This window comes from Cupressus sempervirens, chromosome 3, assembly GCF_028749045.1.
Source record: "Cupressus sempervirens isolate cs-2001-9-10 chromosome 3, ASM2874904v1, whole genome shotgun sequence".
NCBI lineage: Eukaryota > Viridiplantae > Streptophyta > Pinopsida > Cupressales > Cupressaceae > Cupressus > Cupressus sempervirens.
The window spans coordinates 118,008,532-118,080,620 of NC_143120.1; the positions used below are offsets into that span (position 1 = coordinate 118,008,532).

A 72,089-nucleotide genomic window follows, 5' to 3' on the forward strand; every position below is an offset into this window, starting at 1 on the left:
AACATTAAAATATTTTAAAATAAACAAATAACTATGAAAAGGTGTTATTAAGGATGTGTCTGTTACAACCCATCCATCCCATAAGTTATTTAATGAGGTTCATATGCTTTGTCCAAGAATCATGAAAATTTAATAATCGATCTAAAAATTAAAAGAAGACTTTAATAACACTCAGTGGTGAAAGCAATAAACTATCTACCATAAATAAATGATTGGAGGAAACATTACAATCAGCATGGACCGGATGCAAAAAGACTAAGAGAATCATTTTTATAAAGCTATCACTTTGGATATCAAGCATACAAAGTATTTTCGAAAATAGATGGGGTAAAAACATAGTGATAGCGTAAACTATCAATATAAGTGATAAGGATAAAAGGGAGAGCTCATTACAAATGGTAGAAGCAATAGACACAACATAATAGAAATCAAGGAATCCTAAATAATCATATAGGGAAGGAGATAGATCAGAAATCAAGATGTCATCGAAGGCTAGAGAACTCCAATGAGAAAACACTAAAGTCACCTTAGGATTATTATCCTAGGGCCCATGCAATATAAAATAGAAGGAAAAATCACAATGATAGTAAATTGTATGTTGTAACTGTGACAGAATGTATACAACATGAACACCTATAATATCTTTAAATACATTAATAATAGCACGAGTTTATCTATCGACAATAATGGATAAGATGGAAGGGAAAAAATAATCTAAAGAAGCAGCACAAGTTTTTCTTACCTAGAAAAAAGAGAGAACATCAGAGAAAATATGGCATAAGGGATACAAATTAAAGAAAAAGTTGCACATAAACAATGACCCCCAAAAAGGGTTCATTACAAGTGATATCAGAGCAGAAATCCTGCCAACCTGTGAAGAATAGTTTATGCAAATCAATTAGAGGATATGCAGAATGCCGAGTTCAAGGCGGTAGTAGCAGAAGAGGAAATAGTGAATAAAATTGAATCTGGAGTCAGAGAAAGGAATGCTAATAATGTGTATAATTTTCTTTTGCAAATTGCTAAAACAGTGGGAGTTCCTACTGATACCTTCCCCTTGAAACAAGAGTTTGAAGAGTTTAAGGAGGATATGGTAGATGCCCAACTTCATAAAAATCAAGCAGAGGCTCTGCAAATGGAACAAATCATTGGATTGCTTGGTTGGGTAGATGTCGCATCATCTGCCAAAGAGAGAGATCAGAAATACCATGACAAGAGGATCTCTTTGGGTAGTCATCATTTGCCTCCCTTGCAATCCTCTTATTACCTAATTTCATAGGAAGTAATGGAAGATCCTGTTGAGATTTCCTCTGGACAGACATTTGAAAGGAGTGCTATTGAAAAATGGTTTGCAGAAGGGCATACGACTTGCCCTTTGACTTACTAGATGCTCACTAGGAAGGAGCTCAGACCAAACATCATCTTGTGAAGATCCATACAAGAGTGGAAAGATAGAAATACAGTCATCACAATAGCTCTACTGAAACCTAAACTAGAGTCTAGAGAAGAACAGGCTGTGATGTATGCTATAAATGAGCTGATAAGTAGGAGATAATTTCCGTAGCAAGTCAAATTGTGATAATGAGCTTCTGAAATTAAGTGAAGAGAAAGAAACACATAGACATTGGATTGCAATAGAAGGTTATATTGGTCTTTTGGTTGACCTTCTGGGTTGGAGCAAGCCATCCATCAGAAAAAGAACACTAGCATTACTTTGTAGCCTTATAAAAGACAATAGTGACAACAAGGCAAGAACAACTGAATTGGAGCATGTAATCAATTTTTATTGTTTGCTCTCTTGCATGTGATATTTAAGAGCATTACTGTTAGAGCTACGAAATATTATTTTTCTTTTACCCAAATTTCCCATGTATTGGAGAGACGTGTAATTAAAAAGAAAAATGGGTATCTGTGGCGAAGGAAGATACTGACGTCATATGGGACCTATAGAATTCCATATGACTTCATTAATGTGTAAAATTATGACAACCGTATCATTCACTCTCTTTAAAGTCGATGTTGAATATGAAAGGAACACATCATCGAGGAACAAACATATTGCTAAAGTTTTGTGGAAACAAAATTGACATTTTAAGAAGCAAAATCATGGTTCCTCAATATTGTCGAGCTCTCCAAATGTTTGTCAGTTTCATCATTAAGTTGTCAAAAATGTCGATTGGTATTGAAATAAGATAGATTACCACGAGTTAGTAGCTTTTTGAAAGTTTAAAGAAGTTGCAAAACATATCAAAATTGATGATGATGGAAAAGAGACATGACACATTTCAAATATGCACAAATAACGTAGTTGGTTATTATAACTAACTCCTTCGCTTCACTCTTTTTTCAAATAATCTAAGTTGTTGCTAAGAAATGTAGAAATGAAAGATTATTCAAAGGCCATAATTGTGGCAAGAAAAAATAATGGGGCCTCATCGATTTCTATTTAGCAAAGGTCCACATCAATTACAACACGAAGGCAATATCGACAATGGAGAAATAACACAAGAGGACGCTTAGTATTGATAGACCAGGACTACAAAATCATATAAAGGATATAAATCTATTATTACAATGGTTAGTGATATCGAAAGACATATACGTCCAAAGAGTTACAAGGAAAGCACAGGAAAAGATTAAAGAGAATATTGTTAAATGTAATATTGAGGTAATGTTAAGGTAAGTACTATTTGTTTATTTTATTATGAATCTATGTTTTAAGTGAATGATAGATTACTCAATGTATTTTCTAATGATAACGAGAAAACATATTAAAATATATACATTGAGTATATATATACACAAGGAAATACACAAGGGAAAGTGGATAAGAAGTTACCCCATACTCCTAAATCACCACTTCAAACGCATAATGGTAATAAGGTATGGTAAGGAGGTAAGTTATATCTTATTCATATATTGTTATTATATGGAAAATTGTTATATTGTTATTATATGAAAAATTGTTAACACAAGATATAGTTATTAGTATCTTTCCCATTATTGACATATTTTGTTATTGAATAGTCTAACTCCTACTATCAATATCTTGACTAAATATTAATAATAAAATGGGATCGATTTTCAAATTGATAGGAAATATTTAATTATCATATTATAATATGATAATTATAATATAATATGATTATTAGGATTAAATAGTGATCAGATAGAAGATTATAAAACTCATATAGATGAAACAGGGATCTATTTCTCATCCACATTATGATATCTTAAGATTGGGAGTTGGTGGAGGGAGAGGCAGAGTAATTTCAGGCACATGATGGATATCCTCTAGGGAATCACTTGTAGCATGTTTCATGCGCCCTCTGCACCATAAATCTACCATCTCAAGATGATCATAATCAAGAGAGAAAGATTCCTATGCCAAATAATTATGTTCATTAGATTAACACTCATTTTCTCATCCGAATTACGAAATCTTAAGATAGGGAGTTGGTGGAGGGAGAGGTGGAGTAATTTTGAGCACATGATGGATATCCTCCAGAGAACTGCTTGTAGCTTGTTTCACGCGCCCTCTGCATCGTAAATCTACCATCTCAAAATGATCGTAATAAGGAGAGAGAAAGTTGTCTATGTACTATATAAAGAAATCTTCCAAATAATTACTTTCATTGTATTAATCTTCTCATCCACATTATGATATCCTAAGGTAGGGAGTTGGTGGAGGGAGAGGCGGAGTAATTTCAGGCACATGACATGATATCCTCTAGGGAACCGCTTGTAGCTTGTTTCATGCGCCCCCTGCACTGTAAATCCACCATCTTATGATGATCCTAATGAGGAGAGAGAAAGATTCCTTCCAAATAATTATGTAAATGAGAAAAGAGATCATCACAAGACTCATCTTTCTTTGGAGCTATTATATGCTAATAATTATTTGTGTTGCAGGATCCATGATCAAAAGGCATATTAGGGAAGTATATCTTATAAATCATTCCTTTTACTCTACTTCATTGCGAAAATTAAATTATAAGAGAATCAACAAGAATGTATGATGTGTCTGCATCATGTATGCTTTGTGCCTTCATCCATCATCTGTCTTCATCGTTTATGCTTTGTGTTTTCATGCATTCATGTGTCTACTTCATGTTTGCTTCATGTCTTCTTGCATTAATGTGTATACTTCGTGTCTACTTTGTGTCTTCATGCATTAATGTTTATACATTGTATATATTTATTATTTCGTTGGCATAATCATTATTTTAATAATCCAAAGTAAAATGATCAAGGCATAGGCCATTGAATTTTAAGACTAAGTTGAGTGGAAATTAGAAATTGCTTGAGGGCAAGCAATTTGAGGAAGGGCAGACTTGTCATGAGCCCAAATTGAAATGATATATGGATATTCAAAAAACATATTATATAACGATAATAATTAAGAATAATAATACATATTATAATTTATTATATAATAGTGATATATTTGACAATATAAGCATAATTGTAATGTAAAAATATTATATTATAATTATAATATTAATGAGTTAAATAAATTAAATAACAAATAAATATTTTTTATTATAAATGATATCAAATACCAATAATAATTTTATAATGTACCTACATGGGGTATATTATGAGATGGACATATTCAAGAATAATATTATAATATAATTGAGAATTAAATATTATTATAAATAATATATAAAGAAAATATACTACTATAAATCAATAAATATAATTTATAATTATGATTGCGTTTTATAAAGTAAAATAAACAAATATGAAATATATATATCATTTATTGTTATCTTATATCAAATAGATATAATATTATATCAATTGATAAAAACATTAAATAAATAAAGAAAGAAATAATAACAATAATAAATTATAAAATAATTGTTATATAGATATAAAAATGTATAATACAAATTATTGATAATTATATGTTTTATATAAACAATAACAAAATGTATGATGATTGATATAAAATCAAAATATGATTTAATATCAAATAAATTGTTATTATTAATGATAATAACAATGTAATATTTGATAAATAATAAGATAACATTAAAATATTTTAAAATAAACAAATAACTATGAAAAGGTGTTATTAAGGATGTGTCTGTTACAACTCATCCATCCCATAAGTTATTTAATGAGGTCCATATGCTTTGTCCAAGAATCATGAAGATTTAATAATCGATCTAAAAATTAAAAGAAGACTTTAATAACACTCAGTGGTGAAAGCAATAAACTATCTACCAGAAATAAATGATTGGAGGAAACATTACAATCAGCATGGACCAGATGCAAAAAGACTTGAGAATAATTTTTATAAAGCTATCACTCTGGATATCAAGCATACAAAGTATTTTCAGAAATAGATGGGGCAAAAATATTGCTGCTCGTTGTGCTGTTGGGAAATCCAAACCTAGGCGACCACCTTCTTGGTGGTCTAAGGCCTCCTCTGTGCACTACACGGTGAAACATTCTTTGGTTGCTCCTGAGGATTTTGAGGCCGAGGCTAGCTCTGTGCCGGTGACTGAGGAGGATGCTCTGGTAGATCTTTCCTTGGATGCTTCTAAGGACTTTGTGGCTGAGGATTGCATTTTTCTCGAGCCGGTGGTGGAGGTGGATGCTTTGGTCTCTTCACCTGGTTCGGATGTCCCTCCTAGGTGTCAGGCGTCTTCTGATTCTCTCACGGAGGTTGGTGTGGCTTCTGCGTCCCCTGGGTTCCTCGGGTCTTTGTTTTCTGAGGCGTGGGTTGCTGAGGCTGCGAAGATTGAGGACGGTTGGATCGCGGTTAAGCGAAAGAAGAAGTCTTTTTCTTCTGCCCCCCCTTTAGATAGGGTCCTTCGGTCGGGTAAGGGAAGATTCATATCAAAAGGAAAATCCTTTGTTTCCTTATGTTGACCGATTTTTTGTGTTGGTGAACTGGTTGCTTTTCTGGTTCGTTGGTTTCTGGTCTGGGAGGTTTTTCAGGTTGCTAATTCCAGTCTGTTGACCTTCCAAGTTCCAAAACTATTTTGGTTGATTTTTCTGGTCACATCTGTTGGTCTCAGGTCCCTGTTTAACCTGGTTTAGTTGTTTTGCTGGTTTCAAGTTCTTTTTAACCTGGTCATGCTTAATGGTTTATCTTTCTCTTAGATGTAAAGGGTTTCGGGTCCCCTTCAAGACCTGCTTTTACCTTAATCTAAAACATAGTGATAGCGTAAACTATCAATATAAGTGATAAGGATAAAAGGGAGAGCTCATTACGGATGGTAGAAGCAATAGACACAACATAATAGAAATCAAGGAATCCTAAAGAATCATATAGGGAAGGAGATAGATCAAAAATCAAGATGCCATCATAGGCTAGAGAACTCCAATGAGAAAACACTAACATCACCTTAGGATTATTATCATAGAGCCCATGCAATATAAAATAGAAGGAAAAATCACAATGATAGTAAATTGTATGTTGTAATTGTGCCAAAATGTATACAACAAGAACACCTATAATATCTTTAAATACATTAATAACAACATGAGTTTATCTATCGACAATAATGGATAAGATGGAAGGGAAAAAATAATCTAAAGAAGCAGCACAAGTTTTTCTTACCTAGAAGAAAGAGAGTACATCAAAGAAATTATTTCAAAAGGGATACAAATTAAAGAAAAAGTTGCACATAAACAATGACCCCCAAAAAGGGTTCATTACACTGTCTCATTGGTAAATTTACTTAGGAATTTTTAGAATTACATTTTATTGTGGTCAAGGTCATAATTCATATAATTGTCAAGCCCCAAATAAATTTTATCATGTAACTTGATCGAGGGTGTTCTATTGGTGTCATAAGGCTCCATGCAATCTATCAATTTATCAAACTCTGGCAATCAATCTCTGGCCCTCTCCAATTCATTTTAATGCTCTTGGTCTCCCTAAAGTTTTTCTATCAAATTATGCTTTGTTAAAGTTGATTTTTATGTAGTTTGTGTTGCCATCTTAAAGTTTTGTATAGGTTTGATTATTGTCTTCAGCCCTTCTATATCCAATTCATCCAATGATATTTTTAGAATTTGTAGATTCCATTGGTTCATTGACAGTTGTTTTTTTCCTCATTATAAACAATGGACGTCAATGTGTTGTTGGCAAGTAGGGTGTCTAATACTGTTCTGGGAAGTTCGGAGTATTAGTCAATGATTTTGGGTAGCTTCTTAACCTTTCTTTTGTTGGAAGCATTTTCTTCTCCATTAGAGCTTTTCAAATGGAGGAGTGTTCTCTCCATTTGTCCTTCATTAAGGTTGATTGGTTCTTGGCTATATCATTGTGAATGGGCAATGTGCACTCAATGGAAATCAAATCTCATTTTATTATATTTCACAGTTTGTAAGGAGGAAGTTGAATACTAGAAGTTTTACTACTGCAAATAAGTCTTTGTTTTTGTGCCAATCTCTTGACCTAGCATTTACTAGATTGTCATGAGCTGATATTGAAGCTAACTTTGATGTATATGATTGCTAAGTATTCATAGATTGTTCATTATGCAGTGGCAAACTTGGAGGTCTGTGTGTGTATGATATCCATGGCATATTTAATATGGCTGCCTTCTTAAGCATTTTGTCTCCTCTATGCTCACACTTGTGATGGTAGTAATTATATGTCTACTTGAATCTTGAGTCAGTTGTTTGAATTGATAGTGGCAGGGTCCAGGCCTGAGTGGATGGCATATACTAGTTGTGGGTATTTCAAACATAACTAATTGCAATAAATATTCAGATGGATCCTCTACATGGTGAAAAATGGTATCATAGAGACCCATTACATGGATTCCAATCTTCATAAACGCATGTCAAGCTGATTCTTAAAATTTTCCAGCATGCTCAACATAACATTAGGTGGGACATTGACTTTTCATATTTGTTGTACATAAGGCTTTGTTGTATGTTACATATAACCTTATAGGGAAGAACCTTGTCTCCAATTCTTTATGTAGCATGTCGTCTCAAGTTTCAAAATCTTCCTTTATGCTGCTAGGCACATGAAGTTCATTATCTTTGAAGCCAAATTGAGCTTTGACATAGGTTTTTATAATATTGATACTTTGTTTGCAATGGTCGTGGTTACAATATCATCTTATATTCTTTCTTTACATTTTAATCACCATTTCCTTAATTTAAGTATTTTTTTTAAGCTGGTTTGTTAGTTCATCGATAAGAGCTTTTACTTCCCCTTGGTTTTCTGATTTGAAACTGTTGTAAGGTTTTGATTTCTTTTTTTTGGCTTCGGCAATGTAAATTTGCATTTTTATTCATTATAAACTTATTATCTTTGAATTTCATTCATTAACAGGAGCATACACCTTTTTATAATTGCTTTTGGCCTTTTATTTTATTGTTGTTTATCTTCTTAGGGGTTCACAAAGATATTTCCTTTTATAGCCCCCATGAGTCTTTCACAATTAAAAAATATATTTAAGAAATCAGTGGATGCAATTGCATAAAGCTACGTTACAATGGCGTTGATGTTAGTATTTTTGGCTATGTGATACCATTTGGCTGCACAAGCCAACACAAAAAGAATGATATTGTAAGGATAACTTCTTGGTAATCAATACTTTTAAACATAAACTAAGATTAATGATTTGTGAATACCTACATACTGTAAGTCCTCAATGTCTTTTCTTCCAATTGAAGAATTAACTAGCTATAGAAAATATAAATGAGCCTCAGTATTCAACGGATTCAAGCCTAAACATGACTGTTGGGGAAAAACAATATAGATTAATGCCTTATCCCTTTTCTATTTAATTTTGATTGTTAAAAGAAAACCTTGAGTATAAAATAAAAAGAGAATGAGAAAATAATCAAGAGTGACCTTTCTGAACAATTAATAGTAGTATTTAATAGTTATCCCCTGAACAAGACTATTACAATCTTGATTGGGCCTATACCTTATCGATTGTGTCTTGATATACATTTTTTAGGACCTCATTAAGGAAAAATTACAAAGAATGAAAGTATGCTTTATATTTTATTGTTATAGCCTACCATATGTTCTATATTTTATCATTATAGCCTGCCAAATTTCTTGACCTATTGATACTAGTCATCTACACAGGTATGCTATCAGATAGCAAAGCAACTGAAACATATAAATGCAACTCTCTAAAATTCATCCCATGCAATGCATTTGAAAGTAGGAAGAATCAAACTAGAGGAATATTGTAACTACCTCTTGAACTATGCCTAACTTCAATGATCTAGTTAAACCTAATCCTTTTCTATTACACCTCTTTGGGGATCATTAAATGTGCTCCTGTCTTTTTTATTTTTAATAGAAGCTATATTATGTAAATTAGCTTTTACCTTCCCAAGAGTTTATACTTATTACTGATAATGTTTGCTGAATGTGACTTTGTATTGATTTATGCTTGTTTAGTGGCTTAGTATGGTTTAAATAGTATAACTCACTATCAGACTTCAATGGTTTCAATGGTTCCTGCAGAGTACAAGAGTGAAAGGAATCAATGACTTTTTTTCTTTGTGGTACAAGTGGATGTGGAAAGTCAACTTTATCTTCTTTATTGGTATCTTCAAAATTCTTTTGATAGAAGATCTATTTACTAGTTTTATTATGAACCCAAAAGATAAAACTTGATGATTGCAAAGGATTCAATCATATAAAGATGTTGCCAAATGATGAGTCAGTGGGATTATGCCTATATCATATCCTATAGCTGCGTAGGCGTAAGGTTCATTTAAAGTGATCCAGTGTTTCACTCTATCTCCAAACTCTTGAAAGCAGACTTCAGTGTAAGCTACAAAGTCCTTCCTGCATTTTTAGGAACATAGTCTCTTTTATGCAAGTATGATGACCAAGCAAATAAATTAAATTTTAATGATTTGCAAGTGTTGCTTACACAATGATTTGAAGCATCTTTTTTTAGGAGGGTTGCAGATATTGTGTTTTGAAGAGGCTTTGATCTTGCAGCTGTGAGGAGCACATATGTTACCACTTACATAGGAATGGTAGTTAAAAGTATTTGTCCTCACAAGGCCTCTCAAAGGACGGCTACACAAAAGTTCTCAAGGTTTTGTCATATTGACACAAGGGCTAGGTAGATTTCTCAACCCAAATTTAATTTTCTTCAAACTAAAGCAATGCAATTGGGATTATTTCAGACTTTTTCTACATACTGACATCTTGGGTCCTCTATTCCTGTGGAATGATCAAAAATACCAGTTGTTTTGCAAAGGGCATCTAGGTTCTCGTCAGCACAAATGGCATTAACAGTTGGCTAAGGGGACTATAGAGTGAGCAACACAGAAGATTAAGGGCATCCTCAACATCTTGTACGCATTCTCTAGGTATTTTAATATTATGGTTTGCAATCTGACTACCTCTCTCTGTCTCTAGGGTTTATGATTTCCCCGACTTATGGCTTCTTTTGTACTTATCACATTTTTTTGCCATTGGTTCGAGTTTTGGGTTTCCTGCATGTTTGTTTACATGAAATTGCATGTGTACAGAATACTTATGGTTTTCAAAAAAATTATGTTTTTTTCATGTGCAAGAATAGGTGGCAAACCTACTATTACAAATCTAGAAATTATAGAATGAAATGAATGATCTCTAAATTTTTTGGGAGAAAGTATAAGGTATATAGTGAGAAGGCATCCTATACCTAGGTATATGACATCTAGATTTCCTATACCCTCCAAAATAACTTCAAATTTAAATCCTATGTTAGTGATGAAATGTGGTTTCTATTTCCATTCATTACTATTTCATGTTTGATTTTTGTCTTTTTTATTATGTCATAAGTTTTCATTTAGCATAATTAGGCTTCTATCTTACATCAGTTTGTTGTATCTCCTCAAATACAACTTATTCCAATTCATTATCATCAAAGGATCATTTAGTAACTTAGTGCTTAAGTCATATTTGAGCCTATTGGGTCATCATCCTTTTGATTGTACAATTAAAAAAAAGCGGGTCACCTCTCCCTCCTCTTCTAATATTCTATCCTTCCATATTTCTCTTTAATTTATACCAAATAATATCAAATATTTTCAAATGGAAATAAACTTAATGAGCTATAGGCTTGATTGAAGTGCATGTTTCAGATAGATCATTCTTTAATATTGAGGAGTTTATTAATCCATGAAGGGTGTGAAATGAGTACACAAATATCTTTTTTATTAGTTAAAAGGGTAAGAGTTGTGTTATTATAAGAATAAATTGCATCCCTTTTTACTCATGTTTTTCTTACCATTAAATATTATTTGGCTATGTTTAGAATATTGAGATCTCATTGAGTTGGTTATTAGAAATAGAAAACTAACAAGGAATACATATTTCTTTCTTTTTTGAGTAATTTTTTTTTCATGCTCCTCTACTTCCTTTTACTCTATCATGGATAGTTCAGGAGCATCATTTGTAAAACCTTCACTTGAAAAATGTGATAGATTGACTAGACAATAAGCAAACATGTCAACTTGATGCATCTTTAAAGTCTCTTGCATTGATTCACAATTCAAGGGTAAAGGATTTAGATGAAGAGGAGTCATAAGCTAAATTCCCAAATGGAAGAGCATAATACTCACTTCAAGAACCTCATTTGAAGGTACAAATTTAATGTCTTTGAAAAATTTATTGCACTTAACTGTTTAAAAGACTTATTCCCACATTAGCCATCTCCAATACTGAATCACTACACATAGGCTAGTAGGATGTTTTGTGCTTTGATACCACTGTAGGACATTGCACTATTTCATATTGAAATTTTTGTAGCCTGAACTCTGAGAAATTTTGTCAAATGGTTTGCTTTATTTTACTGCTATGAAAACCCAACTAATTTGTCCTTCAAATAAAATCTGAGGATTAGCTTCTATAGTTTGCACAAGCTCTGTCCTTTGCTACATGAGAGTTAGGAGTCATACTGGGCTGGTTACTTGCACAGGTTCTTTGTGAAAAGCATTTGATTATTTTAAAATAAAGCATGGAGTAGTTTTGAAACTAAATAACAAACCATTTTTATATTGTAGCTTTGAATTTAAGATATTTACAAAAAGTATTCCACCAATATGACCACCATGCAATGCTGACTACTGCTATGTAATATACCAGCCCTTGTAATATCCTTCTCATAGTGTCCCCTCAATTTTGGAGGTGCTTCATTTGCATTTTAATTTATTTGAAGTGTCTCAATCTTTCCATGATTGTTGCACAGTTGTTATTGCATGACCACATTTTTGTTAGTTTGAATGTTGTTGCTTGGGATTGCTACCAATGTGGTTGCAAAATGGTTGTGTGCCATAGCATAAGTATACCACCAACAAAAATATTCTCCAACTCTTGCATGGTGCAATTTATATAGCACTCCCTTATTAATTTCTAGACCCACTTTGGTGCACATCAAGCCATGTCCTCGCTGGTTTTAGTGAGTTCATGATGGGATTAATGCCTTGGAAAACATAGTATCAGATGTTGGAAGGATCTACTTCTAGGCCACAAACCTTTGTGCTATCTCATGCTAAGTGGCCTCTTTTTGTCCATGGAGCATCTTGGGGTGGAAAACCTTGATCACTTCATCGACTGGGGTGAAATTTTGTTTAAATTGTCTCATCTTAGTGGTCTTTCTAAGGAACATCTAAGCCGGTGGGTGCTAATCAAGAAGAATTATTTGGCATCCTTTCTATTTCTCCTTGTAGTTCCCGAGGTTGCTATTTTGTCAGAGCTAGCACTCATTCCCTGGAGGTTGGAGAATCTTTTGATTGCTTCTTTTATAAAATATGGAATTTGAGTATTAATCCCAATTTTAAAATATTTTAGGGGTTTGTCTGACATACTAAGATGGTCATTTTTGAAAATATCATTAAGTGGGGTATGATAGGTTGTAATATTTGCTTCAGATGTAATACCACCTCTTCTCTGCTTGGAAGGAGGCCTTCTCCATTTGGACTTGTGTGTGTTTGTTTTGGGGTCCACTTCTGAGACAAATTTAGCTTAGAAATCTCCATCTAGCAATGAAATGCTTATTACTCCATCTTGTTCAAAGGTGAGCATCTTAAAATTTATGGCCGGCCTTATCTTTTTGTTGCATTTGGTATATTTGGATTTTTTAAGAACAAAAGTTATTTTTTGAGATACAAGCACTCTGAAAATCATTCTGATCCACAATAGTAAGCTAGCTCCGATGGAAAATGTCAGGTCTCACTTCAATAATACACAAAATCTGAATGTACCACTCAGTGCTAAACTCTATTTTATCGAAAAGTGGAACCTTGTGGGTTTCATCAACATTGATAGCTAATCTAAATTGTGTGCAATGACTTGCTCTTCTATTACAAAGGTCAAGATTAGTGCTCATTTGAAGGTAAATATGTTTTTGAAGGTCATTTTGCATGTGTCCCATTGAACACACACCACGTAAAGTGTAGGAAGGTCCATTTAGTGTTTTCTTTACAAATGTTGGACCTTGGAAGGAATTTTTATTTTTTTTCTTATTCGGATATGCATTTGCTTTACTTATGTTGTTTGGTGGCTAGTTGATCAAGTCTAAATATTTTCCTCATCTTCTATTTACATTTTTGTTAATTTATATTTTTCCAATTTTGTTTTAAAGTTACAACCAAACTTCTGTGATGCATGGTCCAATCTGGCCAGTGCATACATGCGGAAAGGAAGGTGGAGTGAAGTTGCAGAGTGTTGTCATCAAGCTCTTCATCTAAATCCTTGTCTTGTAAGCCTCTCTCTCATTGAAATTGTACCTTTTGTATGTACTTCAAGATTTGCATGAATTCTGTGGTTGTGATTTTTTGGGTACACTATACAGGTTGATGCACACAACAACCATGGAAATTTGTTGAAGGCACAAGGATTAACTCAACATGTAAGCTCTATGATTTTTCTCTTGATGCTTCGTTGGCTGATATAAATTCAATACTTGAATGCTAGAGTTCTCAACATGGTCCAGGGATTTTCCTTCTAAAATATTGTATGTTGGCCTGGTTGGTAAAGTTCGATGTTGGAAATTGCTGAACATTTTTTATTATTTTAACATGAACAGGCATACTTATGGCATACAGACATACTTATGAAAACTTTCTTCTTTTTTTAAGAATGACTAGGTCTACTTTATATGAATGCCACCTGAGACACAAAATGAAATGATGGTGAATAGAACAAATTGTTAAAAGATGACTAAATTCGAACATTGAGCTCCAAAACTGGAATGAAATGCAAACCATATATGGGTGGTTCTGTAAAAGCTTTACCAAGTCTTTGTTCTTCCATGTGATGTCCCCTTTCTAGAACTATCCTAATTCATGCCTTTTAGTCTGCTAGTTTGAAGATAGATCTGATTTAATATTGTTTCGTTCTTCAGTACTATTGCCACTCCTTTGAATGGATGCTTATTGCTGAATGGTTCAATCTATCAATTCATTTGTTCAATATCATCTAATTTCTTATGATGTTCAATGCCCCTTTGAGAATAATTTCATAATAATATTTCTAGAGATGACTTCTTCCAATCTGATCCTTTGTGTTGTATTTTCTGTTCACAATGATCTTTGCCTGATTTGGATGAGTGTTGAGATGTTCAAACTTGTGGATGTTATTCTCCCCAATGTTTTCTTGATATAACAAACGTGGATCCACTTCTTTTAATTGATTTCTATATGTATTAAATCTCTATTGATGATCTTCCATGCCCTTTCTCTCTCCTATCTAGTCCTAGCTTTATATCTTCTCATTCTCCTCAAGATGTGCAACCTTTGGGATGGTTGCCCTTTTGCGAGGGGTTGGGTCTCCTCCTTGATGCACCTTTATTAATTGTCACAATGTATTGACACATCTTTATGGATTGTTATTTTAAAAGAATTTAGTTACTTTTAAGTTTTCTTTGATTAAGATTGCTTCATTGTTTAATATTCTAATTGCTATTTATCATTAAGCCCATCACTGTTTGTTGTTCATTCATAATTCTTTCTGATCACTCTACTTGGGAAAATTGTGAAGTCTTGAATTTTTCTAAGGCATTGATATCCTTCATGGTGGGGTGTGACATTCCATGAGCTGAATTATTATGTCTTAGGAATGACCATTTTTATTATCTATGTTTTAGTTCAGAAATGACAATGTGAGAGTTAAGATTAGGCATGTTGATAGCTTCTACTATCTCATCACTCCTCCTTCTATTAGTAAGCTCACATAAATATAGTATTAAATGTCAATCTTATCAGTTTATTTGGCAGGAAAGTATGTGCAGGAAAACATGGACTTAATACTCTATTTTTTATTTTTCAACCTAGGCTTCTTCCATGGAGAATATAGTAAAAACTATGCAACATGAAATAACAGAACTGTGACATTCTTTGTAAGTGTCAAGGTATGTGTTTTGACAACAAAGGCATTTCATAATGGTGAACATCTTTGCAAAATCATAATATGTATTCTCGCTGACTAATTTTATGCTTGCTTTGTTTTTATATATATTTGTGTAGCTTGTGAAATTGAAGCTAAGCAATATGTGAAACACTTGAAATATATTCTTTGTTGGAGTAAGGCATCTTACACATTCTTGAAGTTATATATCATTCTTTAGTTGCTAAATATTTCACTTTAATTTCATTTTGCTGTCATATTTCAAAGAAGAAGTTGAGCATTTAAGAGAACTTTCAGTAAGCCAAGCTCAAGATCTGGCAAAAAATAAGTTACGTGTTAAAGAACTTGAAGAGAGGGAAATTGCACTAACAGGAAATGTAATAACACTTTTGGATATTCTATGTATTCATATACTAGTTTTAAAAGAAATGAAAAAATATCAATGTTTTCATTTTAATCTTCAATTTATATGGTGGTAATTGATAGATGTTTATTTATGAAGTTTGTAGGGATAGGTTTCATTAGGAACAAATGATTAATTGATCCACTCTGTCATCTTGAAAGGTTGAAGGTCTCATGAAGGATATTACAGTGGCAGAAGAAGACATAACCAGATGGAGGAAGGCCTGTGAGCTAAAAGCATAAGCTGGAAAAGTTGTCATGGAGGAGTGCCAAGCAGAGGTATTCAATTTTTCTTATATTGTTGTGCTTGTCAAAGTTCATAGTGGACATATGTTGTCTTTCCTTACATTTCACCTTGTAGATCCCTAGGCAATTGTTTGGATTGTCAATTATCACATGAACATACCAAATGTAAACATAGTGTATATCATTAAGGTCAAAATGTACCAAGGAGTCTATAACCACTTTAAGCTGTCTATGTTCATAGGAAGGAGACTTCTTTTTATTCTTCTTGTATGCCGGTAAATAGGCTTGCAGTGCTAGCAAACTTATTTAGTATTTACATTAAAAAAAAGTAGCATTGACAATTGGTGTATGGGTTGAGTTAGGGCATTTTTAGCCCCTTAAACAAGTTAACTTGCTTTCTAACAAAAGTTGCTCAACACTTTTACGAAAGTTTCTCTCCTTTGTATATGTATCTTTCTATTTGTGACCAAAGCTAGAAGTGTAAGGTGCTAAATAGTTTTACTGATTCCTATTTTGAGAATAGGTGACTTATTAGATATTTGTTTTAGGGGGGTAAGACCTATTAACCCCTTACCCCCCTTCTTTTCATTTCCATGGAATAAGTTTTTTTTATTGCAGGTTATTCAAAGATTGCAACATTTACCTCCAATGTCCACCATTTCTTTAACCAGACCAGAGATCTCCTCAGAATTTTGTCGCTCCAATTTCCTCCAACATTAATATTTGTTTGGTTTGGAGCATGGTGATTAATGATGCTTTTCTCTTTGGTTTGGAGCATGGTAAATAAGTAACATCATTCAATTCACATTGCAGGGCATATGGTAGTGGAAAGGAAGGTAGTCCTTTGTGTGATGTCCTTAGATTTGAAAATGCACACATGAAGCTTTTACGATATGTTTCATTTGTTGATTGCCCAATGTGTATAATAATAACTTAGTTTAGTGATTTGTAATTTGTTTATGCAAATCTTCAGCATATTATTATTCTACAGAACAAAATTGACTTGACCTAGGAGAGTGTAGCAAACAACTAGTATGAGGCAATTCAAAAATTTATTCAGGTAAGTTGAAATTCATTTTGTGCATTTTAAATATATTTAGTCTCAATGCTAAATGCATTGATGATTGTTACCAATTTTGATATCGGCATTTGTTTTTCCTCGTGACTCTAAGGTGTTGTAAATGTTTTGGTTCTATTCGGGTACTATTGCTGATGGAGCTCCAGTTGTACCAATATCTACACAACTAAAGTACAACATTGATGTTGTATGTGAATACATAACAAAGAAGATTCCTATTCCTGAGTGTAATTCAGGTTTCTTTGTCATTAATAGGTTCTCTAATCTTTTCTTGTTGTTTTTAATCTCAATAGTTCCTAATTTGATTTGCCAATCTTTTTTGTCCTCAAATTGAAAATCATATTCGCATTGTTGCTCTTTCCACTTCACTTGCAAATGTTAAAGATCTTGGTGAGTGGATTGGAGCTACACATGGCCTTTCTAATTCCCCCCCCTGGTGTCCATCTTGTACCATTAGAGATTCATATCCAAGGTGTTGATATAGCCAACTTTGAAGCTCAAATGTAGGCAATGACCAGGCCAACTTACACATCAATAATTTAGCATGCAAAAGGAGGCAAACTAGCTCTAGTGTTTGTGCCAACAAGAAAACATGCTCGGGTTACTGTCATTGATTTATTAACTTATTCAAATGTAGATTGTGGGGAAAGATCCCAGTTTCTTCAATTTACTTAAAAATATTTGAAACCTTTCATTGCCAAAGTGAAAGAACCTACATTGAGCCATGCATTATCTAATGGAATTGGGTATTTCTTCACCTCCTCTGGCAGCTTAATTTCAACAATAAATTAGTTGTGAAAATAGATGTGCGACATTCATTTTCCCAAGCAACATGGGAAGCAATCCACTGGATACAAAATAGATGCCAAGGCACTTTCTTTTGGTCAATATTTTTTGTAGGCAATATCTTCTATTTTTTTTTTGGAAACTTCTAGAAGTTTGATAAATAAAAACAAATCAAAGCATTTCCTGTATTTTTTCTAGATATGAAATTGTATCCGCCAAAATCGTTATTTTTCTTTTCACCATGGAATAGGTTTTTGATTTGTTATTTGGAGTAGTTTGGCTTAGCCTTTACTAAAAGTATAGTTTCCTGTACTTAGAACAGTAGCATTTTGTTTATATAAAACTCACATTTTTCTTTTGAGTTGGATTTGATGTGGAGTCCATCTACTAATAAAATTCTATTATGTTTTGAAAATTAGTATGTTAAACCTTAAATGCATGTGTGTGTTTCATAGTGGAGATGTTGTAGTTATTGGCCTACCTCCAACATGGGTGGATATATCAGAAGAGATAGTAACTAACATACAACACACACACAGTAAAATTGTTGTGCTGACAAAGTCTTATGCTAAGGCATTGATGCCAACATTTGGAGACACAACAACAGATCAGCATGTAATTGAAGAACTGACCCAAGAGATAACATGCTTGCTGAAAAGAAGTGAGCAGATGCTGCAAAAGCTTTCAGGGAAAGGCACATTGGAGGATGCAAACATTCAGAAGAATGTTCAGGTGTGTCTTCTAGCCAATAAAATACAACTGTTAGAATATGTGAGTTATGATCAAGAGATTAAATCAATAAACAAGGTCCTATTTAAAGACATCAGTATGGAGAATCTCATTATCATTATACTTAATGATCAAATGAATTTATTCTATATGCAGAGATCTCTTGCCACAGATCTCCAGGCACTTTCAATGGAGTTTCGTAAACAGCAAAATGCTTATCTACAGTGCTTATGACAACAAAAAGATGTGTGGTGTTGTTCACTTTGTCCTATTTAGGATGTGCGTCTAGTCTGAGAATGGCTAATAGTGCCATATACTGAATGAGTTTATTTGAATTATTTTTGTGTGTAGGGATCAGATGAAGTTGACATGGGCATGCATCTGAATGGTCCAAAAACTAGATACAAGGATGATCAATCTTTTGACTTGGTGAAGAGGATTCTCTTTTTTTTTTCATTGTTTTTGAAGAATTCAGGAAGTTTTGGAATTTTGAGTGTTTGAATAAGTTTTGTTCTCATTGGGATCAAGATATGCCTGTATTCTGACTTTCTGAGTTTTGGTTACAATTGTTTTCATAGGGTTTCAGTACACAACAACTAGCTAGGATGAAGAAAATAGAAGTGCTAACAGCTGAAAGGGAAAGAGAAATTCTCTAGGTGATACAACTTTAATTTCACTCTTTCCAATTGTATTTGCTGCATATATTTCTTTTGTGGTACCTACTTTGTTGCAGTTCTATCAGAAACTAAATTATCTATTTTTGTATTGCTATCCCAAGCAGATTGTTGAATTAGTAAATCAGCTGTAGCAAATAATGAAAGACCTATCAACTCTTGTGATTGATCAGGTAGTGCAATGTTACTTGCAAATTTGAAATAACACTTGCTAATGAGAAACAAGAAATTACTACTATTCAATATACTTTAAGTGTCTTAATATACCCCTTAATGAGGCATTCAAACATTGAATTGAATGATTAGGTATTCAAACATTGAATCCTCAATTTATTGATAAAAAAATATTATTTAACATAATTTCTTATCTTGACTATTATAGATCTAAGATATCAGGGCATAGCTGATATATGGCTCCATTTCATTCTTGTGGAGAAACTTAAACCATTACTGTATGGTTCCCTTTCACCTTCCATTTAGTCATATGTTTAACCGTGCTTTATGACCTTTTATCTCCTCCTCATTTGGTGGGAAATATTTGCTTTTTCTCATCATGTTCTTTATGATGGTAACTATCCCCTCATCACATCCTTTATTATAGTAACTATCTCTTGGGCTGCAAGCAGTTGCAATTCCTAGATAATGTTATAAAAGTGTGCTCCATTGCTTCCATATCTTCATCATCAAGCTTGAAATAACTATATTGGACACATTTGGTCTGATGGCAACACTTGTTTTGACAATTTCAGGCATGTGAACCTATACTTGCTGAAGTCTTCCACTAGTGCCCTTAAAGTTTCATTAGAACATTTTGGACTATTTATCTCAGCTAGATCAAAGGGTTTTGGGATCACCAACAACTGGAGAGACCTGACCAGCAAGGAAAAACACTTTCTTCTTCTATAGTTGTTTCCTCTTCTTGAACCTTGCCAACTTCCCCTTACTAATGCTTCAATGTTAGTCTGTGGTGCAAGTTAAAGAGACCATATTTCTTTGAGAAATTCTATAAAATAGTTCACATGCCTTACCTATGATTTGACATTTTGCATGCATCCTACACTCTCTCATCCAGCTGATGATGGATTACAAAGAGTGATATGAAAGGATGATTATAAAAAACACACACAATCAAATCCAAACGAACTTGCATTACAAATGGATTGTGGAAATCTGATATTGTTAATTTTGCATGCATGTTTACCAAGACAATCACAACTTAAACATATATATAATAGATTTTGATCTACTATGATCTATTATATATATGTTTAAGTTGTGATTATCCTGGTAGACATGCATGTAAAATTAACAATATCAAATTTCCACAATCCATTTGTAATGCAAGTTCATTTTGGATTTGATTGTGTGTGTTTTTTAGCATCATTGTTTCAAATCACTCTCTGTAATCCATCAGCTGGATGAGAGAGTGCAGGATGCATGCAAAATGTCAAATCATAGGCAAGGCATGTGAACTGTTTTATGGAATGCCTCAAAAAAAATTTTGACCAAGCATTGGTTGAAATTTTCACAAAGCATTGGTAGTTTTCTACCAAGCATGGGTCAAAATTTTGACCGATGCTTGGCAGTTTTCTACCAAGCATTGGTCAAAATTTTGACTAATGCTTGGCAATTTTCTACCAGTAATGGTCAAAATTTTGACCAACCAGTAAGTTGGTCAAAATTTTAATGAAATTTTTTTTGACCAATTGGTTGGTCCAAATTTTGACCAATATTTGTCAAAAAATGAGGTCAAATGTACTAGTGACACCTTTTGCTACTACAAGGGAACCTTTTGAAACCTTCAAATTTTTATCACTAAAAGTAACTACATAACCCTCATCATCGAGTTTCCCTACTGAAATTAAAATTCCTACTCAGCCTTGGAACATGTCTTACCTCATGTAGTAGCCAATGATTCTCATTCTGCAACTTAATCTTAATTTTTCCCTTTCCAACAATCTGACAGGGTTCATTATCCCCCAAGTAAACAAGCCCAAAATCCCCTTGGACATAATCAATGAAATAACCTCTATGAGGTGTAGCATGAAATGAAGCACTAGAATCTAAAACCCATGAATCATCAACACCTTGTAAAGATAGAAGCAAAGCATCCTCTTTGGATTTGTTACTTACCACATTTGCCTCCTTGTCTCTATCTAGTTTATCTCCTTCATTTTTCTTTTGATTCCAACAATCTTTCTTTTTATGACTTGATTTTCCATAGTACCAATAGTCATTTGTCCTCTCGATTGACACCTCCTCCCCTTTGACTTTCCTCTTGATTTCTCATGATTTTTGGAATTACTTCCCCTCTCAGTCGTTCTGCCCCTACTTTGTGCATTCAAAGCACTTCTTGATGTAGATCCACCTAAGGATTTCCTATGAGTTTCCTCACTCAAAATAACACCGATCACATCATCATATTTTAGGGTACTAGATCTAGGAACAAAATTACTCACAACCATTACCAAACCATTCTAGCTTTCAGGCAAAGAACACAAAATCAAGAGAGCCCTAATTTCCTCCTCAAAATTGATACCCACAGAAGATAACTGACTAGTAATAGTATTAAACTCATTTAAATGATCTGCAATAGATCTGCCTGCTATTTTCATATTAAATAAACGCTTAATGAGAAATACCTTGTTTGAAGCAGAGGGCTTTTCATACAATGTCGCTAGGGTTTTCATCAACTCTTCAATTGTCTTCACTTTTGTAATATTAAATGCCACCGATGGTGCAAGGCATAATCGAATGCTTCCAAGTGCCTTTCTTTCCAAAAGATCCCATTCATCATTTGACATAGATTCTTGATTCTTGGCTTTGCCTTTTAACGACTTCCATAAATCCTTCTGATAAAGATAGTCTTCCATTTGCATCTTCCATAACTAGAAGTTCTGCCCATTAAACTTGTCAACCCTTAGCTTACCCTCGTCTGCCATCTTTCCCACTCAACCATGACACTTTCCTATAGAGGATAACTGAAAAACAACCTCGCTCTGATACCAATTGTTAGGATTAAATCACGAACAAAAATAACAATTACATGCAAATATAACCAATAACAGAAAATAATAGATCACACAAAAAAGAACACAAGACACCAAGATTTAACATGGTTCACCCAATCCCTGGGCTACGTCCACCAAATAGCAAGTCTGATATTATTACGATCCAGTGATTATAACCTGATTACAATCCGTAATCCCTTACAACTCAATACTGCCACAAGAACCAATTTTGCATCACAACTATGAAACAATCCCTAACCCTGAGCTCTTTTATACAAGTATTTTAATTGCTTGAGGGTTATAATTAATAATTACATGTTGGCCCAAAATCTTGATAAAATAAGGCCCAATTTTTTTTTTTGGAGCGATGCCCTGAGCCCCAAAAAATTTATGAAGTATGTACAGTACTTTCCTGATCAATCATCACAATCTAACAAATACAAATACACAGATTTATTGGGGTTCACCACAACTTGTGGCTACATCAACACTTGAGCAATGAGCTTTTATGTTAAACAATATCCAATGCAACACATGACTACACACAGTCATTTATACAAATAACTCTTTGAATACAAAGAGAGTAGAGAATTCAAAGGTCATGTTATTGTCGAGCTTCATATCCCAACAGTGAGCATCATTGAATATTTTTCTTCTTGAAAGCATATCCTTGATATTTTTTGAAAAAAATAGCGAGGCTCACTAATTAATTAAAGAGCTAGTGTCAAAATTTTACAATCTACTTGTACCTCATCACATCCCTTCTAATCAATTTAAGTTTATAGATATTAAGTTTGTACTTGTGTTTTCCTTGTTTTCATCTCCTAAGCAATTTCTCTCCTTTTTATAGTTTTTCCCATGTAACACTTATTGGCTGTGTCATGCATTTAATATTTTTATCAAGGGTAGTTATCATCCTACATCACCTTGAATTTATAATCAAGGCACCCCTTGTACATTAGTATGCTCAATCATCATTTCAATCATTGTGCATTGCTAAAGAAATCTTTTTTCTTATTTTTTCCTTGTGGAAGTTACTTTAATTACTTTAACATATCTAGAATATATGTGATACTTAATCTTGGTAAATTAGATCTTGTGCTAAAAATTATTGGCATAAGATGTGCATTTTCTAAATTGTTTATAATGTATTATTTTATTAATATGTATGTGGTGCACCTAGGGGAACCTAGATGGACAGAATCACTAGGAGTTTAGATTCTTGGGGCCATTTAATATGTTTTCTTTTAATAGTAGGAGATATATCTAATATGGGTGTCACACTAGGATAATAATTTAATAGTGGGGAAGGATATATAATGAAGTGAAAATTTAACTTTCTCAATATTAAATGAGGGGTCAATAATATTGTATTTACATAAGTTTTTGATACATGGATTACTTTACCACATGGTTGTATTTGTTTGATATTGATTTGTTAGAGTGGGGTTGTCATTGCACCAAAAGATCAATCTCTCATGAATCTTGAAGGGAGCATTGAAATTTTTTCCAAATATCTCTCCCTCAGCATTGTCCGAGGGTTTGAGGATTCAAACCTATGACCAAGCTCTAATACCATTTGTTAGAAAGTAAAGTCCACCATTGATTTTTTTTTTAATGCATTGAGCTACATTCGTTAGGATTGTTTGTGTATATACAATCCAGAGGCACCAAAAGAAGTAGTCACCATTGTTGGATTCACCTTTCGTAGTTGATTTTTTTAAATTACATAAATGTTTACTTGTATTTCTATTTTATAAAGAAGGTTAGACTGCAATAACAGTTTGCATCAAATGTCAAAATATAAGTATACAAAATTTGAGACATGTACACACTTATTTGTGGCTGTAGATATCAAATACTCTCAAAATCTTGATTCCTAGTCTATTTTGTAGCATGAATATAGGGTTCAATGAATTCTATTTTTGGGGGAAAGGTTGAAGCATGAGTAACCTTACGGTTTCTTTTAGCCTCTATTGCCGAACAAGTAAGGGATCAACCTATGGATCTTGTTCATTTTTTTCTTCCATTGAAGGTTTGTTCAAAGATTACAATTTTTCTTATAGATTTAATAGTATTACAATAGTGTGCATGGATTTAATAAACAACAAAAGCTTTCTTGGAGTTGCTAAATGTTTTATTAATGATAATAGCATGTAACATTTTATTATTATTATTGTTTAGATCTTATATTGGCAGTTGCTCATCACCACTTCATGACTTATTAGTTTCACAAAGTATTTAATTTAGTTTAAAGAATTTCAGTAAAAGATGTCCTAGCTACTCATGTGTTGGATATGGCGTAATAGAAATTGGAGCCATTTAAAGTATAGAAGAACATACTATTTCTGTAATTAAATGTATATTCTTCAAACAAAGGCTAATAAACTTTTCTCAATTCATTTTATTTTACTCAAGGTTTTTTTTGCTAAATACATTCTTCCATCTAGCCTTATTAGTTTTAAAGGTTATCAAAAAATAACTAAAATGTCTTTGCAATTTTTTGCTTAAAGGCATTGACACTCTAAAAATCTAATATTATCCATAAAGTATCAAATTGTTCATATTCTTATCCATTTTCTTTTGCCACAACCCTAAGTGCAATCCCAAACAGGTTATCAAAGTGAGCACCTAAAATAAGCCGGTGGCTTACACACATCTAAAAAGCATTCTTACTTTGAGGAAAGAGGCACACGTCAAGCTTGGTCTTTGTTCCCTTTATCTTGCATGCATCAAACTTAGCATCTTGAGGATATCAAATCAATATCACATCCCTTGAATCCTCAAGCTCAACTCATCTGAACCCATATGTTATCTTGTTAAACTACTCTTAGTCATAGCATAGCTCCCTTACCTAAAAATATTGTTATGAACAACAACACCTATCTTAATCCCTTCTCTAGTTCCTCTCCGTTTCTCAAAGGAAGACAAGACTATGCTTACTGGAGCTAATTTAAAATGAATTTCTAACTATTATCTCTATGAATCATTCAAAGGAAACATCCCACATTAAAAAAGACTTGATATGTATGGTTATGGTGTCTTTGGAAGCTTCTATAGTAGACATATTTGAGCCCATATTGTGAAGAAAAATTCTCAAGCTCCATCTTGTGTCTCTTCTTGAAATATGTACTATGTGCCTAAATTTCTATTGTGATTATATTAGAGTAATAACCATCTGTACAAGAAACAAATTCATTACTTTCATTCCATTCTCCCACCATATTTTTAGTGTTATTTCCATATGGGGTAAGTATTGCATTGAATTAAAAAAATCTCACTCAGTTGCTTTTCAACAATATTGTAGATTGTGTGAATTTTTTTAACATTATCTTCATGTATGTTCCTTTCCATGGTTCTTCTAGGCACTTGAGGAGCTTGCGAGGCTATGAAAAGTTGAACTCATTGAGTAAGACTTGGGGGACCATATAACACTGAGATAATTAGGGTTGTTACAATATCTTAATTCAATTTTTAACTTTAAAATTCTGAAACTGAAATCAATTGGAATAATAATTGGAGGTTGTGAATAACTATTTAGAATTAATTATCAAAACCTTAAATGCAATACAACCAACACACATTCCAAATATTGGTTGATGAATATGCAGTAACATTGAAACTCAACAATCACCAACTTGAAGACCCAGTCCTTAATTGTATCGTATTCTTAATGTCGAACATAATTTCTCTCATTCTTGTATGTAACCCTATTATTTGTATTTTCCTTACACTATCATTGTTTGTATTCTATGTAGCACTATAAAAAAATTCACGTCTTTGATTAGTTTTTTAATTTTTAATTTATTTTTCTTACACATCTTCCTCTTAGCTATTTTAATCCTATATTTTATAGACACACATATTATGGTCCATTGCATCAAAGCCTTGAAATTAAGTCAAAAAATCATTTAAATAGACGTTTCATATGGTTTGCATTTTTACTCCTCCATTTCAGCACGATGTCATAAAATGCACCTACCTAACCTGACAACCTTTCTCTAACATCATATACTTAAATTTATAATCATAGATATTTAATGGTGTTTACCTTCCAATAGCACTAAGGAGAGAATCAGTTTTTAAACTCCTCCATATGATATAAACTTAATAAATAACTATCAACTATTTTATGAGTTGTGAAAATATAGATGGTTTGGTTTGCTACAACTCTTTCACTATTGACAAATTCTTATACCATCTTCAGTTGTTTTCATTAAATTATATCTCAAATTTAATGTAGGCTAAATTCTCCTCCACATTTCTAAGCGATGGGAAATTTCTATTCCATATTGTAGACGGTGGAGCAAGCTTTGAAGTTTGAGTTGGTGTTTATTTAGGTGACAGCTAAAGGATAGGAGACTTTGAAGGATGGTTGGGATTTTACAAAATAGTATTCTTGTTGAAAGATAATTACATGTCGCTTTGGTATAGAAATACAATTTTGTTTCTATCTTAAAAAGTTTAAAAAGTTTAAGAGTTTGGCCATATTTTATGTTCATAAAATAAAGATGAATAGTACAAGTTGATAATGGCATAAAATGAAAATGCATAGACGCTATATCCAAGCTCATCTTCACAGTTTTGACCAAAATTCACTAATTTTTAAATTACATGATAAGGATGATTTTTATGGCAATGACCATTTGACATTTTGTGTATGTATTTATCTATGTTTTTATGTATGTAAGAGTTTGATAAAGATATAAAGTCTCTTTTGTAAATAATATCAATATTTATGAAAAATATGGTGATCTCTTCTTTTCATGATTTTATTTAATTGTTAGTGACATATTTGAACTTTAAAAATGAAATAAAATGAATCTAACAAACATCATTTTGTCTACCTACATGGTCAATGCTATTTTAATTTTATGCTTTTCATTATTATCTTGTATTATATTTTATGTGTCATATCATGCAGGTTTAGTGCATTTTAATGTGGTTTCTAGTTTTTAATATTAAATTAAATTATCTGTATTCAATATTTTCCTTATAGATTTTTATTTTAAATGTAATTTATTGTTGTCAAAATAGTCAAGCAGTGAATAGTGTGTGGTAGGGCATCATTTGGTTGTATTTGAATACCTTTCACTAACATTCAATACTGGGTAGGTGCTATAAGAATTCCATCTAGTAGATGGTTAATGAGTAGCGATGGTTTCAAGGTTTTGCATATTCTACCAAAGGATATTACATGAGGAATTGTACAAATAGGATGAAGCTAATATCAATTCTCCATTGACAATTATAATTACCTTAAAATGAGGCTTGTAAGATTTGATTTGTAGCAAAAACATGAATTTCATCACATAACAAGGTACCTTGAGATGTTTGATCTTTTGAGAATAAAATTACTTACAATACAAAAGTAGAAAAGTGAGCTTACTTGATATATGAATATCAAAAATCCCAACCTAGAATAAAATTGAAATGTCATCTATTTTATTTAAAAGAAATGAATATATGATACAATTACACTACCCAAAGATAATGTTCAAAGGCTTGGATTATTTTTTAGATCTTCACCATGTAATAGACAATGTTCAAAGGCTTATTTATGATGATGTTCAATCCAAAATCAACTATTTTATAATTATAACACTTATATTAATATTACATGAACAACTATTATGTCAGCTTCTTAAAAAAACCTATTTAGATATGTTCTTTCAATTCTTCTTACTTCTTTTCTCTTGCACAAGGCAGGGACTCAAGCTCTACAAAGCCCTTATTTGTTGATACAATCACTTGGAATTTTCCAAATACTATAGCATGTGTTATAGGGAGTTAAAAATCTCCACTCCATAATGTGGGGCTACTAATATCCCTTCCAATTCTTATATATAGGTGTTACTACATTTAAGCTTTCCTTCTAATACTAATATATCTCAAGGTTGTGCTAAAATAAAGTTGAAATGTGAAGCAAATAAAGATCCAACATAAGGCACAAAGAAAAATCCTCTAGGTTTATATTTGGACATAATTTTTTGTTCTCATCCTGCTCCTAAAAGTTGGATGAACTTAGACAACTTGTCCTTTCCAATAACCCCAACTGGCATCACCCATGGAAAATAGGTCAAGCCCAATGAATAAGTCAAGCCCGCACAACTGACATAGATCCCTTCCCTTGGCTATATAGGGATAGGAAGTGTTGGTAGGAGGTAGAGTTATGCCTCCCCTTGGTTATGTAGGTGAGTCCAAGTTTACCTTTTCCCTTATTTGATTGATCGAATAGAGAGATATTTAACATCATCGATGTTCTATGAAATATATATAAATGTATTCATATATACCTTTTACTAAAGTGGGTGTTTAATTTTTATCTATTACATGATCTATTATATTAAAACATTTGAAAAGGTAATATTTCTAAAAATTGAGCCTCATTTATCAAAACCAAAACATAAAGTACTATAGCTAACCATATTACAACAACTAAGATAGAAAATATAAAAAAATGTTCAAGATAAAAAATTTCTAACCACATTTACTTAAATAGGAAAATGTCTTTTAAAAATTAGTTTAAACAAGAATGTAAATAATGTCATTCATATCCTTGAAACAATTTTCTCTACATTTTTGTTTGAATGATAATAATTAGTAAAAACTCAAATTCAATGCTTAATCTAATTCCTTGTTCCCACCTTACGAGTTCCTCCCTACACTTACATATTCTTCATAAGAAGTAAAACAATTTTTTATGTGCACTATTTGACTTCACTATCAAGTAAAAATCTTAGTAACAAATTGTTAAACTTAATTTATTATATATACTAAAGTTGTTTAGTGTGTCTAGTATTTTGAATTGCTAAAAGTCTATGCATGTAAAAATGGACATGTGGTATATTGTTATGTGGAAATCTCTATTCAACTAATAAATGAGTTCAAAATATACAATTGAATTTAGTTTTCTATAGCTATTTTATTTTGAATAGTTTTTTTCGTGAAATACTTTTTTATATTAAGTTATACATGGAGGTACTATTATATACTATTTAAATAAATAATTTTTATTAATAATAACAAAAGAATAAATATTCATATCCATTGCACAATCTTAATTGCATATGATATTGGAATAAATCTTTTAGGGAAAATGAGAGTGGAAGAGAAATGAATATAACCATAATATATCAAAATATTATTTCGTGGATAGTTTGATCAAGAATGACAATAATATCATCCATAACCTTGAAACATCTTGTTATGCATTTTTTCTTGAAACACAATATTGTGATAACAAGTGAAAACCCTAATCCAAAGCTTAATGCAATTCCCACTTCCCACCACATATGTTCGGCCCACTTTTGTTCACTCAAATCTTCATAATAAGTGTTGTTCAAAAGAGAGGAGGAACATTTTATATTGACTTAAAGTCCACATAGACCTCTATTGTTTGAAAATGATTTTTCATCAAATGTTAAGAATTGACCACCTTGTGGTATTCTACCTGAAAAAATATTACAAGATATGTCCAAGTAACTCAAAAATGTGAGATATTGTAGTTCTTGTTGAAGTTGATAAAAGCTCAACCCCACAGCTCCCAAGAATAATCTGCATGCAAACACCTATTACAAAAGAGAGAAGCAAAAAGCTATGGAGGTAGGAATTGCCAAATCCATAGATGAGACATTCTTGATGAGCAAAAAAGTAGATTGCTATAATCAAAAGAGAATTAATAAATTAGAAATAGATCAATCCTTATGAAATGATATCAAATCCCTAAGGAAAAAAGCTAGGTTGCATGGTAATAATTAATAAAAGAATTAATTATTATATGCCTAAAGTTTAGCTTAAGTAAACTAGAGATAATAAGTGACTTAATAATTAAATCAAAATGATTGAATTAATAAGGCAATATCTTATTACTCTAACAGTTTTGTGAGAATATTTCCCATAAGATTATTCCCTCAGAGATCAAGTGACTCCAAGGAAACAAGATTTCCAAAAGTAGTAGGGATTTTTCTATTGAGATGATCTCTTGAGAAATTGAGAATCATTAGACCAATAAGGAATCCAATATCTTGAGTAATATCACCTGAGAACTTGTTATTTGAGAGATCAAGACATCGAACCAATGCCAAAGATCTCACATACTCTAGAGATTGCCCTTCGTTGTATATTTCAATTTTATCCACATAAGACATTGTGCTAGAATTTGAGTATTGAAGAACTTCTCCAATTTGTGTTTGATTTTTCATTGCTCTCAAGTTTCTTAAGCTATTTGGAATAGTTCCAGAAAAATCATTATTTGACAAAATCAAGACTTAGATTTTCTAACTTTGTTAACTCTAATGATATTCCACCTTTAAATTTATTATTTCTCAACACCAAAATTCGAAGACCAATCAAGTTCCCTATCCAATTTGGGATGCTTCCATGCATACTATTATATCCCAAATCTAAAATCTCTAAAGAAGTACACTTTTCAAGTGATGATGGAATCGGCCCTAATAATCTGTTACTTACCAATTTCAATGTCTGAAAACAAACCAAGCTCCTCATTTTACCTTCCAAATTATTATTTTCTAGTTTCAACACCTTGAGTATTGATGAACAATTCCCAAAACTTGCATAAATATTACTTGTGAACTCGTTATTCGACAGATCGAGAACCTCCATCTGATACCCTTCACAAATAGAATGTGGAAAGGAACTACTAATATTATTACTTGCAAGTGAGAAATAAATGAGACCACTTTGGGCATATTAATAAGTGCTTGGTGGAATGATGCCATCAAATTGATTATCAGATAAGTCCAAGAATTCTACACTGGAATAAGGTACAAAAATATTCCCTTGCAACTTATTCATTATGTATGTCAATATCTCGAACACCAAACTTACTGAATTTAGAAGAGAGATTGAGTGTGCGGAAGGGTGCAAGATCTAACAACTATTTTGGAATATTTCCACTCAAAGAATTGTTGGACAAGTCCAAATCCCTTTTATGGTGAACTGTGTAGATATGAAAGCTGGAAAATCACCATCCATATTACAAGAACTCAAATGCAATTTTTCGAGCTGAATTGCAATTTTGAATGGCAACCAAAGTCTTGAGAATTTGGAAGACGTAGAAGAATTGATGAATAATATTTCAGCGTTTTGTTTGTATGCGGAAAATATTGGGAGATGCAAATATTTTCTGTCTTGAACGCGTGGAAACTTGACCCTATAATTTTCTGTCCTTATGCGTCTGAAATTGACCGTTATAATTTCCTCCCTCTTTCCCGTGTGGAAGATGTGTTCGAATTGAAATTGTTGATTGGTCACAGTCAAAGTCTTTTTGATGGAAATTTCTGAATGACTGGAAAATTATAACCTCTCAATTTTCATAGTGGAGACTACACTGATTTTCAGATAAGGGCGGTGCGGGATATTTAATGTACCATTGATTCCCGTCCACAGAATTTTTAAGGCCAATCAAGGTTTTTATGAGTGTGGAAGAATGGGTGAAATTGTTATAATCAAAACATGTGTAGAAATATGTATTAAGATTTTTATTTAATTTCATTAATGTAATTGTCATATTAAATGTGTAAGAAATGACATTAAAAAAATATTGATTTGGATTTATTTTACATCACAATCTTATATTTTAAATAAATATTTTTGATTTTATTTAATTATTTTTAATAAATAAATTAGAAGTTTTAAAATAATTTAAAGAATATTTTTAAAATGTAATTTTAAATTTTTTTGTGTTTAAATATTTTTTTTTAAAATTCTAATATAAATTAATTATTGTGGAAAGAAGTTAAGAATTTTCAAAAATAACAATTGGTAATTTCACTCTTTAACAAGGTCGTGAACATTTGAACTTGTAAATAAATTTGAAAATTGAAATGCATTTGTTTTTGAAGTAATTGATAGCAGTCAATAAGATGGGAGGTTGACCCCGAAGTAAAAGGCATTTGTTAGTATCTATACAAGACTATAATTTATAGTGTTTTTATACATAAAATCCTAATTATTAAGTAATTCTAAATTTTCCTAAAAAATATAATCTATGCCCCCTAGAATTTAGTATTCTTATTTATTAAAAAAAATTAAGAATGTTTTTTATTATGTTTGAGATCCCCTATTTTAGGTTTATCACCTCCAATTTGATATTGTGTTATAATAGGTATAATATTTGTCTTACAAAGTTTGAATTGTTTTCATTTGACAATTGCTACAAAAATATGGAAAACTCCATGATATAGATCCTATGATATTATTCTACTTCTTAATATTTAAATGTTAATTAAAATTCTCAAATGAAAAAATGAACTTTTCACCATTAGATAAATGTTGACATCAGATACATCGAATTTTTATTATCTATACTAATAATAAGTAAATTTTTCCCTAAATTTTAACAATGTGCAATTCTTTTTGCGTCAACTTTGATATTATATTTAGCTGAATCAGGCAATTGATCTATCATTAGAAATATAAATTGAACTAATAAAAAATTATGTCCTCTATTGCAAACACTAAGAATATGGTTGAGAACAATCAAATAAATCTCCCCCCTGTAGCAAAGAATATGGTTGAGACCTAATTAAAAAACTCTCCCTTGTTGCAAATACTAAGAATATGTCCACACTACATACACAAAGGAATATTGGAATGCAAAATATCTTAGTCGGGCTATTTGGATTTGAGAGATCCACATGGGCAGATTTAGTTGACTCATGAATTTGACCTATTAAGCTCACACCAACAAATTCAGCCACAGTACCAGTTGTATTAGATATCCCCATTACAATACCTGCATAATGAGGAGCAATATCCATATCCAAGTGATTTTTATTATGGTTTATGGATAGTGTGACAATTTGGAAGATAAATAGCTCTTCTCTATATTTACCAAACATGCTATTTTATTTTCATTTCTTGAATGTGCAACTTCAGAATGAACAAGTGCAAGTGCAGTAACATGAGCACTTGTATTTTGTAGTGCACATCCTCCTCAACTTGAAGGTTGTGGTGAAAAGCTCTTGTATGAGGAGTGCACAAAAGTATGAATAGAAGCACAATTGACATCATAATCTCCAACTTTATAGGATTATGGAGTTTTGTTCTCATTTGCAACGATCAGAGCCAGTGAAAGTCCACAAAGAACAGATAATTCATGGGCTTTCTTAAACAAGCTAAACATCTGATTATGAAAACAAGCTCTGTGTTTCACTACATCTTCAAAAAATTGAATAGGAAGCTTCTTCTTTCCCATGATCAGATCAATCCTCTAAGTATATAAAAATAGTTTTTCAGCACATACAATGCATGTCATTTGTGTATTTTGTATTGCTGGCAATATAGCTTTCTTCAATAGGGTTTGGATTTGCATGAAATTACATGTTTCATGAGGCCACTAATTTGATTTCTACTAGTTTATTGCTTTTGTCATATTGTTTCTACATACACTCAAGCTCAAAAGTTGTCTCTAGTAAAGGGTTGGGTTCCCTTGCCATGCTCAAGAGACAGTGCTTTAGACACCACTTTCAGGATACATCGTCTAAGTTATCCCTCCTGGATTCCTTAGTAAGACCCACAATGCTCTATGGTTTGGTGGTTTGGGGTCCTTCTCTTTTAGACTCGGATTGGGCCATGATCGAGCGTACCCAGATTATGCTCCTCCGTCAGATTATTAGATGTCACGGTTCTACCCCCCACAGTATTATTTTGGCCGAGTTCGGTGCTCACCCATTCAGACTTGCAACCATTTTTGACTTGATCTAGTTTCTCCACCGTCTTCGTGGCTTTGCTGACTCGAAGGAAGGCCAACACAGATACCCTTATTTAGCGTATTGCTCCTCAGTTGCTATTGCTGACGTCGATCCTGCCACTAGAGCCCGTGGTTGGTATGCTCAGGCTACTATCTGTAATGTCCCCTTTTTTGCATTCATAGTATGATGTTGTCGTTAGCCTATTTCCCCACGGTCCCGTAGGCTAACCAGGACATTAAAGGGACTTAGAGGCCATTTGGCCTAGATAGTTTCAGTTGCAGGTCTTTCTGAGGGGTTTGAGGCAAGTTTGGGCATGCTTACTATTTATAGTAAGTCATCTTGGACATGGTCGGACATCCAGTGGCAGCGGTATGTCGATGGTAATTGTTTAAAATTGACAAGAAGACTTGTTTATCATTCATAAGATTTGTTATGCATTAATAAAGCTATTTTATAAAGTTAAATTTAAATATTTAACTTTATTAATACATAGACTATAGTTTGTGGGAAATATTTAAATTAAAAGAGTCCCCTTTATTTTATAACACATTGGAGACATAAGTTACATAAAGGGAGTTATGTTTTATCTCACATTGAGAAAACGAAGGATTGAGCTCTTGTGAGAACACTATAAAAGAAATGGAAGAGCTTCTTTTAAGTATGCTTAGATGAAGATTAATGTTATGTTGCTGGATATCTGATTATCGGGCTTGGAGGACGGAATCCCTCTTTGCTAGCATTCTCTTCGCTGTTGAAAGACACAGTCAAGAAGATTAACGGTGTTTCCAAACACACTGGGTTTCATTTAGTGTTTTGCTACAGTGCGCGTGAATAGTGTTTTGCTACAGTGCGGATGAATAGTTAATTTGCTATAGTGCGTGAACAGTATTTGCAACAAGTTTATTGTTTATTCTTGCTGATTTGAGGGTTTAGAAGGTTGCCAACTACATCTGCAAAAATACTACAGCAACTAATTCCAGGTTTCTTCTGTCAAATTTTTATACTTTTGCATTGTAGTTGTTGAATACGAGACTGATATTTGTTGCAGCATGTTAAACAATTGTATGAGCACATTTACATGGCAAAAAATTAATATTGAATTAGCAAGTAAGAAGTTTCAGATTTCCTATATATTGTAGTATGTGTGCCAAGTGTTTGACAAAAATGCTATGTTGAGTTATTAAGCAAATCAATTGATATCATAAAGTAGCTTGCAAGTTTCTTTATTGGAAAAAAATAGGGGAGGATATTACACTATCCTACTGTGTTCAGTGGGGATCGACATTGATCATCTTCCTCCCTACTAGTTCTCATTGGATGCCCCTACTCATCTACTCCCTTCTCAGCAGGAGTTGAACAGGCATGTCAGACTTGACATTTACAGGAAGTATATCACACGGACCTAGGTGGATCCTCCAGGGGGACTACGTCCAAGGATGGCTTTCTACGCTGAGCACTTCTTAGTTATCCGAGATGGGATTATTGTATGCCCTGAGTACTTACATAGATACTGGACTCACGCCCTGGGTATCTCCCTTGGCTCCTTTAGGGTGGGCTTGCACAAGCTCCGGATTCAGGTCGATCACCATATTGCTAGAAGATCGGGTGTGTACACTTTGTACCTTAGTACAGGCAGAATCTGAGATTCATTTTCTTTTCAGATGCCCCATATACTACGAGATTAGAGGGAGATTTTACTATCTATTTAGAGATTGCAGATCCCTCTCGAATTTTTTCAGGTACACCGATTAGCGTTGCATTGCACTCTATCTCCGCAAGTCCTTACAACTTCGTGACCATACTTTACAGCTTTCATTTCCCAAGAGTCAGACCCAGGCACAACTTATGACAACCTTCTTCTCGCCCTTAACTCCAGCTCGGGGTGTGAAACGACCATACAGTTTCCCTAACACGGGCTGTTCCAGATCAGTGAGACCCCGCAGGGGACCTTTTTGCCAGTGACACTCCTCTCGTGGCACTCAGCTTCATCACAAGGCTTCTGGTAGCCGCACAGATCAGTCACTGTTGGACTTTTTCCCTGTGAAGATGGATACCTAATCTTTTCCGTGATCTTTCCTGCTTTCTTCTTCTTTTGTTGCGCTTGTTCTTCTTTTTTGGACACCGTTTGGTGCTCCGTTTGTCTGCTTTTTTCCTTGTTGTAAGCTTCCAATCCCATAGACCCACGTTGTGGTCTTTTGTTGGACATTAATATATTTATCTTATCTTATCTATGGTTTGTTTAGGTTTGCATTTGGTGAATATATTGATATTTATTTATGAAAATATATTTAAATGTGTTGTTAAAAATAAAGAAGATACACAAGAATATAAAAAGAGGATTTAAATGAACTTTACAAAATATTGTTCTAAAATATTGTTCTAAATGAACTTTTCAGAGACTGTTCTTCTCTCTCGATGTTCTTCAGTTATATTGATCAGCGGTGTTTAGCACTTTATCTTCAAGAGGCCACCCATCTTTGAGAGAATACCCTGCAGTCCTTTCATCAGAGACGGACTTTTGATCAGCTCATTACCACCTTTTTCTCTCCCTTGTCTCCTCCGTAGGGTTTGAAAAGGCCTTCCACTACTTCACATTCCAGATCTGTCAGACATTGTACCAGTCTCTACAGGCATCATCAGTCCTATAGGGGTTCTTCACAACATTCGAAGACTATGGATTGTCCATGGATGTACCTCTCTATTATGGATTTCTTTTTGACAATGAAAGACCCTTAGTCCTTACCTTGTCTTTCTTCTTGTTGCTTTGTTCCTTTTTAGTCACCATTTGGTGCCTTTGCTTGGCTAGCTCTTCTGTTTGTATGCTTAGTCCCATAAACCGTTTTGGTTTTTCGTGGACATTAATAATTTTATCTTATCTTATCTTAAGCCATCTAAAACATTCAACAACAAAACCAGCTTATTTACAGTTAAATAAAGGGACATACAATTTAAAGTAGAGAAACCCCTCACAAATAAGGAAACTCTTGGAGCAAATCAAAATATAGAGATTATTTGCATTAGTAGAATACAAGCCCAACCAATAAAGAAGTCCATTTACACTAAACAAATTATAAATCTTTTAAACCAAGAAGATTCTAGAGACTAATATTTTCATTACTACATCTTGGCTACAATGGAAGTCTTTGGTTGGATTTTCAACCAGGGTTGAAATAATAAAAATCAATTGAAATATGCATTGCATAGAGATTGAATAGGTATTTTATCTAAAAAATTGAATCAACTAGAAATAACAACTAACAAATAATTTCTAAAATTTGACATTACAGATCACTTCCTGACTTTGTATAAAGATATTGTTCATTATCTCTAGTGTCAATTATTAAATAGTAAAGTATTGAGATAACACTATTTTGAAGTAGTTGGACATTTTTTTTCGACAACAAAACTCCAATTTAGGAGCGTTCACAAATATTAAAAAAATAATTGTCAATTATATTCATTGATGTATTATATCTATTTATGCAATCTTATTTTAAAATATTAAAATTATTAGCATAACATATAATTTTAGGCTATCATATCATTCAAAACTACAATTATAATCAAGACAAGTACTAGCCACTATGCTACACTTGTTGTTATTGGACTTATCAACCCAATAACTTACTACATGCATATAAAAAATAAATAATGTTTTATTTATTATTATGCTTTGTTATTGGACTTGATCAACCCAGTTACATAGGTGGAATTATTATGAGACATTCCCCCATTATATGAATGTCTAATTAAAAACATATACATAAATAAATGTAATTAATAAATATGGAAAGGTAATAATACAAGGAAGAGGGATAATTATAAATGACACGTGAGAGAAAATGGCTAAGGTAAGTAGGTGTGCAATGAGCATTGGACAAGAGGCACACAATGTGTGTCCAACTCAAGTACGATGTACACTTAGGAATGTTTGGGCTAGAGTTGTGTTTTCAAGTCGTGAAGCCATATGGGGTTCTATGTAAGAATTGTGTCCTCATGGAGTGCTCCTTGCCCATCAAATAGTTAGGACCTATAACCAATCCTCTTCTTGCCAAATCCTCCTTATGAAAATGGAAATCTCCTGATGATTTTACACATATATGTAGTTATCCCCCTTTATATTGCATTTAAGTTGAGATTAATACGATGGATTCATTAAATAATTAAAAAGATGACATAAATTGGCTTGACATCATAAACTTTATTCTCTACTTTTCTCGCACCACTCTGATAGTTTCATTTTTTATGTGCAAAATCTGATCGAGAATAGATGACTCGCTTCCCCTCCTTTGCACTAACTCCATAAATGGAGGATGAAGATCTGCATTTTTTCTCCCACTCCAAAATCATTGATCTTAGAAGGTACATGGTACGAGGTGCTTGGCAAGAAAAAAAAAGAAAAAAATATTTGCCTCAGTGCACAAATCCTATTGTAACTCACTAAGGGCCCATTTGGTTGTTGGAATACAACTAGAATAGTCATTGAAAATTAGAATATCTGGTTGTATTCTTCATTTGGTGTGCAAAATGGGAATAGAGAATAAGAATACGTATTCCCATTTTAGCCCCAAAATGAGCATATGTCCATTCCCAAAAATACTTGTTATTGGAATGGAGAATAAGAATACTTCTTTTATGGACAAACCACTTTGGTCTGTAGGCTTGGATACAACCAAGCTAGGAGGCTCTCGGAGTCCTTGTACATACTCTCCACCAATTCACCACCACCATTATCGCTACCAGGGGATGAGATCTTGCGGCACTTATAGGAAAAAATGTAATTGGCAATGATCTCCTTAACAGAGTCATCAACAGTGTTGGTGATCTTGCTGCTGGTATTAGTTTCCAATGCAACGCTCTCTTTCTAGTTGGACAACATACTCAAAAAAATTCCATTGAAATTTTAATTAGTTCTATTAATTGATCACCATACTTCAGAAAGGATAAATCCTAGTCTATGGTTTTTAAGGATACCAATATATCGTAGCGCCAAAATCTATCTATCATGGAAAGCAAAGCATTCTTAAATATACTATTAATAAAAATAGAAAAATCAGCTTCCCTCCCCAAATTCACCATTGCCACCATGAACCTCCTCCTCATGTAGTTGTTTTGCCTCTTCTTCTAGCCCCTCGTCAGCCCGGTCATTCTACGGAGGCAGACGTAGTAGAAGGGAAATTGGGGGATCCTGCAAGGGAAAATCCATGGAGGAGTGCAAATGGTGAGCTCCATTAGGACTGGTGTTGGTTTTGGGGCTAGAACTTGGAGCTACACATAGATTTAGTGGACATTTCTGACAACATTAAGAAGAATAGGAATTTTTTGAAAATTAAAACACATTCACAATTAAATTGTAGGTGAACCAAATAGGATTGAGAATGCCATTTTCCATTCCCATTCCCCATTCCCATTTTCCATTCTAATTTCCTATTCCTATGCTTGTAACCAAACGGGCCCTAAGAGTGCATAGAAGCCCCAACCCACTCATTATGGCCCAGAAAGAAAGAAGGGAGAAAGCCAGGCTACAAAGAAGGAGCCCCTCTACTCCAATAGTTCCCCTGAATCAATACCACCCCCAAATAATCAATGGTATATGGGTCATACCACTTTCATCCCAAATTCCATCCTTTTCTATTGGGGTATATACCATTCCACTATGATCATCAAGAACACGGGCTGATCAAATTTCCACACCCCCAACAAAAGCACATCTACACCCTAACAAGCAACAGAGATTACATGAGCACAAGTCCAAGAGGGATCAAATTGATCAAGAATATTCCAGCAGTTTCAAAGTTTTGGCATTTTGGCCTAGACACAACCAAGCAAAAAGGCTAGAAATGCTACAGATTATCAAGGTTTGTGTTGGTCACTTCCTAGGCTGTGAGATTCCTAACTTTTTTATCTTAATCAATCCTTGCTTTGGTTTCTCAAAGATGTCAATTCACAATGAGGATATTTCTTTTGGCCTTCAACCAAAATGATACTAGATGGACCCATTGATGCGAATAATCTATTTCTTAATAAAGAATTCAAATCTCCCCAAGACCTATTAAGATCTCTAAATATATTTCCCCCTTTAGAATCCTTAAAGAACAATCATCTACCTTGTCTCCTATGGGTTGATCCCTCGATCCAGGTTAGCACATTGGAAGAAGCAAACCGTGAAATGAAGAGGCTTCCTCGATTATACATTCTCTGGAAACCAGACTCCTTCAGTTAAATAATCTCATGGGATAATTCTCTTTTATGAATGAAGCTATGGGTAAGTGCACCAAGTTGTGGTGCCAAAAGGGGGGTATAAGTGGACACCTTTTTCCTGAAAACAACAATTTCTTAACATCAACAAGAATTTGAAGATAGTTACACTCAAAATTTTAAAATATGACAAAAACAAAAGTAGTAGTCCTTTGAATCTAGTTTCTAAACTACTAATTTTTTTTCAAAATGGTTTAGTTTTAGGTCCTCAAAAAAGGGGGTCATAGAAAGTGGTATTGTTTATTCAAAAAAAATATACCATGGTACAAAGTATGGCCCTCCTAAAATTTTAACTTTTTTTTTAAAAAATCCTTTAATTGCTCTAGTCAAAAGTTACCTAACACTGTGTAGTTTACCCCAGATTTTTTGACTAATTTTATAATGTGTATTTTTTTTTAATGAATTTTTTAATTGGACACATCCCAAAAATGTGAAATATATGTGTGCTCCCCCTAGAAATGATTAAAAACTAATCTAAAATCAAAACTTCTTTTTTTAAGTGCGTAGAATGGAGTCTAGTTTCTAAAAAACTAAGTTGTTGCAAAATTTGATGAACGGGCTAAAATCTACATCCCAATTAGTACATGTTGGTTTTTGACAAAAAAATTGACATACATTCAGAAGAAATTAAAGTTGAAAGACTTGGAATTGTTCAAATAAAAAATAAATTATATGGTTATATAACTAACACAAAGACCTACAATGTCATGTAAACTAATTTTATCGATGCTCAACTACGAGAAAACTTGAAAGAGAGCACACAAGAAAAATCAATCATTTTTTGTATGTTTGTAGCAAAACACGTCTCAGACCAGTTTAGAGACTCCAAACCTTTGGGTTGGATCCCCAACGCAAAACCAAGCCTTAGGCTTGGTAGAATGTAAAGCTTTAAATAACGCACACATGCTATTCAAAGGTTTTTAAAATTTCAGTCTCAATAGTGCATGCGTGCTTTAGTGCATACGCGCTTTAGTGCACACACACTATTAAGACCTAAATTTGGAAGGAGAGAGGCAGAGCGAGAGAGAGAGAGAGAGAGGGGGGGGGGGGGGGGGAATGGGAGTGTGTGTGTGTGTGTGTGTGTGTGTGTGTGTGTGTGTGTGTGTGTGTGAGAGAGAGAGAGAGAGAGAGAGAGAGAGAGAGAGAGAGAGGAGAAGGGGGAATGGGAGTGTGTGTGTGTGTGTGTGTGTGTGTGTGTGTGTGTGTGTGTGAGAGAGAGAGAGAGAGAGAGAGAGAGAGAGAGAGGGGGGGGAATGGGTGTGTGTGTGAGAGAGAGAGATAGAGAGACAGAGAGACAGAGTAGGGGATGGGAGAGGGGAGAGAGAGAGAGAGGAAGTGTGAGAGAGAGTGAGAATAGGGGATGGGAGAAAGTAGAGAGGGAGAAAGGGAGAGAGAGAGAGAGAGAGAGAGAGAGAGAGAGAGAGAGAGAGAGAGAGGGGATGGGAGAGGGGAGAGAGAGGGGGGATGGGAGTGAGTGTGTGTGAAAGAGAGAGAGTAAGGAATGGGAGAGGGGGGAGAGAGAGAGAGAGAAGCCCGAGAGAGAGAGAGAGAGAGAGAGAGAGAGAGAGAGAGAGTAGGGGATGGGAGAGAGAGAGTGTGAGAGAGAGAGTAGGCGATGGGAGAGGGAGTGAGAGAGGGAAAGAGAGAGAGAGAGGTGGGGATGGGAGTGTGTGTAAGAGAGAGAGGAGGGGATGGGGGAGAGAGAGAGAGAGAGAGAGAGAGAGAGAGAGAGAGAGAGAGGAGGAGGAGGAGGAGGATGGGAGTGAGAGAGAGAGAGAGAGTAGGGGATGGGAGAGGAGAGATAGAGACAGAGAAAGAGAGGGGGATGGGAGTGTGTGTGTGTGTGTGTGTGTGTGTGTGTGTGTGTGTGTGTGTGTGTGTGTGTGAAAGAGAGAGTAGGGGATGGGGGAGGGGAGAGAGAGAGAATAGGGGATGGGAGAGAGAGAGTAGGCGGTGGGAGAGAGAGTGGCAGAGGGAGAGAGAGGGGGGATGGGAGTGTGTGTAAGAGAGAGTAGGGGATGGGAGAGAGAGTAGAGGAGAGAGAGAGAGAGAGAGAGAGAGAGAGAGAGAGAGTAGGCGGTGGGAGAGGGAGAGAGAGGGGGGGGGATGGAGTGTGTGTCAGAGATCTAGAGAGTAGGGAATGGGAGAGGAGAGTGAGGGGGGATAAGAGTGTCTGTCTGTGAAAGAGAGAGTAGGGGGTGGGAGAGGGGGGAGAGAGAGAGTAGCCTGAGAGAGAGAGAGAGAGAGAGAGAGAGTAGGGGATGGGAGAGAGAGAATAGGTGGTGGGAGAGGGAGTGGGATGGTGAGAGAGGGGGGGGGATGGGAGTGTGTGTGAGAAATCTAGAGAGTAGGGGATGGGAGAGGAGAGAGAGAGGGGGGATGAGAGAGTGTGTCTGTGAAAGAGAGAGAGACAGAGAGTAGGGGATGGGAGAGAGAGAGAGAGTAGGTGGTGGGAGAGAGAGAGAGAGAGAGAGAGAGAGAGAGAGAGAGAGAGAGAGTGGGATGGGAGTGTGTGTAAGAGAGAGAATAGGGGATGGGAGAGAGTGTGAGACTATGAGAGAGAGAGAGAGTAAAACAAATAACACACATGTTTCCCCTAATCAAAGAGATGTTGTAAGAAGGAGAATTGGTAGCCAAAATTGCGACCCACATGCGAAACATTTTTTGGACTCAACTCAGACATAATTTTTTTCAAAATTTATCGAAATGTATCCTCAAATTCGAATAAGTCAAAGATTTTTTGAGATGGGTAAACACTTTTTATGTGAAGATAAATCACACACGCACAACTTGTTGTTGTAGGATACACATTGAATTTTCTAACCATTTTCATGTTTTTAGGCATATATGTGTGTTTTTGCATTCTAAGTTTGTTTTGCAGGATTGTGACATGAATGAGCCACCTAGATCTTCAATGGAATTCATATTCAACATTTTATGTGAAATAGGGGATGGCCAACAATTTTACGAGACATCATGCTTGGATGGTACATGCTTATTTTGTGGTTCTTTGCAACTTTTATCAACTTGTGAACATATGGACAGTACACATGCAATTGGAAATGAAATAGTAGATTATGAAAAATATAAGACAGTGACATATGTTCTAAAAGATGGGAAATAGGGTAAAAAATGTGATTTAGTCATTGAAAAGATTCCAATGTATGAGTTCATGAAATTTTTTGTGGAAAGATTATTTACGAGTATGCAAGGCATACACATAGAGCTCAATGGCTAGATTTGCAATTCAAGTTGTGCAAGGATATGTTTCCACTGGATACCATTATTTCGGTTGTAGACTTCGCAGAGAACTACACAATACAATCACAAAATGAGGTGCAAGCAAAGTATTATACTTCTCAATAGGTTTCCATATTTGTTCACATAACATTCACGCATTCACCTACAAGTACAGAGGATGATAGAAAGATTTTGAGGGAGTACCATTTTTACATCAACGATGATAGATCACATTCTACAAAGTTTGTACATGGTTGTTTTCAACTATTTTATGGATATTTGGCTAACAGGGGCATACCATATCATCAACACATTATTTGGTTAGACAATTGCACATCTCAATTCAAGAATGCATGGATGTTCTATTGGTTGAGCAGGATGCACAGGTTGTCTAGAATTCAATATATGTGGAATTTCACAGAGGTTGGTCATGGAAAGGGAGAGCACGATGGTGCAGGCGCATGCATCAAAAAAGCCTTAGCTCATGAAGAACTAAAGTACAAAGATGGAGCAATATTGACAAATGCAAAATCCATCATCCAGTGGTGTAATGCTACAATGGGTCCAGGTAAGGAAGGCAAGTCTATGGCTCGTAGATTTTTTTGGTTGATAGATAATACTAACATTGCACCATATGAGGATTGTTGCAAACTAACTGAGTTGCACTCTTTTAGAAGCTTTGATGCAAGTTCATGGAGTATCCACACATGAAAAATGGCATGCTAGTGTCCATCATGTGCAGAGGAAAATTGGGATGACTATGAGTTGACTGAATGGGTGGACAAATGGGATATACGGGTTTTGGACTCAATTGACACCTATCGTCCCCCACAAGCACTAAAAATAGTAGAGATGGATTCGTTTATTGACTTTGACTGCTTATCTGATCTAGTGCAACCTAGTATATATATATATATATATATATATATATATATATATATATATATATATATATATATATATATATATATATATATCTTTGTAATTTCAATATGTAACTTTATAACTTTTACCTAAGTATTTTTTGAATTAATGACCGCATTTTGTACATTTATCACTACAGGCCATGTTTTTGTTGTTATTGCACTTGAAGACAATGAAGAAGGGACATATTATTATTTGTGTCATTGTGTCCAAGCCAAACAAAAATTGGATCACTTAGTTATAGATGGTGAAGGTTTAGAGTACCATATTGGTGTGGTGATTGTAACCGACACATGACTTAGACGATATTTTATGAAGAACCCTAACTTGTGGTTATTCGAGGATTGACAAATAGAGAGGAAGATTCTTCATTATTCGAACCTTGTTGTCGCATCAAATGTCCACTTGATAAAATATGGTGGAAAAACACATAATAAGAGTCTTTGCTAAGTTCGCAAGTCAGACCACGAGGCAATACTTGAGACATTAAAATGTAAAGCAAATCTAGTTGGTTCATTAGATTGAATAGGGAGAGAGAGAGAGAGAGAGAGAGAGAGAGAGTTGCAGGGTCACCTTGAATCATAGGGCCCTCACCTTTTCATTTTTGTTGTGTAATGCTCCAAGTGAGCCTTGTAAGTAGAATAAGCATCACTGGACCTAGGTGTGGTAGTTGGGGTATTGGATGTCATTTAATGTCCTTAGAAGAGTCATTATTTTGGCCTAAAAATCAAGGCATACATTGCCATAGGGAAATGAGTACACTAAGGGATGAGTCATTAGCTTAGGGAAGGGTCCCTAGCATGGAATTGCTAAGGGATAGAATAAATAACAAGTTAGAAGTGTTAAGACTTGAGCAAGCAAGAAAAATCCAAAAGTTGCTATATTGCAATTTTGCTATTTTTGCAAAATGCTAATTTTGCAAGAAATGCCTTTTAAAACTTGAAGGAGGCCAATGCAAACCATAAGGATGAAGGGGAAAGACCTAGGAGGAGATATAAAGACTTTCCAAACCCTAAAATGAGAGAAGTTAATATCATTGTGTACGGTCAACATGCTATAGCATGATATTTGAAGGTAAAATGATGCAGCAAGCTAGGGTGGTGGGCTTCAATATACAATAAGTTTTAGAAATTTTAGTGGTTTAGGTGTTTGAGCCTATCAACAATCTGAATGCTCCAAGGAAATGACCTATCAAGACAACCTTCAAGGATCCTAAAATGATGAATTCAATTTTATAAGGCTTTCAATTGTTTATATTCAAGGAATTCTAAGACTTTACTTCAATCCCATATTCCCTCTTCACTAAACTCCCTTACATTGAAACCAAAAACCCAATACCCTGCCTATTAGCCTGCTGCATACTTAGAATGTGAATAACTTTGCTTTCTCTCAAAACACTTGCCAATCTAAGGATGTTTGTTGATACCCTTTTCAAAGTTCTTTAACCTACCAAAAGCTTTTATATGGTTATTTTGAACCAATACTCCTCTGCTGAACTGGTACCCCATTTTTATGCATAAAAAATGACCTATTAACAAAGGACATACATGACAGACTCCACTTGGCACTTCCTACTCTTAAACAATGTTTTCTTATACCATCAAATAGTCAATTCCAAAAGGAATTAGTCCCAAGATTCTGCAACTCCCGATCCTTGATTCTTGACTCCAAACCCTGTTCACTAAGGCTTCCTTAAATGTTCACTCTCCCCCTGATCCTACATCCAATTGGTGATGAACTCACCCTTACTTTACTCTATTGAAACATCCCCAAACACAAACTCCACTCCTTGCTCAGGTAGATTACTCATTGCTGGACACGACATTCAACTCCATGATACCTTCACACTGATAATTAAACCTTGTCTTAATTTGCGTATGCTCGATTAGCACTTAATAATACAAGTTAGTTTGGTCATCCAACACTACTACATTTGAACTCAATTTTCAACCAATTTTGGTCGAAATTTCCACCCAAGTTGGTAAAAATTTCGACCAAGATGTTCGTCGAAGTTTTTCTCGTCAAAATTTCGACCAACCTACAAGTTGGTCAAAATTTTGACCAAAACATTCGTCGAATTTTTTTAATTTTTGGTGGTCCTGATTTGTCAATGTTGGTCAAAATTTTGACCAATCTATTCCTCGAATTTTTTTCAATTGGTCAAAATTTCGACCAATCCATTTGTCAATTTTTTTTTGATTGGTGGAAATTTCGACCAATGCTTGGTAGAAAACTAATAGGCATTGGTTGAAATTTCCACCAATGTTTGGTCGAAATGTTTTAGCATTGGTGGCAATTTCCACCAATGGTTGGTCAAAAAAAAATTTTGTTGGTGGAAATTTCGACCAATACTTGGCAGAAAACTAACAAGCATTGGTCAAAATTTCCACCAATGTTTCGTCGAATTTTTTTTTAATGTTGTATCAAGAAATTGCTTCTTATCCAAGCCATTTAATTTGCAACCTTTTAAATCTCTGCAAAGATAAAGTTGGAGTAGAAAAAAATTTCTTTTCAAAGGTGTCCTCTGATTGTAAAGCGTCCATTCTATTATCTGTTCAACAAACAAGACATATCTAGTTCAACAAATAATGGAATGGACGCTTTACAATCAGAGGACACCTTTGAGAAGAAAAATTCTCCTCCTCCAACTTTACCTTTGCAGAGATTTAAAAGGTTGCAAATTAAATGGCTTGGATAAAAAACAATTGCTTGATACAACATGGAACAAATGGACATTTATGCATAGGGAACCATCAACTATGTGAGTGATGTAGATGCAACCAAAATTTTTGGGGTCAAAGCCACCAATTAATATAAGGTTTCTAATCTCCACAAGGTCAACATTGTGGTTGTAAGGGTTGTGGAGAGGGCACTTCTTCATTGTCTGCTTCATCACTGATTAACTTGCACCACAGACCGACAATCTTCATCTTTGTTGTGGGCTCCTATCCCCTATGTGAGTGTTGATGTAGAAGCCGAAGTAGAAAAAATAAGTGAAAGCGTGTTGAATAAGGTTTCTAATCTCAAGTTGGTCAACATTGTTTATTTAAGGGTTATGGACTAGGTAGTTCTTCAATGTCTAAATAGGGGTAGCATTGCATCCTCTTTAACTGTTACATGTATAGCCCTAGGAGGAAATAGGTTGTTGGTTGCCTCTTCTAGCCTTGCACTTTCTTCTTTGCGGGTTTTTCTTAAACATGGCTCTACATCCATCCCTAGTTTCAAGCAATTTGGCAATGCATCTATTTGTTGCAAAAAACAATACCCATTTCTTGTTTTAGTTTTTGATAGGTCTTGCTCAACTCTTTCATTTGGAGAGAAGGTTTTCGTCATGGCAGCAACACATAAAACATCTCAAAGCAAAACTGAAGATGAAAATGAGTACAAGCATACACTTGACTTACCTCAAACAAGCTTCACCTTTAGAGCCAATTCAACAACACATGAACTAGAAATATAGAAGTTGTGGGATGAGAAATAGATATTAAATAGGGTTGCAAACAAGAACACGGGGGATACTTTTACTCTTCATGATGGACCCCCTTATGCCAATGGAAATTTACATATTGGGCATGCGTTGAACAAGATGCTGAAAGATTTTATCAACAAATATAAGTTGCTTGAAGGGTATAAGGTGCACCATGTGCCTGGTCCCCCCATTTGACACTTGCTCCCGAGTATATATGAAGCTGCACAGATTGAAGTATTTGGGCAAATTTTTTTTTAGGGCCACATTTATAGCTCAGCCAAAAATCGGTTCATTGGAGTCCCTCATCTATCATGGCAAGTTGGAGTATCCAGAGGGACACATATCAAGAAGTGTTTATGTTATTTTCAAAGTGGTTAACGTAGCAAACACAACTCTTGATTTTCTCAAAGGACTTCTACCTAGTTTGGTTTGGCTATCTAGACTACAACCCTATGGACAATTCCTACAAATTGTAATGTCCCCTTTTTATGTTTCTTGGACACTACATGAGCTATTGCAATATTATAGCTAATTGTATTGATTTATGAATGTTGAACAATGAAGTTATATATGATTGGTAATTCTAAATGCTAATATGGATAAAATGAACTAATGATTTAATATGCAAGTGTGGGTGTAATATGCAATTAATGCAACAAGTGTATAACGAGCAATGCAATGACAATGAATTATGTAATGGAGATGGGAATAGAATATATATATTTACAACTGTAATTTCAATCCCTTAGATCGATTACTTGCTTACAATTGATAAGGAAATTGAACATCAAAGAGTTGAGACCCATTTCCTGATCTCTTCTACATATAGAGGTAAAAGGAGATCCACACTTGCAATTTATGGAATCCTTGGCCTCAAATTAGATTGGGTACAAAAGTAAAAAGTTTTGTAAAAACAAAATGACTTGATACACCATTGCACAATGAATACCATGTTACACTGGCCAATGACATCTTCATAACGGTTCAGTTTCAACAAACATGCAGCCATGTTGAGATGGCATGGATTCTTAATAGCATTTTCCATGTCCTTATATTTTCCAAATAACTAGAACATAAAATCATCTCCCATGTACGCCAAGGTCTGCACAAAACCACATCTTGGAAAAGTCTGCTAGGTAGGCAAACTACCTGAACCTAGGTAATTTGGAATATAGTAAATAGAAGAATCAGCAAAGGAACAGATATGTCACCATTTCACATTGTTGCATCGCCTCTACTAGTTTTCCCTCTTTGAAAAATGCATTACCCTCTATACATCTCATATCAGCTGCTTCAATCCGTTCCTCTACTGTCATGTCACTTTGTGCCTTACCCTGACAAATTTATAATAAATGAAAATAAAATTATAATTTACGAATTGCAATGTAACTACACGACAAGACAATTGGTTTTGCAACTGTGGGTTGCCAAGATTTCTGGAATAAGTATCTAGTCTAATTTGCATTTGTTGAAGGGGAAGACTAGCAAGAATTCGACCTAGGTCTATTGTGCAGCAAGCACTCAAAATTAACACTAGACAGAGCCTGCCTGTCATCTTACTGAAAGACATTAAGATTTAAGAATAATACAAAATAAAATTAGCATTGACATATAACCACATCCTTCACTCTTTCTGTCCCTAATACTAGCCATTCCAAAGGAAATTAGATCACACAATGTGTAGCATTTAATATTTGAGCCTCTGTTACTCTTACACATTTAGTGCCTACATATATAGCTTGACCAATTAGTGTGAGAAGAGAAGAATTAGACTTACCTCCTTTGCTTCCTAAAAACCAATAAGCTCAACCTCATATATGAGATCAACCCTAGGAGGAACATTTGGAAAAGAAAAATTCCCTTCTTCCCCATATCCCAGTTGCCATCCCACATGAAGCAATGCATGTTCACTAGCTTGCATGCTTGCTACACCAATTGCCAAGCCACTTAAGACCTTTTTCTTTGTAGGAATAGTAAAAGTTATGTCAAACTTAAACCGTGTTCATATATAGATACATTATGAATAAGTGATTGATTACGTTCTAGACCATATAAGAATTCATCAATCTCGTAACATAATACATTTTTTTTAATCTAGCATATCAATAATTCAAAACATTATACGACATCTTTTTCTAATGTCATCTTCCAAAAGGAAATATATTTTAACTATTGGTTTGAATTATTTCTGATGGCATGTTTTAGAACTATATTTTTCAATTAAGAGCATACATTTGCACGCTAGATGCTGGAGAGCACACATGTTATGGAAACATCATTAGCCTTGACATAAGGTTGTCAGCACTATGGACATGGAAGAAAGTTGGAGTTTGAATGTTTTAAAACATCAAGGAACATTCAGCCTAAGCTTCCAAGTATTAGAAACATTCTAATATTTGAAAAAGATTACAATAGATTACCATTAGATACTAAACAAGGATAATAGAAACTATCTATTATCGTAATAATACATAGTATAAGAGTTTAAAAGAAACACATGCATTGAAAAGAAATAAGTATATTTTCATAAATATTAAGTTCAAAACAACTAAATAATAAGGAAATTTTGATTACATAAAAGTATAAAGAAATTTGAAGCATATTAGCATACCAAATATTTATGCACATGTTTGCAAAACATACAACAAGGCATCAAATGAAATTTTAAGGGCCAGTTCCTAAAACTCAAGTTACAAACAACAAATCTCCACTGTCGTTACAAATGCATTAAATCTCAAATATTTATGCACATCTCAATAAAATGTATAATCAAAATTGCATCGTAAGAACATAGACATTATTATAAAGCTTGCATGACTACCAAATTACTTCAAAGATGGCTAACACTGTAACTGGGTCTATTGCAGAGATGATAGCACCGAACATCAAGCTTTCTTGAAATAGTAACCTATACATTAGAAAAAATAGTCCTCCTAGATAACTAGGAAGACCAACCAGACATTGAGAAAAAGCATTTAATGAAATATAAATGATCAAGAATAAGAAAGGATGAAAAAACATCAACATGTTGACAGAGTATTCTTCAAAAATGCAGCTTAACAATGACCTAAAGAGCAAACGGAGAGAAAATTTACACTAAAGATCCAGTCACAATTGCAACTATGAATGTTCCCAATATAGCAATTGTGATTATTGCACCAAAGTTTGAAAAGAATTGTTTCTATCACATCAGGGTTGGCTGTAAAGTTAATATTCTACAAATATAGAAAAATAGCTAGCATATTTTAACAGATGAAAACAGTGCTTTCAATATTTATTGATAAGAAAAGGCAAAACTTACAAGTTGCAAGCTAAAGCCCGATTGAGTGAAACATGGGTTAAGGAAAGCAAATCTATTCTTTTGAAGAGAAAAATCTAATATGCAATAGAGAAAATGTAAATCTCCATCTGGAACTTGATAATATAATCTCATTCTTCTCTTTGTAAGGATATAAAATTATGGGAGGTAGCAAAAGTAGAACAAAAAACTCTTCACAGAAGTTGAACCAATTCTTGCATGTTTACCAGAGACCACTTATATCAATAAAACATTCCAACAAAAATAACAGACCCAGTACTTCAAAAATTACATTATCTAATAATGATGGTTTATAAGATTGTCATGTTGAGCTTAGAAGCATCTAAGTGTTTTCAAACATCAAATTTTAAGGGTTCGTGGGGTATATGGTCTTGTATTGAACATTTGCATGTTAAGAGGGAATCGAGAAGTTAGGAATTTAGAAGTTTTTGATTTGAATAATAAATCATTGTAACGGGGTGATGAGCCGATTCACACATGTGAGTGGAAATCAATTTCAATTGGTTTTGAGTAGTTTTATAACCACCTCAAAAGGCAGTAGAGACTCTGGTGTTTCATATAGAGTTTGATGTAGTCTTTAGAACAAGACTGAAAATAGAGCATAGCAGAAAAGGAAATTGATCTCTCAAGTATAAAGATTGATATGTAAAGGGAGATTGAAAATAATAAGTTAGTTTCACTTTCCTTATATTTCTTGGTTTTTGTATTGGAACTGTTATTTGGGAATGGAAATTTCTGAGCTCAAGTAATATTAGTTTTAGATTGTTCTTTGTTTTTATAAAAATCAGAAATCCAACCATTTGGTTTACTTGTGTTATCATCAGCTATGTTCTAAGTCTAACAAGTTCCAGATTTGTGTAATAGATTCCAACCAAGAATTGGTTATGTGATTTCCAAATTCCACCTATGGGTTTTGGTTTGAAGGAATATTCGTGATATTGGTTTGAGGTAAATGATGTATGGGCATCAATTTTCTTCTGTAAAAGTGACTCAAAGAGACTGATTCAATGATTGGGATGTCTAAATTCATGACAATAGACATTGTTTGTTTGGAAAATATTTTAGATTGGAATTTATAGTATGGGCTGCTATGTATTGGGTTTCTTTTGCCATTAAAATCTTTGCTAGCTCATTCTGTGTCTTTAGGGTTGGTTCGTGGCATTTCCTTGCCTGAATCTTCCTCCCAGTTAGTTAATGGACATTTTGTTGATGATTCATTTCTTACTCTTCTTGAGGATGAAGAAAACATCAAAAATGCTTTAAATTGTCTGGACACCTTTTGTCAAGCCTCTGGCTCTACCATTCAATGGCATAAAACGCTCTGCTACCGCTAGTCATTCCTACCAGCTCCACCTTGGCTCAGCCATTTTAAGTGGAAATGGGTTACTCATGGGGAAATCTTCCGCTTTCTTGGCATTCCCTTTGCCTTCCAAGCTTCACCTGTGGAGCTTTGGAATGTTGTACCTGCCAAGATTAGCAAAAGCATGATTATTGGATCACCAAGCCGCTTTCTCTTGCTGGTAAATTCTAGATTTGTTCAAAGATTTTGGCAAGCACTCATGTGTACTATTCTTCCTGTTGGGCTCCCTCCAAAGCTTCATATCTAAAGCTGGAACGTTTGCTCAGAGATTTTCTCTAGGCCTCTGGTTCTGATCATCATGGTTTTCACAGAGTTGCTTGGGATTTGTGTTGTCTCCCAAAAGAGTTTGGTGGTCTTGGCCTGCTTTCCACTCGAAAACAAGGCCTTGCTCTCTGTGCAAAATGGATTATCCGAACTATTTCTGGAGATGAAGCCTGGAAGATTCTAGTTCGGAACTGCATTTCTTTCGCCTTCCCTGTTAATAGGCCTGCATGGAAGGGGATTGGTTTTCAAACCCTTCTCATCATGCATGAACCAATGGCCATACAAGGCTCATTTGTTATTAAAAGCATATGGAAAGCTTGGGAAGCTATTAAGCCTTGGCTTCGTTGGGTTGGAGATGAGTTTTGCAATGGACTCTCCTTGAATCAACAGAACATTTGGTCTCCCCTGTTTTCCATTCAGGGTACTCCTCTCGCCAAGACTCAAGGTGCCAGTGCTCTGCGTTTTTTCAAACGTGGCATCAAAACTTCTAAGGACGTCTTCTCTAGAGTCACCATGAGTTTCAGGTCATGGGAAGATATGCAAGTCCAGTACCATCTTGTCAGTTCAGATCGACAGACTTTTGAACTTCCGTTGTCTTCCATCCCTATGCACTTAGTTCATAAAGTGGGGATTCAGTCTGTTCATCCTTGGTGGCATGATTGGAAGTGGTATCTTGCCACTCCATTTTCCAATTACAAGCTCAATATGGGGTACAGATAGCTTTTGCCCCATCTTCCGATGGTTGACACACTTAACCAATGACGGCATTTGCAATCTTCACTTTCTCAATGGAGAAAATGTTTTGACACCATTTGGAGTGCTGTTACAGAACCCAAGATTGCCCATTTTGCTTAGTGCCCTGCCTTCCAAGGTCTTCCCCTGGGGCCACGGCTCAAGCACATTAGGGTTCCTAATCCCAGATACCCCTTCTATGGACAACCAGAGTCCTTGTTGCATATATTCTGATTTTGTAAGGGTGCTCAAAATTATTGGCATTAGATTCATGATTTTTTCAAGCCTTTTAGGCCCGAACCATTTTCATGGCACATGATTCTACTGGGTAATTCACCTAGAATTCCTCAAAAGTTCACCCAGATTTGGCATACCTTCAGGATGGAAATTTTGTTTTCTCTATGGAAAGATAGGAATGTTGTTCTGTTCACTCACAGTTTTTTGGATATTAACATTGCTTTGTACACTAAAGCATGCATTTGTAACAATGTAATTATGTAGATCTAGGTGCAAGCTAACAAAGTTGCCCTATAAGTTGCTCACTTGCAAGAGTTGCTAAACCATTGGGGCAATGCTCCTTGCACTATTGCCAGAGTTCCTCCCGATGCCTCTGCTGACACCTCAATGCCTCATGGCCACCGTTCTCGGCACCAGTCCTCAGGTTGTCGCTCTCCCAGGCTTCCCGCCACAACTCTCCTAGTGGTGGCAATGGCGGATGGAGGCGCCACTCTGCTTCCCCACCCTGTGGTGGTTCTGGCTGGTCCCCAGCTCCTCCTCCTAGTACTCATTAGGCACACTCTAGGAAATGGCCTCGCCTAGACTTGGTGATTTCTCCTTCGTAGCCAGAGGTTAAAGATGCAGAGGCTGCCACTGATCCCTTGGCTACTGCTGCTACTGCTGACGGCTGGACTATTCCCAGCCCGCCCACCAATCCCACTGATGCGCGGAGATTTCCTGATAAACATGATCCTCCTCCCTCGGCTGGCACTGCTTTGGCAACCTGAGGTTGCTATATATGTTTTTTTTTTAATGAATAGTTGTTATTTCTAGCTAAAGTCATGTTTTTAAGTCCTACTTCAGCCATGTGAACTCATTCGCGGGGTGATCTTGTATCCCCCAACCCCTTTTTTGTGAATTGAAATCTTAGTATATTTTTATTAATAGAAAATGACTATTCATCAAAAAATCTGATTTTATTGAGGTTCATTGCTGCACAAAAAATTATCAAATCTACATGGGATTTATTGGGCACCCAAGCCAAAGTTTAGATGCACAAAATCTGTTTTTATAAGCTGGAATTTTTCTTGGAATCGGGCTGCATCTGATCACTTTTCTTAAAACATTCTTGGTCAAACAAAGACTATGGTTTTGGGGGTGAACATGAAAATGGAGGAAGGAATAAAATATCCCATTCTCGGCAACCATTCAAGCGAGCACACACCGAGCATTCTATTAAGGACTCAGTTAAAGCAATCATCGAGTACTCTGAGATGCTTTCAACTGAGGAGTTGAAACCAGATTTTCAGCAAGATGAAAGACAATTTTATTGTGACGCCTTAATATTTTAGCACTCAATATAACTTGTTTATATTTTTATGTAATCGTCATTAGTTTAAATTTTCTAACTAGATAACAAGGTTCTACAAGATTGTGGATATACATCCCTTCTGATTTATCATTACCATATCCGCAATCTTAGTAAATTGTTTTTTTACATCTTGAGACTCACTTAACCTTATAACAAGGGCGATGATTGTTTATAAACTGCAGTTAACATACCTCTGAATAAGTGTAGAGAATCATTGAACTCTAACAAATATTTATAAATGAAGAAAATCAGTCATGGCCACCAATATCTACTGTTTGAATCTGAAAAATAATTAACATATCAGAATGCTTACATGGTTCAAGCGAAAAGTAAAGATTACCTTTCAAAATTTAGAGTATATGCAAGACAACAAGAGTTTAAGTACACGATTCAGAGCATAGGCATGGAGGAGAAGGACAATATTCATGTGGAATCAATCTTAACAGTGTCAAATCAACGATGGCACAATTTGTTGGTGACAGGAAAGGGAGCACATTGATGCCTGTTAATCCCAATAGTGAGCATAATATAAGGGCCTAGATCGATTATGATGGTGCTTCTAAACAACTGGACATAAGCATCATAATAATTGGACAGGTGAAGCCCCAGAAAGCCCTGTTGTGCCGATTTTTTTTTAATCTGGATGATATTTCAGAAGACCACATGTACGTTGCACAGTGAAATATAACTATATCCTGAAATTCCTCTTAACCCACCTACGAAAACCGAATTTCCACCATTGAATGAGGTATTGATATCCATTATTGTAAATGGTCTAATACCATCTTCTTCTCTTGCATCTGCTACATTAATGAAAGCATATGTTCCATGCATTCCAGACTTAATATAAAAGATTCTTGCATGCAATTTTCTCAACATACTATGAAATGTGTTGTACACCTGTATTTGGTGCAGTGAAAAACATACTTGTCACTGTTATAGAGAACACCTAAAGCAACCATTTAACTCACACTGGTATCTATAATGTATTCAACACGCTATTTATGATTGCATACTAGCCATAAATAACAAAATATATAGTTTATGCTTCTATGACTCTTCTATAATCTTCACTGTGATCAAATTATTCATACCTGTCAAATCATTTCTTCAATCTTCCGTTGTGCATCAATATCAAAAGGATCGGCATTAAGAAGTGCCTGCCACATACAAAGCCCTTATAGAATTAGAAAAGAAAAAAGAGGCAGTACCTTAAACAAGCAAAACTCTGTATGTCTCAAGCTGAAGGTTAGAATTAATATAAGTACCATACACAAATATACCATACACAAACCAAAGAATAAAATTTTCCTTAACAAAATACCATACACAAACCAAAGAATACAAAATCTCTATGCAACTCATGCAGTATGTGCATAGCCTCTTGGGATTTAACTTTCAAGTGGTAAGATTTTAATAATGGCATTATAGGCTGAATGAAAATGCCTCCAAACTGACTCAGACGAGAACACTTATCTCAGTTCTCTGTGATAAGTCCAACACTAGAAACAACATTTAAAAAGTGTTGAATTCAACAAGAAGAAGAAACCAAGTGTAGCTTTACATTATTCAAAGACCTTACAAAAATTGATTTGCAATAATTTTAAGTCTCTTGATCAAATAAACATATAGTAATTCATTTATGGAAGGAAATTTTATCTTGAAATAAATGTTAATTAGACAAATCCATGAAAGGCAAAAAAAAATTTTACCAAATGTGGGGCAATAAATTAGCCCAGAAAACTACTAAGTTCAACGTTGCATGTGAAAATTGTGAAAATTATAATTAAGATTGATTCATATCTACAATCATGAAATTATATTCAAAATCAATACAGTCTGAGCATAATAGCTGCTAGTAGTAATAGAGAAAACTGTAATGCATCAATTATAGACAGGCTAGACTACAACATACACAACCTATTTAGAAGACCTCAAACCACAAAAGGAATCCAATGCTGACCCAGCTTCAACTACCTTCATTCTCCATATTAATTGAGAAGAAACATTGCCCAACTTTTCGTAAAATTTTAATATATCCCTGGCTTCTTCTCATGAACAGTCATCCACTGTGGAAAGGATCGAGGACTACAACTGCTAGTTTAAAGTACAAATTTTTGTATTCACGAGGAAGGGATAAATCACACTTAAATTCATCAAAGATTGTTAAGTCATGGGCATGGACTGCTAATTGTCACTTTATCTATTGATCCAATCTGATATAAGCCATGTGCAGTCCATAAGGGAGGGGTCAGAGGTTCAAATCCGCAAGAGAGTAGGCTTGTAAACCTTGTTGAACAATATGAGTTGGCCAAAACTGCCAATGAATTTTAAGTTGCTTTCATGATTTGAAATCTGCATTTTGATCCATGTCTGGAGAGTTTGAGCTAAAAAATGGATGACACATTAACTGCAAATTGGTTGAATCTGGTACAGTTGCAGCTGGGACTTGAAATAGAATAAATATTTTCATCAGCTCTCACCTCCTAAGCTTTGCATATAAATTACTCCAGAGAATAACTCCCTCTAAAGTTCAACAAAGCAATATCTTTCTGGCTAAAGTAAATAGCTAGACTGAATATAATAACACTGACACATCAAAGATATGTAAATTGATTACAAAATCACCTTATTTGGATGCACATACACGCAACTTAAAAATTGCAAATGCGAACTTACTTCAAGTATTGTCGGCCATCAAAGCCACCAAGAGCATACAAAGCTCCACCCAAAACTGCTCCTGCTAAAGCAAATCGCTGCCAAAGTAGAGATCCAAACAAACAAAACACAAAACATTTATATTAGCAATAAGTACAAACATATTTAGTAAATAGGAAAAAACTACAATCAAGGGCAAACAAAATTGAAGTATACCATGACAGAATTACAGGAACCCTGCTCCTCTGTTTGACTGAAAGGGGTTAAATGTTTTCTCAAAAAATCAAATTCAAGAAAGACAAAGGCGATAAGCTTATTAAAAAGATGCTCTAAAGAATATAGTTAATTTGATTACAGCTTCTGGTTTGTATAATGTAAATTTAAAATCAACTTATGATTATTTATGCGCCAGTTATGTTTTTACATTCTGTTTAAACCTTAAAGTAAAAAAGAATCTCCTCTAGTAACTCAGAAAATTGGGTCACACATGCATGTGTGTGTGTGTTCTACAAATATTGTATCTAGAATAGATGTTTCTTTACTTATAACATGAAGTCAAATGGTGGCAATGATTCAGAAATCACTGCTTTGTGATTTTTACAAACTGACTTTTTTCATATTAATACATAATTATGATTATTTATGATGTAATATGTGGCTTCTCTGAGTTTTATTGTTCTATTAGACTGGTCAGCATTGAGCTGCACATCATGGTAGCATAGCATGTAATTTCCTCTAGAAAGCCTTTGGTCAAGAACTTTTATGTTAGTTGGCAATTGAACTTTGGAGCGATCAGTTAAGTTGTGTTTTGATTTGCAACATTACAGTAGAATTGAATATTTTAGCATGAGTGGTCAAAGCAGTGATATAGGCAGAGCTAGAGTTGATAAAGATTGTGATTGATCACTTTGCCCTCCAAGCCTCAGAGATGTCATCTTATGCAATGCAAATTCATATCCTAATGCAATATCTTTAATGCAAAATATCTTTGTGCTTTGCGGATAGCCAGGCCTCTTAATGGCATTGTCATTTATCCTCACTCAACTTGGACATTGACTGCTGGGATGTGACAAATACTACTAATAAGCTTATGTTATTGATAAGATATAGATAACGATAATGTTATTGAAGAACAATATATCCATTAAATCACTTGTAGGACAATTGTTCTTATTATATGGCTAATATCAATACCAGTTCTATCTCTGATTAGACAATCAGATATATATGCTAAGTGAAATTGATCTTATATATATTTGTATTTGGTGCAATTAGATGACCACTACTATATCAAATAAGACTGATTTGAATATGCAAGATAATCTTGAAGCTTTCTTTGATTAGAAAATGGGAGATATACTATGATAGAATTTTATAATCGCTTATAGTGATTGAATTGCTATCTCCGATGCAACATTTCCAATCATGCAATTGATTTCCACTTATTGCTTATAGCAATACTTGCTGTGTCTAATATGTAAAAATATGATTATGTGTTCTGTGTATGTTGCTGTGTCTAATATAATCTACTAACCCTTGCAACAATGGTGATGTCTCTAATTTTGGATTGATGTGCTTGGCAACCAGTTTATGCCAAATGGAAGATGCTCAATTAAGCAGATCCAAGAATGGATAAAAAGAAGAGAACAGTTTTTCCAATGGTTTTTGATGGAGTGATACCGACCTCTCTCTTATCCCTCTATGATGGGAGGTAACATCTTTTGGAGATAAAAGGACATCTCTTTGATTTCCTCTTTTCATAACACAGGGATTTATATCCTTGATCACTTTTAACATACATAGTCTAACTAAATACCAATTAACAACGCAGAAAACACTGACAGTATCCCCAAAAGACATAGAGAAGATTCTCAGGAAAAAACCTAACTGGTCAAAGCTCTTCTCAGGAAAAAACCTAACTGGTCAAAGCTCTTAGGAAGAATCCAAGGTGTAGTTAAGAACCTAGAAAAAAAAAGGCCACTGCAAGTTGGAAAAATCTCATGCTTCTAATGGTTCATTGCACTCAATAGCAACATGACCACATTGACTCTCCTCGAGAATGTGCATCTATCCAAAAGAAAAAAAAATGTGCATGACCACAACTTCCAAGTTCTTCCAAATAGAAAAACTGAAAAAGAAACTCCTTTACACTAAAAAGAACTTGAAAAAACTTTGGGAGGTCATGCACTAAAACCCAAAAGCCAATAAAAAATAAACCTTGATTATTGGTAGTAATCTCAAAGCCCTATTTAGCAGTCATATTTAAGATGCACCATTTTTGTATTTATCCAGTAAACTATGATATTATTTATACTTATAGTACCATGTTTCTAGTCCTATATTTCCATTTGGTTCAAATTCTTCTTTTTTTGGAGTTGGTTTTATTTTAACATGCCTCAGTTTCTCAACTTTATCTATGAAAGGATCAGAGGCTGTAAATCTTTTATCAGTTATAAAAGATCATTATGCAGCTGAGCTTATAGTCTTCAGGCAGTGTAACTTGACAATACAACCAAATGCAACTCATGACATAAATCAACAATGATGGCCATATTTAATGGAGCAGTTTCTAGCATATTTTACCAAGATCATACTATGCCATTTCAATTAGAGTTATTCTGTTTGTCAAAACCTAAAGTGACTCTTTCACCCCTTCCTGCATAAATTGTAATTTCAGTAAACTGTGTACTAAAACTTTTAATGAAACAAAACTACTGAAACCCTTATATCTTCGACATTAGATACATACTGGATGGTAGAAGTACAACTATAAATCTAAATTCTCAAGTGCAGTTTGACCAATTGTGTCTATTCACAAATACTTGAGCATTAGTTTTGTCAGCCGTGATGTTTCGCAAACAATTGGAATGTAGTATAAACCCCTTATTGTTTTCTCTAAATGTCTGCTGATTTGAAAGACCATAAGGAAAGGAAATGCACTATTTGCCGATTATTTTTATTGTTTTGAGTTCTCATTGTGATGACATTCTAAAAAGCATTGTGAAAGAGCAAGCACATTGAATCATCAATGAATCTATTGTTTCACCAAATTCATATTACAGAACATCAAAAGATAGACTAATTACAAATATTGCAGACCTATAGAATGCATATTTAATTGCGATTTGTGAACAACAACAAACTTTGGAAGTTTGACGTCTAATTTGTGTTCCAAACAAGGGTTTAGGAGTGTATTTTGACTCAAGCCCAGTGGCAAATAACAACATTCACTTGCAGACTTGTAAGATCAAAATTTAATAACTTGAATGCCTTCCGAAGTTCAAAGATCCTTCAGCAAGCCCTACTGCAGAAATTCCAGCGAACTCATATACCAAAGGGCGATTCATATAAGAAATTCCTGTCACACCTTTTACTCTCCAAATGGATCCAGATCTGTTAGGAGACTCAGATTTTTGCAGGTTTCGAATGCAAAAAAAATACCTCATAAATTCCCATATAGCAATACCCATGTTGGGTGTGTCCTGCAAGGTGCAAAAAATTTCATGTAAGGTTCCAATGAAAACCCTCGACGCGCGCTTCGGCTGTTAAAACGCAGTGTTAAACCTAGAAATGGCAGCTTTGTTTAAAATAATGTTTATTATAGTAGTTGGGCATTTAATGCACAGTCCAAAACTTTCTACTTGCTTCTTGGAGCTTCTCTCTTTGTGCAAAATGTGAACTTAAAATTATGTAGAAATCTCTAGAGTGCTTCATTTCTTGAAGTTTCTCAAGAACCCTCTAGAAATATGTATGAGCTCTATAAATAGAGCATTCCTCTCAGCTGTAATAACATGAAGAAATTTTATAGCTCTTTGATATATTTGAGTCTTGTTGCTCTGTTTTTTATGCTCTGTTTTCATTCTTTGTGCTGTTGTTTTAATTCATCATGGTATCAGACCATTTTTAGTTCTTTGGGCTGTAAATATATGATGTTTTTGGAATGAATATATGTGTTTTTCTTGTGTGAATCTTTACATTTGCAGGCTGTAACTAAGGAGTGAACAGCAGTTTGGTTTGGGACAAAAAAACTACATCAAAGGAATGATATTGCAGCAAAAGAAAAAGTTTTTTTCTTCAACAAATTGGTGAGATTTTTCAGTTTCAAGCTTGGGTGTTCAAATTTTTAAATATCTTTCATTCTCATCCGAAAAAAGGAGAGAATTTAACAATGGAATCACTTGGTGTGACTTTGCCTACAGTTAAATTAAATGGAAAAAATTATTATGATTGGGTATCTCATGTTGAAATCACTCTAACCCTTATCTCATGTTGAAATCACTCTAACCTTTCAAAATTGTTATGATATTGTGACTGGTAGTGAACAAAGGCCTACGAATCCAGGAAATGATCAAGATAATTGGAATAAAAGGGACAAGAGGGCAGCAGCACTAATCAACCTTACACTTTCAGAAGAAGTTTTTCCAGAAATTCGTAATGAGAGAAGTGGAGTCAAAGTTTGGGAGATTTTGAAAGATTTATATCAAAATTCAGGTGATGTATGGATCTTATCTCTCACAACTGAATTATACAATTTGAAATTATCAAGCTCACAAGAGATAGTTCCACATTTAAGTAAGTTAAAGGAAAAGAAAAATGAGCTTGCTTCTCTTGGAAAAGATATAGATGATAAAGATTTTGTGCAAATTATATTACAAAGTCTTCCAGGATCTTATCAATCATTTATAAGGGGTTTAGATACTGCAGATAAATTAAAAAGTATTAAATTAGAAGAATTGTGTGCTAAGTTGGTTCAAGAAGAGAAAAGACAAGTTAAAGAAAAAGAATCATTTGATGGTGAATCTCAAGCATTTGTAATAAAAGGAAAACAATATTATAAGAAGTCACAAGAAAATGAATCTAAAGAAAGAAATTGGAAGAATGAAAATAAGAGTATTTCATATATAGATCATAATAGAAGTAAATGGAAATGTCATTATTGTGGTAAAATGGGTCATAAGGCAAATGAATGTTTCAAGAAGAAAAGAGATGTAGAACAGAAAGTAAATAATTATCCAAAATTAGGAGATTCTAAAAGAAATGCATTTTGTGTTGCACTTAAAGAAAATAATACTTTCAAAGAAGATTGGGTTATTGATTCTGGTGCTACACAACACATGTCTCATAATGAGAATCAATTTGAATCAATAAGTGAAAATAATATAGAGAAAATATATTTGGGGGATAATAGTGCTTTAGAAGTTAAAGGGATTGGTAATGTCAAAGTTGATAATGGTTTGTTCAAAAATGTGAAATTAGTCCTTGAATCAAAAACAAATCTGCTTTCAGTATCTCAAATTGCAAGTCAAGGACATAAAATAGAATTCTACAATGATAAGTGCTTAATCAAGGATGTCAATGATAATTATAGAGTCATTGCAATTGGTAAAATGAAGAATGGATTATATAAATTTCAAGAATTTACTTCTAAATGTGGAGATAAACATATGTGTGTTATTGCCCAATATGATGATATGAGCAGGTTATGGCATGAGCGTTTGGGGCACTTCAATTTTCAAAGTCTCAAGCTTATGGAGAAATTACAAATGGTGCATGGGCTGCCAAAGATATCATTAAGCCCTAAGGTGTGTGAAGGATGTGCAATGGGAAAACAACATGTGGAAAGTTTCCCTCAAGGTAAATCATGGAGAGCAAAAACTCCTCTACATTTAGTCCATAGTGATGTAATGGGTCCTTTCAAAACATCATCAATTGGAGGATCAAGGTATGCCCTCACTTTTATAGATGATTATAGTAGAAGAATTTGGGTGTATTTTCTACAAAAGAAAGATGAAGTGTTTCAAAAGTTTAAAGAGTTTAAAGCTTTGACTGAAAAACAAAGTGGAAAGTACTTAAAGATACTAAGAACTGATAGAGGGACTGAATACATGAATAAAGCTCTTTTAGATTTTTGTAAAGAACATGGCATTAAAAAGGAATCAACTGTCTCTTATTCACCCCAACAAAATGGTGTTGCTGAAAGGAAAAATAGAACTATAATGGAAATGGCTAGGTGCATGCTTCACTCTAGAAATCTAGAAGCCAAATTTTGGGCTAAAGCAGTTCATAATGTCGTATATATCTTGAATAGAACACCTACTAAGGTAGTTTTGAACATAACACCAGAAGAGGCATGGAGTGGAAGAAAGCCTACAGTATCTCATTTTAGAATTTTTGGTTGTAAAGCATATGCTCACATTCCTGATGAAAGGAGGAGCAAACTTGAAAGGAAAAGCGAGAAGTGCATAATGGTTGGATATAGAGAGGAATCGAAAGGATATAGGTTATACAATCCTAGAACTAATGAAATCTATACTAAAAGAAATGTATGGTTTGATGAAGATGTTAAGAATGATAATTCTCCAACATTATCTTTCTTTCCAATTTTGATTGATGAAGAAAATTCTACTTCTACCAATAGTCAAAGTCAAGGTGTGCAAACCACTACATGGGATGAGACTCAAGTTGAAGAATCAAGTGAAAGTGATAATGAAAATTCAAAGAAATTTAGAAGCATCAAAGAAATTTATCAAGAAGGTCCTAGATATATATTTGCTAACTATGCTCTTATGACTAAGGTGATGCAGGTTGACACTCCAAACACATATGAAGAAGCAAAAGGAAAAGAAGAATGGGAAGCAGCTATGCAAGAAGAATACAATTCTTTGATGAAGAATGGAACATGGGAACTAACAACACTTCTAGAAGGCAAAAATGTGGTTGGTTGCAAGTGGACCTATAGAACCAAATTCACATCAGATGGAGCTATTGAAAAATACAAAGCAAGGTTAGTGGCTAAAGGTTTCTCACAAGAAGAAGGTATAGACTATACTGAAACCTTTGCTCCAGTAGCTAAGATGACTTCCATTCGTACAATAGTTGCTTTAGCTGCAAAGTTTGGTTGGAAAATTTTTCAAATGGATGTAAAAAGTGCATTTTTGCATGGTGACTTAAAAGAAGAAATTTATATGCAACAACCACTAGAATTTATTAAGTATGGAGAAGAGAATTTGGTGTGTAGATTAAGAAAATCACTCTATGGTCTCAAACAAGCACCAAGGGAATGGTACTCAAAAATTAATAAGTACTTCCTAGAAGTTGGATTTAAAAGAAGTAATGCTGATCCAGATGTGTATGTAAAATATTGTGATAATAAGGTTGTTATCATTGTATTGTATGTGGATGACTTGATTATTACAGGAGATCACACACATGATATTGAGATAACTAAAAATCAACTCAAACAAGCTTTCAAAATAATTGATTTAGGACCAATGCACTATTTTTTGGGTATGCAAGTATGGCAAGAAGAAGGAAGAATCATGCTCTCTCAAACTAAATATGCTCTTGATGTACTTAAAAAATTCAATATGAGTGATTGTAAACCATGTAATACACCATGTGAAATAGGAGTAAAGTTAGGTGCTAACTCTACTCAAAAGAAAGTGGATGGAAAATTATATAGGCAGCTTGTTGGAAATCTTTTGTATCTTACTATAACTAGACCAGATATTGCATATGCAGTTGGTATTGTATCGAGATACATGGCAGATCCACACATTGAACATTGGAAAGCCGCTAAAAAAATATTAAGATATATTAAGGGTACTTACCAGCTTGGCATTGAATACAAATATGGAGGAGAACCTACTTTAGTTGGATATATGAATTCTGATTATACAGGTGACATTGATGATAGAAAGTCAACTTCAGGATATATCTTCCATCTTGGATCGGGACCGATTTCGTAGAGTAGCAAGAAGCAATCAACAGTGTCACTCTCATCTACAGAAGCTGAATATATTGGTTTATCAAAGGCATCTCAAGAAGCATTATGGCTTAGGAGGTTACTTGAAGAATTGCATTATCCACAAGACTCTCCAACAACGATATTTTGTGATAATCAAAGTACTATCAAGCTAGCAAAAAATTCGGTATATCATGCAAGGTCCAAGCATATAGAAGTGCATCATCATTTTGTTCGAGATCTAATTGAAAGACAAGAGGTGGAGTTTCAATTTTGCAGAACAGAAGATCAACTTGCTGATATATTTACAAAAGCATTGTCTATTGTAAAATTTACAAAATTTAGAGATCTATTGCAGCTCAAAAATGTTTCTACTCTCTCCAAATAAACATTATGGGGGGGTGTTAAAAATAATGTTTATTATAGTAGCTGGGCATTTAATGCACAGTCCAGAACTTTCTACTTGCTTCTTGGAGCTTCTCTCTTTGTGCAAAATGTGAATTTAAAATTATGTAGAAATCTCTAGAGTGCTTCCTTTCTTGAAGCTTCTCAAGAACCCTCTAGAAATATGTATGAGCTCTATAAATAGAGCATTCCTCTCAGCTATAATAACATGAAGAAACTTTATAACTCTTTGATATATTTGAGTCTTGTTGCTCTATTTTTTATGCTTTGTTTTCATTCTTTGTGCTGTTGTTTTAATTCATCAAGCTTCCTTATCGTTTATTGCTTGGATATCGATTCAGGGAATCTGACACCTCCTCATGTGTGCCGCTCCGCCCGTCGCTCTCCAAGAACCCTTCACACGTTGCCTCACAAATCACCTCAAGTGCGCACCTAGTTCAAAACATATGGAAAGTGTGAACATATGTGAATAGTATTTCATTTTAAAACATATGCCCCTGTTGGTCAAAATTTTGACCAACATGGCATAGATTTAAAACCTATGTCCTTGTTGGTCGAAATTTTGACCAACATGGGCATAGATTTAAAACCTATGCTCTTGTTGGTCAAAATTTCAACCAACACGGGCATAAGTTTCAAAAAAAAAAAAAAAAATTGTCTCTAAAACTGACCAAATCTAAATAAATTCATTGATGGTCAAAACTTTGGTCAAAAATTGAGGCCTAATTTACTAGTGGGCCATGAATATTGGGCCCTAAATTATTCATGGAATGACTCCCATTCCTTAAACTCTTACTACAGCAACAGTAATACACAAAGAAAACTTAATGCCCTACAGACTAGTGCGACAACAATTTTAATGAAAAGATAAACACATTCGAAATAGTGATGCTGAGTGAATACCTTTATTGATTCTTTGGCATATTAAAACAAGTTGAGTTGAGATTCGCAAGAATGAACAAACTTGCAAACATGAAGAGTTTTATTGTTGCATTTCACTAATCTCACTATGTCTGTCCGTACACTTGATTCTCACATATATAAAAGCTTCAAAATAACTTCTCCAAACTGTTTCAACCAACTCTCATCGGTTGGGTTGAAGGTTTAATGCTTTAAAACAATAACAACTCCAACTTCCCTCTAAATCCTAAACTAGTCGTTGGATTTTGAAAATTCAAAATTCCAACATACAATTTATTGAATTATTTTAAACAAAAAGACCACTAACTTACTCATTTTGATCTTTTATGATCATTAAACTTTCCTAGACCCTAAACATTCCAATTTAATCCAAGGACTCTATTGGTCCCCCTTAGAAAGCATATTTGGTCCCTATAGCAAAAAGAGGGGTAAAAATTTATTAAGACAGAAAGGAATACAAGAAGGAGAGCTCAACAAGGAGCTCGATCCTGAGCAACAAGATCATCAAATTCTTGTACCATCTCAAAGGACAGTTGCCCCCTATCCCTAATATTCCAACCCGGATCATGACTAGAAGCCCATTTGGCTAAACAATCAACAGGTCTATTCCATTCTCGCGGAATATACTTGAACCTAATGAACTGAAAAGAGGAAGAGAAGAAAAGAATCTGCTTAACAACAGTGGCTAGCTGCCAACTAACATCCTCAAGCTCTTGCGAAGAAAGCATGTTCACCACCACCTGGGAATCAGACTCACAAATAATCTTACTCCATCCCCACAAGCAACACTGTTCCACAGCATATAAAATAGCCTGAGCTTCCATGAGATTGTTAGTATAATCACCCTTATGAATTGAGAAGAAAAATTTAACATTCCCAGAACTACAACGAGCCACTCCACCAATACCAGCCGGACCAGGATTCCCACGAGAAGAACCATCGGTGTTAATTTTCAGAACTCCACAGGGAGGAGGAGTCCAGTGCCCATCCCGGTTAACCCGACCCTTCCTCTGATGGTGAAGCTGCCTGGACATAGAAGGAAACCTATGAGCTGCAACCCCATCCTGCAGATGAAAATTGAGGCGATTACAGATAGCAAGATCAACTGGATCCATACCCCCATCAAGCTCACACTTCACAAGAATAGTTTCCTGGAGAGAATGTGATATTTTCCACCAAAGATGCAAAACACCAAGCTGAACATCTTGGAATATGCGACGATTCCTCTCCAACCAGATATGCCAAAGCATGAAAGATGGGCCAGCAATCCAAGCAGCATGGAGAGAAGAAGACTTGGAGGGAGCACTACCCAAGCGAGCCCAGAACTCAGGCAAAGAGGAAGCATGTCGACAAGAGCAACCCCAAGCGCTCCACCAAAGGTGCCATATCTGAGTAGAATAGGAGCAATGGAAGAACAGATGGGAGACAGACTCCTCTCCATTACCACACAAAACACAATAAGAGGGGCCCTGAAATCCACGTTTACAAAGATTATCCCAGGTAAGACAATGGTTGTGAGCCACTAGCCACATGAAAAAATTGCACTTGGACCAAGAAACTTTATTCCAGACTTGCTTCCACCAAGGGACCTCAGCATCCCCAAATAATTGTCTAGTTATCTCCTGATATCCAGCAGAGACATGATATTTACCAGACAAGGGACCGCCCTAAGCCAATACATCTGGACCAAGCAAAGAGGAACACTCTCTAGAGGCCAGAATTTGAGAAAGCTCCTGATGATCCATGTCTGTACCTCCAGGAGGCCAATCAGAGGAATGCTTCCATCTATAACCAACAACAGGTCCCAATTGATAAGGAGTCTTGTAATGAGCCAGTTTATCCCATCCAGCGGCCAGAAAAGAGTCACAAAGAGGCTGAAGATGAGGGTATATGGATAAAATGGAAGGGAATCCATCCCAAGCATCAGACCAAAACAAAGCCTGAGAACCTCCTTTACATATCCAGAACAGACCCCTCTTCACCAACATCACACCTGTCTTCAAAGTATGCCAAACCATTGAGCCACGACCTTCAAGAGGAAGTGCAGAAACACAGCAAGGATCAGCACCATGAAAATATTTATGAGTGATAATACGAGCCCAAAGTTGATGCTGTCCAGAGCACCATCGCCAATAAAGTTTAGCAACCAAAGCTTGTCTACTCAATAGAGTAGAACGAAGACCAAGACCACCCTCCTTTTTAGGCCTACAAACAGTAGCCCAATTAACCAAGCTCCATTTAGTACTACGCAAATTACCACTCCAAAGGAATTGTCGAGAAAGAGCATCAAACTCCTTGAGAAAGTAAATAGGTGCAGCATGAACCATGCTTCTATAAGTAGGAAGAGCTTGGATAACAGCTTGAAGAAGAGTAACCCGGGTAGCAGTAGAAAGCCATCTATGAGTCCAATGATTTACCTTATCCTGAAGCTTGGTAATCAAATTTTTCCAGAAGAGACGTGGCTGCCTGGAAACAACAATAGGAATGCCAAGATAAGTCAAAGGAAGTGAACCTATCTGAAACCGTAGGATACCAACAATCCTGTGCTGAATAGAATCAGGAGTGTTAAAAAAGTAAATGAAAGATTTGTGCTCGTTAACCTTTTGGCCTGAAGCTGCCAAATAAACGTCCAAAGCATGCCGAAAGGCTTTAGCTTCCTTGATCCTAGCAAGACCGGCAAGAGCAGAATCATCAACAAATTGAAGATGGGAAAGAGAAGGTAAGCCATTACCCCACCGCCAGCCTTGAATAGAATTCTGGGACACCTGATGCTTAATGAATCTGTCCAATCCTTCAGCCATGATGATGAATAGATATGGGGAGAGAGGGTCACCCTGGCGGAGGCCTCTAGAAGCACCAAATAGTTGTGAAGGTTGACCATTAATAAGAATAGAAAAAGAGGCAGAAGTAACGCAACTCATAATCCAACTCACCTAGTCAGAGCTAAATCCAAAAGAAAGAAGAATACTCCTTAGGAAGCTCCATTTAACTCTATCGTAGGCCTTAGCCATATCTAGCTTAACAAACATGGCTCTCTCCCTTGAAGTAGCCATAGAGTGAATAGCCTCAGTAGCAATAACCACCCCATCCAAAAAAATTCTTCCAGCAACAAAACCACCTTGTTCTTCTGAGATAATAATGGGAAGCCACCTTTTCAGTCTCTCAACAATCAGCTTAGTAATAACTTTGTAGACCACATTACATAAGGCAATTGGTCTAAAACACTCCTATTGATTAGCACCCTTTCTCTTAGGAATAAGAGTCAAGAATGTAGAGTTCAAAGCTCGAAGCATCTGCTTGCTAGCATAGGATTCTTTAACCACCTCCAACAAATCATGATTAATGATGTCCCAAAATTCCTGAAAGAATTCAACTGGAAAACCATCAGGACCAGGAGCCTTCCCCTTAGGCATGCCAAAGACCACCGCCTCCAGCTCTTCCAAAGAGATAGGACGCATGAGATAATCATTCATTTCCTGAGTGATAAGGGAAGGAATACAGGACAAAATAATATTTTCTTCATTATCAGCAGGAGGAGAGTCCTCAGAGAAGAGGGTAGAGAAGTACGAAATAGCCTTCTGGAACAAAGCTGGCAAGGAATTCAGTTGGATACCTTGAGAATTAACCAAAGAATAGATAGTGCTCTGATTCCGGCGAGATTGCACTATTTTATGGAAAAAGGCAGTGTTTCAATCACCTTCCTGGAGCCAATCAACTCGAGCCTTTTGCTTCCAAAAAATTTCCTCTCGAAGTTCCCATTCTTCTAGAGCTCTAGAAGCAAGGGATTCCGCCTGGCCAAGATCCTCCGAGAAACCTCGATCTCTAATCTCCCTTGTGATGACATCAAGATTTTCTTGAGCAAGCCTCTTCATAAAGTGAAGATTCCCAAAGCATTCCCTATTCCATATCTTGAGCTGCCTTTTAACATATTGAAGCCTTTTAGAAAATGAGAACATTGCAGTACCATATGCAGGGGCACCATCTTTCCACCAACAAAAAACAAAATCATGAAGAGAGGAGTCACGAAGCCACATCAACTGGAACTCAAAAGGAGGATGCTTCAGAACATAAGCCCCTATAGCGGAAAATTTGATTGGCCAATGATCTGAACCCCTCTAATCAAGGATTTCTGAAGAGATAGTAAGGGTGCCACTAAGCCAGAAGCAAGAAACAAGAAATCTATCCAGGCATTCTGAGATAGCAGCAACACCAGTCCTGCGATTATTCTAGGTATAGAGGCCATTAGAAGGCTTAACATCAGAGAGATGCAAAAGAGATATGTGTTGCCGAAGAAGAGCAGAAGAAGGCCCCAATCTAGCCAAACCACCATGCTTCTCTTCCAGACTTAAAACTGAATTGAAGTCCCCTGCTAACACCCAAGGATGATAAGGATGACAATTTCTAACATATTGAATATGTTCCCAAAGTTCCTCCTTTCCCACAAGATCAACAGGTGCATACACATTAGTAACCATGATTACCTCTCCTGAGTCTAGAGTAGAAGCTACCATAGAGAGAGCTGAGCGAGAAGACATCCAGCCAAGAGGAGAAATTTTTTGAGGATCCCAAAATATAGCTAAACCACCAGCACTGCCTGTTGCCCCAACACACTGGCATTGGCCACGAGACCAAATACTAGAGGCATGTTGGACCATAGACTCCATAGAGAGCTTAGTCTCTTGGATACAAAAAACATCAGGACTATGATCAACCACCAAGTTATGAATAGCCTTTTGTCTAGGGATGCTATTCAACCCCCTTACATTCCATGAGAGAATAATCATCATTGGGTAGATTTGGGAAAATGAGAATCCAAAGGTTTCACTGAACCAGACTCAATCAATATATCTCCTGTGAGTTTAATCTTCTCTTGGTTTGTTTTGCGCCCACTCCTTAGAGGGGGAGAAGAAGAAGCCCGCTTAAAGGGTTGAGGCAGCAACCCCAAGGGGAGAGGAGATCCCTTGCCCTTACCTGATGGTAGCACATCCTTAACCAAGTCAGCCAAAACAACATCATCATCTTCCAACACTGCAGGAGTCACCAGAGCTGTTGTCATAGGAGCTACAGGAACCTCACAATTCTGATATACTACAACTTGAGATGCCCCACAAGCATCATTAGGAACAGATCTCTCATCTGGGCAAGCTGGATCAAAAAAGATAGGAGGAGGAATACCCTCCTCTAGAACCATACTATCCAGCACCTCAAACGG

General features: G+C 34.9%; 1 long non-coding RNA gene and 2 pseudogenes across 2 annotated transcripts; 1 reads left to right on the forward strand and 2 right to left on the reverse strand.

The window, feature by feature from the left end:
• Positions 1-16,012: 16,012 nt before the first annotated feature.
• Positions 16,013-35,957, forward strand: LOC149565052 (syntaxin-43-like; annotated as a pseudogene).
• A 12,618-nt stretch (positions 35,958-48,575) lies between these two features.
• On the reverse strand, positions 48,576-53,561 carry LOC149565053 (peptidyl-prolyl cis-trans isomerase FKBP42-like; annotated as a pseudogene). Its single transcript, XR_016361374.1, has 4 exons — positions 53,526-53,561; positions 49,664-49,876; positions 49,098-49,220; positions 48,576-48,988 (listed from the first exon to the last, which is right to left on the reverse strand). The product of XR_016361374.1 is annotated as a peptidyl-prolyl cis-trans isomerase FKBP42-like (transcript).
• Positions 53,562-55,418: 1,857 nt separating this feature from the next.
• LOC149565054 (uncharacterized) lies at positions 55,419-61,476 on the reverse strand. Its single transcript, XR_016361993.1, has 4 exons — positions 61,249-61,476; positions 57,829-57,905; positions 56,244-56,309; positions 55,419-56,049 (listed from the first exon to the last, which is right to left on the reverse strand). It is a non-coding gene; the product is annotated as an uncharacterized LOC149565054 (long non-coding RNA).
• Between the last annotated feature and the right edge of the window lie 10,613 nt (positions 61,477-72,089).